This window comes from Malania oleifera, chromosome 4 (genome assembly GCF_029873635.1).
Source record: "Malania oleifera isolate guangnan ecotype guangnan chromosome 4, ASM2987363v1, whole genome shotgun sequence".
Classification (NCBI taxonomy): Eukaryota; Viridiplantae; Streptophyta; class Magnoliopsida; order Santalales; family Ximeniaceae; genus Malania; species Malania oleifera.
The window spans coordinates 33,927,023-33,999,111 of NC_080420.1; the positions used below are offsets into that span (position 1 = coordinate 33,927,023).

The window sequence follows — 72,089 nt, forward strand, 5'->3', positions numbered from 1 at the left end:
TTGCAAGGAGTCTTGAGATTTTAAAAAATAAAATAAATATAAATAAAAAATGAGAAAATTCATGTGTGATTGTATATATGCAGTGTTGCACTTTTGATGCATGTTTGCCTGTAACTACGTTTTATGTATGTTAATTTAACGTGTTTTCTTGCACGTCTCTTTTATCTTTGCACGTGTTAGTGAACTATTTTAATATGAATAAACCAACATCTATGATAAACTTTCTTCTAATCTTTGAGGGTTATGTTTTTACATGCCTTGAGGGTTACATTTTCACATCTTTGCAGCATTGAATAGGAACATCCGAAGGTGCCAAAAGTATCTCATCAACATGTTCTCATTTCTATTTTGCGGACTTGAGATATGCTTATTTGATGGAGAAACCAGAGGCAACATGAGCCTTCGATCGGGCAATGAGTCGTCAGATAAATAACATGGAACTTACAATCAACTATTGGGCTAAAAAAGGCCAAAGAAGTGTGCTTGGATCACCTTTAAGAAAGACTCAATTTTAACCACTTCTAAGAAAGCATGTACCAATCACAAACTCAAGCATCTATTGAGCAATATTTTTTCTTAATTGTCCTTTAACAAAATAAGCAAAATCAATGGCATCATCAGATGCGCATAGAGCTACATAACAAAGACAATATTGGAATAATTCTTTATTGTCTTTTAACAAACTAAGCAAAATCAATGGCATCAGCGAATAGTACGGGAAGAACTGCGTAACAAAGACAAAAACAATACATAGTGAATGAACAAGGCAACAATGATTAGTTTCAAAATGTTCATATGAGTGAAGATATAAACTCGGCATTCTTTACTGAGAACTGTAGTTATTTTATTATATTTTAGTAGCGTAAAGACAGGCAAGGCAGCAGCCATAGTGAAGAAGTACAAATGAGCAACTGCATAAAGAGAAAGGAAACATCTTGTAACATGAACCTGCAACAATGGCTGAAAAACGAGTAAAACAAGAAGTATGGCATGTACAATAACCAAGAGATGGCACAATCAACAGAAGTAGAGAGCAGGGAACAGAAAATTGATGGGCCAGACCTAAAAAAAAAAGAAAGAAAGAAAGAAATAAAGAAATCTAACAGAAAACAGAAGAAAGAAAGAAATCTAACAGAAAACAGACTTTCAGAAATGCCATACTAGCATTATGTCTTCAGCCTTTTTTGAGCTTGATCAGAGTCCTCACCGCTGCTAGCATCCCTAAGATGCATCATTGCTCGACTGCTAGAAGGGGGATTTCCATGATCCTGGCGTGCAATAAAAGACATAATTTGATCCACATAGGTTATGTATAGGAATATCAGCTGTTCATTGGCCAACTCCAGAATATGACATGCCTACTTAACCAGCCACCCAAGCTCAATTAACTGAGCTTGTTCATTAATGAATTTGTCCTCACAACGAAAAATGTACAAATAATCCTTTATCCCATGAAGGAGTACTCTAATGTAATGGAAGTAAGAGAAGTGCTTCTTACCCTAGCAATGGATGTCCCACAGGTCAGTATCCTATCTGCCCGCTTCCCAAGGTCAATCTGCACTGAAATGGTGGCCTGTGTCAGATCCACACCTGCACTCTGCAGTGCTTGTGTCAGATTACTCAATAACCTGTTCAGCACCAAACAACCCTTCTTTAGCATCTTATAACTTTAGAAAATTCAATCAATGAAAATGCTGTAAATATATGCCAGTAGATGTAAATAAGACCGTCCTTGGGCAAGAATGCATTTGAAAGGATCTCAATATATCAGAGAAAACTAAATAATTTTCAAAACCAGTGTCTAGATCTTATCGGTCATCTCACCCATGTCATAAATGTGGCAGGAGAGTAATTAAGCATTTCAAGTAACCTTAACAATATAAGGAACAAATTATGAAAATTAAAAATGAACAGGAGAGTAAAACTGTTAAACCTACTGTCAAGGGCACCAGACTTCCAACATATTTAGCACCACCAACACTTTAACAATAGAAGGAACCAATTATGAAATTAAAAATGAAGAGGGCAGTAAAACTATTAAACCTACTGTCAAGGGAAGCAGACTTCCAATGCATTTAGCACCACCAACAGCAAAATCTAACTACCCAAAAAACCAAAAGAAACAGATGTAGGCACTGGCACACCATACACAACAAAAACAGAAAGGAACCAAAAATATCCACTTCAATGACAGTTTTGTTAATTGGATGCATAAGTAACCTAAGCCAACATTGCCCTACAAAAAACCCTATCCATTCACCCATTTCAACTAAAAAACACTTCAAAAAATTATGACTGAATTAAATACAGCAATTACCTGTCATATTTTAGAAACAAAATTTGGAAAACAAGAACTGTACCATGAAAATTGCTCAAACAGAGACTGCTCTTGCATGTTAAACAGCTGACAAAAACGCAAACTACATATTCTGTCATCATTTCATTGAAAGCAGTTATGACTTCAAAAATAGTAACAATCAATTGAGCTCACAGAGGATTATTATAGTCAATTTTCAAACAGCTTTAAGTTCTTTTTCTTTTATTTACTTTTGGGTAATATAAGATAAAAGAATAAAATCTAACTAAAAAGGACCCACAGGGAAGCACATTCTACTAACAAAGTCAATTCAGATGTAAATTAACTCTTTAGAATGTCACAAAGATGACAAAGCATATACACTCTAATGTAAACAGTCACTATGCTTTGTCATCTTTTTAGCATCCTTTGATGAGTTAATTTACACCTGTATTGACTTTGTTGGTTGAATGTGCTAATATAACTGTCACTATAATTTCTAATACTGCAGCGGTTAATTTTCAAATGCTGTGTCATTGTAATAGCATGCACAAAATTAACAATAATGTAAGACATCAAATGGTACAATAACAGCTATAATTGACCATGCAAAGATTGATATCCACGCCTCAAAAACTGATTCTATGACTCAATTTTGTCTGCAATGTGCCTTCTAATAAGATTACAAAACCAGATTGTGTGCGTAAAAACTAATAATGTTCAGCTAGTTATAGGTAGAATCGTAAAAAAAAAAAAAAAAAATGTCTTGTTTCTTTTAAAAGTAACAATATTTTAATTCAAAAAATAAAATATCAATTGTCAACCCACAAATAAACCATGTTCTTTGGAATAGGATGGGCACAAAAATATAGGTTTAAGTCTCCTCAGCAAGGAGAAACCATACACACCAGCTCCCCTTCCTCTTCTCTCTCTCCAATACCAATGTTTAACACAAAGGGGTAATTAGCAACATTTTAATCATAACAAGGTGAGTTGTAACTTGTAAGCTTTTCAAAAATTTCATTTTTGTAAATAAACAAATAAATATTACATATATATATATAATATTTAAGAAAATTTAATATAAAATTGGACAAATAATTTGTAAACTACTTTTAGTCAGTGTAAGTATACGAACTTAAAAACATTCAAGTAAATCATGCCAACAGATAACTACAATATACAAAGTTCAAATTGTGTTTCATGTTCCAGAATGCAACTTTCAATTGTTTTGGAAGGGTTCATGTTCAAGAGTTTTAGAGACTCACTCAAATTAGGGGATTTCTCTTAGACACATATGATGAATTCTGCTAGCCTAGTTTTTAGAATCAAATTTAACTTAAGATGCAAAACTCAAAATGATTAAGCCTCAACCAAGAAGGTAAAAAAGGTATGTGTAAGCCTTACTGCATTATCTGTTTGCTTTTTGAGGGTTTGATATCTTTATACTATGCCTCTAAGCATTTTATACCTGTTTTGAGCTAAACCTCAAGGTAACCCTCAATTGTACCTTTTAAAATGTTATTCCATACAAAAATATTGTAGTTCAAATCTGAACAAAACTAGCATATAAGAGGCCTTCCATAGGCTAAAAATGCTGAAAAATAAGAGAAGTGTTGTTACAAATCTAAGGGCTTGATGAGTTGAACCGCACTCCTTCGTATACATCAAGACTCCATTGATCAGAAAGGAAAGCTTGAACAATTGAACCCAATTCCTACAATGATGAATATAAGAAGAATTGAAATTCCTAGGAAGTGGAAAACTATTTTCATTTTCCTTTTTTAGTTTCCCACATAATTACAGAAGTCATATTATTTTCTAATTTTCTAACATCTACATAGGTAATCCAAAACATAATAAAAAGATGTTCTCTAACTTTTTTAATATAAATGTTGCAAAACTAGAAAACAAGGTGGCATTTTTGTAATTTTTTGAAAAATTGCAAATGTAAAATGAAAAATGTTTTCCACAAACGAACATGCCCCAAATGGCTTAAATACTAATACTAATTTTATAAAAAATATATATATATATCCTTAGATTTTTAAAAAAAAATTTACACCAATCTTCACGTCCACAAACCCTTGATGATCACCTACAACCAAGAGAAAAAAAGAGCTCGGGAGACCCTAGGGGGCCTTCTCAGACCTAAGTCAATATTGGGATTGAGTATAGGTAAGGTAATCATAGTATTTTTGAGAGTGTATTATAAAGTTTTGGAGTACCGTCGGTGTGTGTCTTTTATAGGCTTCACCAAGGGGTTAAAGGCCCCGCCCCATCAATAGGGGGGTTCTATAAAACAATGCCCCATAGGCATTCTCCAACCTAAGTCAATAATGTCCAAGGAGTTAAAGGCCCCCTACCCCATTAATGGGGGTGGGAGGGGTTCATATGTCATAATCAAGGGTTATATAAACTATACCCTAGAGGCATTTTCTAACCTAAGTTGATATTGAGCATAGGTAATGTAATCATAGTATTTGTTAGAGTGTATTAGAGAGTTTCGGAGTGCCCTTGGTGTGTGTCTTCTATAGGCTTCCCCAAAGGGTTAAAGGCCCCCTACCTTATCAATAGGGGGTTATATGTCATAATGAGGGGTTATATAAAATATACTATACTCCTTAATATTCCTATTTAATTCTAGGGAAGGCAATGATCCACCTTTGTAAAATAACTTCTCTCTCGCATTTAGGGAAGGCAATGATCTGGTCCATAATGAAGGGTTATATAAACTATGTTACGTGTCATAATCATGGGTTCTATAAACTATACCCTAGAGGCCCTCTCTCTCTCTCTCTCTCTATCATTTGTTGGGCCTCCTAGGGCCTTAGAGTCGAGGTGTTTCTCAAGTTTCTTCTTTCTTTCTTTTTTTCTTTTTTTTTTTTCTTCTTTTTTCCAGTCTTTTTGGCCTTGGTCTTCACGTCCAATAGTGTCAGAAGCCAAGCTTATTCAAGGCATCATGCTTGCCTTGACAGCTTGTCTTGTCTACATGGGATGGTACCATCATGTAAATACTAGTATACACTTATGCTTTTAAGAGTCAGACTTTGTGTAAAAAGGGAGTATGACACCTCAAACAGTTTGATGTTTCCTAGTGTCAGAGCTAAAACAACATATAAAGCTCTTTAAGGGAACATTAGTGTCCATCAATCTTGTAAAACTCACTAGCATTTGTTAACCATGTTTAGCCTACTTGCCTTCCTCGCTAAACACACATTGCTTATGGAGGCGTTGTTAATGGATTACGTTGCTTTAATGTTTAAAGCTTGCTTGCCATTGCTTTCATGAATTGCTTACTGCTTCCGCTTACTTTACATTCAACTATTGTGAATGTGTTATTGTGGTAAACCTCGGTGATTTTTGGTTGAACGGTTAAGCAAGAGTGCTCTAGCTAATGTTGCACTGCCCTTCACAAAGTGTGAAATATTCAACCTGGGACAGTTGTATTAGAGCTTGGTTACTTGCTACGTGAATTCGGTTGCCTTTGCTGTGAGATTGTGTTAAGCATTGGTAAGAGACCACGTCAACCAATATCGAGAGCATTGAAGCATTACAGGCGCAGGCCAATACAGCCAAAGTGGCCATGGAGATGGTCAAACTTGCTGAAAGTGTTGATGATTTGGAGGGATCACAAAAACATCAACAGAGTTCCATGGTGGTGATGTTAAAAGACCTCCACCATACAGTAGAAGCTTTACAGCCCAAATGGTGGAGCTGACTGCCAGAATCAACATAATGGTTCTTGCTATCGGAAACTCCAATGTGCTAGAATCCATAACGTTTAGAGGTGCCTATGATGCTAAGTAGTTGGAAGACTCCTTATTTGACATGGAGCAATACTTTCACGTGATGTGGTAGTTGTGATGGTGTACCAAGTACAATGAAATTGAGAATGAACATTGTGTAATTGATTGTTAGGCAAACTTGAAGAGACAGCTCAAGGCCCAATTCCTTTCTGAAAATGTTCAATACAATGCTTGATCTAAATTAAGAGACCTTAAACACAAAGGTTCAAATAGGGAGTATGTGAAACAATGTTCTGCTTTGATATTGATATACATGACATGTCAAAGGCAAGTCGTTCTACTTTCTTGAGGGCTTGAAGCTGCGGGCAAGGACAAAACTTTCATTGACAAAGAGTTCAAGACTTGCCTACCGCACATGCTATAGTGGAATGCTTGATTGAATACACTAGAGAAAGTTCCACAACATCCAAAGAGAGTAGAGTGGGAGGAAACAACAAAAAGTCTTTCAAGAAGGGTAAATCCAAAAGTGGGGGAGCCAACACCAAGGCATTAACTTCTAAAGAAGCTTTGTCATCACGATCATTCAAAAAATCCAATTGTAAGGGTAAGATGACATGCTTCTTATGTCAAGGTCCTCATAGTGTTGCCAAGTGACCTCACAAGTCATCACTCAATGCCTTGTAGGCTTCCATTGTGGAGGGAGCACCGCAAGATGAGGAGAAAACCCCAAGGATGCGTGCAATGCGGTTAGCCCGCATTTGGGAGCACTTAAAAATAAGTACTTATAACACTTATCACTTAAAATAAGTAATTATACAAAAAAAAAAAAAAACAGGTGGTGTTCGGTTTGTACTACAACCAACACTTGTTGCAAAAAGTGCTTCTCCAAAACTATTTTTTTGAGAGCCATGTAAGTGAATTTTAAGAAGGAATCTAAGATAACTTTTTGGCCACTTATAAATGGCACTGTTCATAGGCGGGGTCAATTTTGTAAATATAAGAAAATTTAATGACTATTTTATAATTTTAAAAAAGACATTAGAAGATAATCATATACTATTTTATAATGTATTATATAATATATTAGTTATTAATGAAACATAATTCAATTTTGGAATGAAGAAGAAGAACCATCTTTTAATTAAATTTATTATTAAAAATTAAAAATATTAATTTCATTAACAATATTATTTTAACATAAATAAATATGATATCATATGTTATAAATATAAATTAAAAACAAGATTATTGTTAATCAAAAAATAATTATATTATTTTTACTTAATAAAAATATTTAAATATTAATTAAAAATAATAGTTAACATAATTATTAATTAAATTGTTAATTAAAAAATAACCATTTATTATTTTATTATGCATTATAACCTATTAATTATTAATGAAAATAATGAAATTATGGAATGAATAAAAAGGACCACCTATAAATTTAAATTACCATTATATAAACTAAAATTTTTAATTTAGTTATTAATACTATTTTAAACATAAATCAATGTGATAATCATATGGTATAAATATACATTAAGAACAATACTATTGTTAAATAACAAATAATATTATGTTATTTTAGTTAATAGAAAATATTTAAATTTTAATTAGAAAATTAATATAATTATCATTTAAACTTCTTATTATAAAAATATTAACACTTTTATTCAAAATATGTTTAAAAATAACTATATATATTATTTTACTATGTATTATCAATTTTGAATTAAACAAGAATTATTTATTAATTTAAACTAATATTAAATAAATTAAAATTTTGAATTTAATTAGTAATATTAGTTATATCATAATTTAATATGATAGTAATATGTTAAAAATATACATTAATAACAATTTGCCTCCATGACGGCATGTAAAGCATGAGATCAACTTGTTACCAAGAGTGAAGCCACTTGCTAGAGGGCTATATCGGATGGCACTTCCAAAGTTAACAGAGTAAAGGAAACAGCTTGACGAACTATTGGAATCAGGCTATTACGTCCTTCCAAGGCACCATTCAGAGTACCGGTGTTGTTTCAAAGGAAACATGATGGAAGCATGTGGATGTTTGTTGACCACCACACGCTCAACAGGGTGATTGTGCACAAGAAGTATCCCATTCCATTGATAGCTAATTTGTTTGGTTAGCTAAGTTAGGCAAATTATTTAACCAAACTTGACTAGCGGTTAGGCTACTATCAAGTGAAGATCGCAAATGGGGATATACCGAAGACGACCTGTGTGACACAATAAAGGGCATATGATTTCTTGCTGATGCCATTTAGGTTATCAAACGCACCAGCAACGTTTTGTACCTTGATGAACCAGATATTTTGTAAGTACCTCAACAAGTTTGCGGTGGCATACCTAGATGCCATTGTTGTATATAGTTCCACTCTGAAGGAATATAAAAAGTACCTCAACAAGTAGAAGGAGAACAACCTTTATATGAAGAAAGAGAAGTGCTCTTCCACTTAACAGAGCATCAAATTCTTTGGTTATATGATTGAGCAAGGTCTTATCTGAATAAATATGGAGAAAGTAAGAACTATTCAAGACTGGAAAATACCAACGACCATAAAAGAGTTTTATTCCTTTGTTGGACTTTCCAATTACTATCGAAAATTTGTGGATGGTTATTCGAAGAGAATGAGTTCTTTGATAGAACTGTTGAAGAAGGGCCATGGGCAGAACTAGATAGAGAAGTGTTAGGGAGCTTTTGACAACTTGAAGGATGTCATGATAAAAGATCTAGCGCTTACTCTTCTAGACATCATGAAACCCTTCAAGGTACAAACAGATGCATGAGAATATGCCCTCGGGTGAGTCTTGTTAAAGGAGAGGCATCTGGTTGCGTACGAGAGTCGTAAGCTTAGTGAAGCAAAACACAAGTACGCAGCACAAGAGAAAGAGATGTTAGTTATGATACATTTTCTTCGTATGTGGCAGCATACCTACTTGGGTAGAACTTTATGGTGAAAACAAATAACTCAGTTGTTGGCCACCTCTTCACACAACCACAATTATTGCCTAGGCAGGCCCGTTGGTAAGAATTCCTGATAGAGTTTGATTTCTTATTTGAGCACAAGGCAGGGCAAATGAACCAAGCTGCAAACGTATTAAGTAGGAGGCCGAGCTTGCAAACTTACAGATGGTAACTCACTTGACAATATGGTTGCCACAACAATGTGGGAGTGCATTAAAGAGAATCTTGCCAAAGATTCAGTTGCTCAAAACCTCATGAAATTGAGGGAAGAGGGCATAAGCACGTCAATTCCAGTTAGAAGACAAATTGCTAATGACATATGGTAACCAACTCTTTGTGGCTTGAATTGGAGATTTGAGGACAATGCTGAGAGAATGTCATGATACCATGTGGGCAGGGCATTCAAGGTTGCATCGCATTTTGGCATTACTGAAGCAAAGGTATTACAGATCACAAATGTGTGATGATGTGGTCAAGTATACCCGAACTTGTCTCACCTACCAATAAGACAGGGTAGAGAGGAAGAAGATTGCAATGCTGTTGGAGCCCACGCCAATACAAACCAGACAGTGGGAGAGTGTCTCACGGGACTTCATCACCAGTCTACCCTAAGTGGGAGATGCAAGATCTATACTTGTGGTTATAGACGGGTTTTTGAAGTATAGTACTTTCAGACCCACACTAAAGTACTATTCGATAAAGGAAACAACTCAATTGTTCTTTAAGCATATTGTGAAGTATTAGGGTGTTCCCCAAGATATTATTAGCGATCGAGACACAAGATTCAATGGTAACTTCTCGACAGAACTTTTCAGAATCCTCGGTTCACAACTTGACGTCTCTTCAAGTTGCAACCCACAAATAGATAAACCGACAAATAGATTTAACAGGCTACTAGAAGAGTACTTGCACCATTTTGTCATTGTCAATTAGAAGAATTGGATGCAACTACTCAATGTGAACTAGTTTTGTTTCATGTCCAAAAGAGCTCAACAACAAATAAAAGTCTTTTGAACTTGTTGCAAGTCAACAACTGCTGCTACCTCACATAATGGAGTATAAGTATGTAGGAAAGAGTCCAAAAGCATACATCTTCACCAAAAAATGGAGACAAAATTCATATATTGCCTGAGCCTACTTGGGGAAAGCTTCCTAGTAGATGAAGAAGTGGGCAGAAGGGAGAAGACCATTGCACTTCAACATGGATGACTTGGTGCTTGTTAAGCTCTACCTTGAACATATCAGATCACTACGGGGTCAAGTTAGAAGACTACTTCGCAAATATGAAAGACTAGTCCCCATCTTGGCTAATGTTGGGAAGGCCTTTTAAAAGGTTGGTATTTTGTCTTGGATGAACGTGCATCCCATGTTTCAAGCCAACTGCCTCATGCCATTCAACGCTAACACTAAAGATCCAAGCAAAAGTCAATCAACCAAAGCACCACTAAAGACAGGCAGCGCAACCCCTTAGGAGAGAAGCTGAAGTCATCCTTGTGGGCAGAGAGTTCACATCTTCAAGGAAGAAGCACGAGTTCTTAGTGAAGTGGAAAGGCCCTAGAGACAAAGAAATCATTTGGATTTCGGCAAAAGAAATGCAACCGTTCATGGGATGGTTCCATCATGTAAATACTAGTATAGGTTTATGCTTTCAGGGGTAAGACTTAGTGTAAAAGGGGAGTATGACTGCTCGGTCAATTTGATGTTTCCTAGTGCCATAGCTAAAATAACATATAAAGCTCTTTAAGAGAACGTGAATATCCAACAATATTGTAAAACTCACTGGCATTTGTTAATCGTGTTTAGCCTACTTGCCTTCGTCGCTATACACACATTGCTTATGGAGGTGTTAATGAATTATGTTGCTTTAATGTTTAAAGTTTGCTTGTCATTGCTTTTATGAATTGCTTACTGCTTCCACTTACTATACATTCAACTGCTATAAATACATTCTTGTGGTAAACTACAATAAAATTTGGCTAACTAGTTAAGCAAGAGAGTTTTAGCTAATGCGGCATGGCCCTTCATAAGGTATGAAATATTCAGCTCGTGATGAATAGGGCAGCCCTTTAGAACTTGGTCTTCCAGGTCCATAGGGCTATGGCCCTATAATATGGCTCCCTAGAGCTTGGTTGTCATGGCCCCGTAGGGCAGCTCTTTAGGGCTTTGTAAGGTGGTCCCTTAGCTTAGTCTTCTCCTATATATTTACATGTTCTAGACCAATTGCAAAAATCACCATGGTTGTGAGAAACGCACCTAATGTGCCATCCTATTGAATCTAATGTGGGTGAAAAATACCATATTCTCCACAATGGCTTAAAGATCATTTGCCCAAGGAGATCGTTTTCCCTAAAATTGAAGAGGCATATTAAGGGATATAATTTATACAACCCTTCATTATAACGCATAACCTCCCATGAGACATATACCCCTATTCATGGGGTCTTTAAGCCATTGAGCCTATAAGACACACCAAGAGAAGGTAAGGGGGGGACTCTCTAGGGCACTCCACAACTCTCCAATACACACAAAAAATACTGTGATACATTACCTATACTCAACTCGATGCTGACTTGAATGTCAAAGTAAGCCTTTGAGCTCTTTGTTTCCCTTGGTTGCAAGTGATTGTCAAGGATGATGGTCAAGGATGAGTGGCCTAGAGATTGCAATACAACTTTTGGCGTCAATAGATATAATCCCAATAAAAATACCATAAATAAAAAAAACGACAACAAAATTAATTCTTTACGCCCACTACAACAATCTCTCCTAGTTGAGAGAAGAACTCAACATCAAGTTAAAGGGAACATGCATGCTAGCTCATCTTCATCCTTTGAATACTCAAAGTTTATTCATAATCTAATCTCTAGTCTCGTCTTCTGCAGTTTCCACTACAGTGACATGAATCTTTCTAGGGAAACTAAGATAAGAGTGTCCCTTTTGCCCATAATTATAGCAGTGAATTGGAAAGCATTTCAACCTATTTTGAGCCACAATATTTCGTGGGGCAAGAGTTACTTAAGTGAAACTGATATTCTTTTTCAAGTATCCTTCTACTATTTGCTTTTTTTCTCAGTTGTTCGAGCAAATGCAGCAACTTGATCAACCAACTTAAAATTGTAGTACTACAGCTCAAAGTGCAATCCATATGGAAGTCCCCCAATCTACAGAATGAAACATTGCTGTTCATCTTCCTCAAAGGGACATTGAGCAACCAATTTGTGAAACTCAAGCGTGTGCTCGCCAACATCTATATCACGTAGAGCCAATGTACACAACCTTAAGAAGTTAATCTCCCACTTGAATTTTTCTTCCATCATATGCCTTGTATAATTCCACTTAATAATTCAAACCTGCCTCTAAAGTTGGTTTTGATGAACTCTATGCCTCGAGTAGATGCTAGGCCTTGGAAATAAATTGCCGTACCAAACTTTTCTCCCAATAGTACAACTCTAGGTAAATATATTTTCAATTTGATTGAACCAATTAAATAACATGTCTGCATCTCCCTCTAGTGTGGCAAAGTGACCCTGATTCTATAATTCAACTTACTAGAGTCTTGCAACAGAGTCAGTAGATTATTATGCGTAAGATGGATATTCAGTGGGCTCCTAAAAGGAACATCAGGTTCCACAAGGTCCTTCTGTTTCCCATTTGGATCAATAACACTTAAATGAGCATAAATCTTGGAGTTTAGAACATCAAATTCCTAATCGAACTTGGGCTTAGTTTGGCCATCTGTGGCTAATGAAAAGAAGCTTTTGAGAAGGTGCTGATTCGACAATCTATAAAAATTGTCTGCCCTTTATGAAAAAATAGAGAAGTTGATTCCTAAGTGTTTAAAATAGAAGTAACAAATTCGCTTAAATGTTTATAATGAAAAAAAAAAAAAAAAATGAGTATGCCATTTTAGAAGACTTAAATCATGCATGGATGGTTAATTCTGCAAGCTGACTGCAGCATTCACATTTTTAATCGATAATCCAAATAGTTAAAAAATGGATTATCCTTGGCAAGGAGACACCCTACTCAGGCTCCCCCTACCCCTTCTCTCTCTTCCTCTCTCTCTCACTCTCTCACGCATACATTTCTAATTGATAAACCAAATAACTAGAACATGCTTTTATTGTAGCTAAAGTAAAAACTGTTCATTTAAACTAAAACAAGACAATCAATTTCGAGGGGTTATACATATACATGAAAACATGCATAAACATATCAAAATACCCCAACTGCAGAACAATGTGTTATGGTGCATTACCATGCCTCACAACTGAAACAACAGCAATCAATAACAAGGCAACAGTAAAGTAATTTAAAAGGGAACAAGGGTTAAAATGGACTTTGGTTGGTATCCGAAGATTGAATATGGAATGCAAATATATCTAAAACTGTAGAATCTTAATAGGTTTTCAATGAATATAGACAAACCAAAAAATCCTTTTCTTTAAGCTCTCACCCTTGAGAGTAAGCACTTGAGATATTAATTGTGCCTCCTTCGATCATCAGCTCCTCCTGTTGATTCAGTGTATTGCTGTTGATGTGGCACTCTGCTGATTGTGCATCAGAAACTGGCCTTTGCATAGGATTCACAAGCATGCTGTCACCCTGAACAGCAGGCATATTAGCCTGCAAAGGCATGGTTATGGCTATTGCCTTGTTAGCTATCTCAGGTTGCTGGTCCATCACTTTGGCAGCAGCATCCCTACTAGGATCGAAGTCTAAGGGATTCTGCGCATTTGCAAGCATTGATGGGGTAATATTCATGTTATTCTCATCAAACTTCCCAGAAACTGTAGACCCTGGACCAGAACCATTCTTCATGGCTTGAGGGTGGCCAACAAGACTTTGAACGCGCCAGTGACTGTTTCTCTGTCTCAAGCAGGAGATGTTAGCATACTATAGGATATCCCACAATTATTTAGAAGAGCAAACTCCATTTTTAAAGGAAGAAACAAAAATTGATGCAACTTATAAACCTGAGGAAATGCAAAATAACTACATATCAGCAAATCAGGAACAAGAAGCATGAAGTGAGGGACTTCGATCAGAAGTGTAGGTCATAATCCATAATATTAGAGGTTACAATTAAGGAAGTAATTCAACTTATGCTCAACTTTGACCACAATCATCTTTTCTTCAAAAAGAATTTTTCTTAACATCAAAATGTTTTAATTCCACAGAATTACAATCTTATGATGTATTGCACCAACATATAGGGAGAATATTCCAACAACTAGCATAAACATGATTTACAAAATCTTTACTTTAGATTTTCTCATTTTAGCTCCTTTATGGTTAATGATGATTTGCCATAAAGGAGATAAATGGAAAAGGTGTTACATCCAAACCTGAAGTCATAGGTTCAAATCACAGAAACAGTCTCTCCAAGCATGGAGGTTAGACTGCATTCTTTTAGCCTCCCCAGACCCCCAACAGCGTGGAAGCCTGGTGCATTCTGTATTTCATTTATGGCCAATGATTATTTACAATTTTGGCTTCAAATTACAATAGACAAATTGGCAGTGATTGAGCCACAAATGTAGTAGATATTTGTTTCAGACAAAATAAAGTTTCAAAGAACATATATAACAACTATTTCATAATTTCAGTGTAATTCATAAACTAAAAAAATCTGAGGTTAAACATTCGTACTTTCATATAAATGATTCTTATGGTATGATGCTCCCAAAACTTTATCCAACCAAAGCCCACTGGAACTTTTAAAATTCCATGGCTCAACATAAAATCAACACAAAAGCTACAAGTTGCATGGATATGCATCCAGATGCATACATAAATGGGTGAGCATGCAGGAGAACTTTCCACATGGACAGCGTATAGGGCCAGGTTTTGAAGCTTACCCATGGCATCAACTTTGTAGGTTCTGCACTCCACCCTTGGTATGACCCTTCAAACTTTTGTACCTTTTCCTGTAAAAATTGTACATACTCGATCACCTGCATAAGATCATTTAATAATTTGGTATTCAGCAAACAAATTTAAAGCACAAAACTTCTCAATGTACGAAGCAGATACATCATAATTTATTCCCACATTAAATCGCGAACCTCTAAGAGGAATGATGCTGTATCTCTCTTTTGGTCACTATGGGGAATAAGATCTCTTAAAATCTGAAATCTGAATGAAAAATATTAATGTTCTCCAGGTTATGTTCAAAAAGGACTCAAAGTAATTGGGAAAAAATTAACAATGCATTTAAAAATCAAAAATAATTCCCACATCCATCCTTGAGCTCTTGGGTAAAACAATCCATGAGACTAGAACAATAAAAATAAATAATCTTAGAGGAGTTTGGCTCATAAATTTTCATAGATTTATTATTGTCTCGTAACTCCATTAAAACAAGGAGAAATAAGAGAAACAGACAAACCAAAAACAGCTCCACAAAAATAATGACACAAACCAGGACAATGATGAGAATGAGGTAACGATACTCCACGTGCATCCTGTCAAAGCCAATGCTTCATAATCCCAGACTAATAACCAAACATTTATACACGTGAAAGAAGCCACCAATCATCTTAAGGCTTGTTCTCATAAATTCCGAGCAAATGTGTTCCATAATGTAAAACTATTTAGTCCACAAACTCCATAAAACAATTTAGCTAGGAAGTGATCATTGATCTAAATTCAGCTTTGGAGGAAGCATCAATAATTTCCTCTTGAAGTTATTCTAGGCTCAAAAATAATTTCCAACTCCGAGAATACACCAGCCAAGCAGTCAGAAACTAGCCAAAAAATAATTTTGCAATACAGATTATAAATTTTAATTAAAAATTGTCTAAACAGGCAATTAGGTGGCATTTGGTAAATCAATACTTCACACTGAGAGTGTTTTGGTGGCTAAGGTTTACAAGACTAAACTAGAGTGAATAATCTAGGACTGGACTAGCTGCAATAAATCCAGTCCCATGTTCCATAAAGGATATGGTAATCCTTTACCAAAATACCCTTAATGAAAAGAGCAACATAACAAAAAAACCAATGACAGCTCAGTCATTTTTGTTTTATTCGTTCTTATTTATTTACTTTGGCTATTTGCTTAGCTAACCTATCCTAGTGTCATGAGCCAAGTGTTTCACACCCAGTAAAAGGTAATGTGGCACTAGCTAAAGCACTCTTGTTTAACTAGTCAGCCAAAGATAATTGTGATTTACCACAGAAACACATTCACAGCAGTCCAATAAAGTAAGCAAAAGCAGTAAACAATTCATAAAGTAAATGGCAAGCAAGCAGCAAACATTGAAGCAATGTAATTCATTAACAAACATCTAGGTGAACAATGTTTGTTTAGTAGAGGAGGCAAGTAAGCTAAACACGGTTAACAAAAGCTAGTGAGCTTTACGAGATTGATGAACACTCACCCTCCCCTAAAGAGCTTTATATGCTATTTAAGATCTGGCACTGGAAATAGAAAGATGTTCAAGGAGTCATACTCCCATTTTACACTAAGACAAACACACTCAAAGCGTAAAATCTATACTAGTATTTACATGATAGTAACCTATCCCATGCACACAAGACAAGCGGTCACAGCCAAGCATAATGCCCTAAAAAAACTTGGCTCCTGACGTTCTCCCCCACTTATCCAGTCGATGTCCTCATACACTTTGACGCTAGGTGCACTTCAACTTGATCTATGAACGGTTGCATGTCTTCCGCTGAAATCCAAATGATTCCTTTGTCTCCAAGGCTTTCCACTTCACTAAGAACTCATGCTGCTTCTTCCTTGATCACGTGAACTCTTTATCTGCAAGGATATTTTCAACTTCTCTTCTATCAAGTTGTGTCTTCATTGATGCTTTGGTTGACTAACTTTTTCTTAGATCTTCAGTGTCAGTGTTGAATGGCTTGATGCAGCTAACATGAAACACAGGCTATACTTTCATCCAAACCAAAGCTCAACCTTATAAGAGGTCTCCCTAACTTTAGCCAAGATGGGGATTAGTCTTTCATATTTACAAAGTAGTGTCCTATCTCAACCCCGTAGTAAGTAGTGACCTGAACTATTCAGGATGGAGCTTAATAAGCACCAAGTCACCCATGTTGAAGTGCAATAATCTTCTCCCCTCATCTACCCACTTCTTCATTATTGTTGGTTGTTGAGCTCTTTTGGACATTGAAATAGAACTAAGCCACATTGAGTAATTGCACCCAATTCTTGTGATTGGTGGTGATGAAATGAGACAAGCACTCCTCTAGTAGTCTATTGAACCTCCCTGACTATCCATTTGTTTGCAGGTGGTAACTCAAAAAGATGTCAAACTATAAATCAAGAATTCTGAAAAGTTCTATCAAGAAGTAGCCACTGAATCTTGAGTCTCGATCACTGATAAATATCTTGAGGAACACCCCAATACTTCACAATATGTCTGAAAAATAATTGTGATGTCTCCTCTGCCAAACAGTACTCGAGTGCAGGTATGAAAGTACCTTACTTTGAAAACCTGTCTATAACCACAAGTATAGACCCTGCAACTCCACTTTTGGAAGGTTGGTGATGAAGTCAAGGGAGACACTTTCCCACGGTTTGGACAATACTTAAGGGGCTCTAGCATCCCTGCAATCTTCCTGCCCTCCACCTTGTCTTGCTAGCAAGTGAGATAGGTTTGGGTATACTTGACCACATAATCACGCATTTGTGGCCAATAATACCTCAACTTCATCAATGTCAAAGAGCGATGCCATCATAGATGACCTGCCCACTTGGTGTCATAACACTTTCTTAATAGTGTTTTCCTCAAATCTCCAACTCAGGCACAAAGAGCCGAATACCTTGTATCATCAGCGATCCATCTTCTAACCAAAAATGGTGCACTTTGTCCTCTCCATCGACTTTATGAGATTATGGGCAACTAGATCTTCAGCAAGGTTCTCCTCAATGCATTCCTGCATCATTATGGTAACCTTACTTACCATCAACTATGTCACCATCTATAAGGCTGCAAGCTCGGCCTTCCTACTCAATGCATATGCGACTTCATTCATCTAACCCACCCTGTTGGCAAAGAATTTTTTCCAACAAGCTTGCTTGGGTGATAACATGGTTGAGTAAAGAAGTGAATAACAATCAAGTTATCTATTTTCACCACAAACTTTGACCCAACTAGGTAATGTCGCCACCTAAAAAAAATGTATCACCAATAGCATCGCTTTCTCTTGAGTTACTCCATTCGACATTACTAAGCTTACGGATCTAGTACACAACAGAATGTCCCTCCTGTAACAAGACTCCCTAAGGGCATAATATGATGCACCTATATACATTGAAAATATTTCATGATGTCCAAAAGAACAAGTGCTAGATATTGCATCATGGCATCCTTCAAGTTGTCAAAGGCTCCCTAGCACTTCTTTATCTAGTTCCACCCATGACCCTTCTTGAGCAGTTCTGTCAAAGGAGCAATTCTCCTCTAATACCCCACCACAAACTTTCTGTAACAAGTCCAAGAAAAGAACCCAGCTCCTTCACTATTGTTGGGATTTTCTAATCTTGAATACCACTTGCCTATTCCATATCCATCCAGATATGACCTTGCTCAATCACATTACCAAGGAATTTGATGCTCCGTTGAGCGTATGAACACTTCTCTTTATTCACATACAAACTATTCTCCTTCAACCTGTCAAACACCTTCCATGGATGCTTTTTATGTTCTTTCCAAGTGGAACTGTAGACAACAAAGTCATCCAAGTATACCATGACAAACTTGTCGAGATATTCAGGAAATACATAGTTCATCAAGGTGAAGAATGTCGTTGGCGCATTCTTCAACCTGAATATCATCGCCAAGAACTCATATGCCATATACCATATCACATAGGTTGTCTTCAGTACATCCCCATCTGCTTTCCTCACCTAATAGTAGGTTGACCTCAAGTCAAGTTTGATGAAGTACTTTGCAGATTTAACCAATCAAACAAACCACCAAATAGTGGAATAGGGTGCTTGTTGCATACAATCACCTTGTTAAGCACACAGTGGTCCACACACATCCGCATGTTCTCACCATGTTTCCTCTGAAACAACACCGATGTTCCGAATGGTGCCTTGGAAGGACATATATAGCCGCTTCCAACAGCTCATCAACTTGTTTCCTTAACTCTACTAACTCTAGAGGCGTCATCCTATATTGGCCCTTTAGCATATGGCTTCACTCATAGTAACAACTTGATCTTATGCTCCCTAACTTATTGTGTTGGCAAGTTGTAAGATAACTTACTTGACATCACAACTTTGTACTCATCCAACACAACTTGGATGGTAGTAGGCACCAGCTCTTGGCCTACATCTTCATCTACCACCACGTGGCAAGATATATCGGTTCACCTTCCTCAATCCTTTCTTGAGCTAAATGGAAAAAAGAAACTTCGCATTGTCTCCTTTCTTCACAACGGGTTGCAACATGCATGGGTGGTCTCCCATTAAGCAACGAGATCAGGCAAACAACATCAGCATGGTTTTAAATCACGGTAGTGGGTAGCGTAACGTAACGGTAATGGGTGTAATGAGAAGCGGGAGTAGCGGATGTTACATAACAAGAAGTTAGTGTAACGGCCGTGAATTTTTTTGAAGCTATACAACCGTGTGCATATTAGCGTACTTGCATGTTCTAAGCTTTTAGCCCTTCTTAGAAAGAGTTTTAGTGTATTTTGGATCCTTTAGTTTGAGTAACTAAGTTATTTAGTAAGGGCAACAAGTTTACATTTGTTTTAAATCACCATTGATAGAAAAATTACGTGCGTGCATATTTATACTTCTCATTGTTCTTATCTATGATAAATTTTTATGTGTTCTAAATTAAATAATAAAATAAAATATATTATACTCTCCATTAATCTATTAGACACATAAGACATACGAATAATACAAATATAAAATAGCTAAAAAATAAGGAAGGTTGAAGCTGAAAATATAGAACATAAATATCACATTACTAATATTATCAAAATAAAATATTTTCCTAACACGTTAGTATTTTCAAATTGTTAATTAATGCATCTCTTGTAAGTATTTAAAGAAATAGTAAATTTTGCATTATTGTCATCCTCATTATAATCTTTTCCCCCTCTTGCCACATGGTATATTGAGAATGATTTATGAAAGAAAGGGAAAAAGTGAGACGAAAAAGTAAAAAATAAAATAATTTTTTTGGTGTAACAGTCCTGTAGCGGTTATGTAATGGTCATAGCGGCCTTTACGTAATGGTCACGGTCCGTAACAGCCGCTATAGTCGTGATTTTTTTTCCCACTGATTTCGCGGCGTGTAACGACATCGATAACCCAAAAAATCGTCACGTAACGGGGTTATGCAACGGTCGTGGCCATTATTTAAAACCATGAACATCAGTACCGCCTTAGTCTCCCTTAGAAATTTCATTCCAAAGGATCACTTGGAAATCATCCAACAGCACAACTGTGAAATTCTTATGTGTTACCCACTATCCAACCTTCACAATCACTTGCTTGGCAACTCCTAGAGAAGGCTGAGCTATGAAGTTAAAAGCTTTCATGCGTCATGAATCCTACTTTAAGAAAAAATTGAGTCCCTACATTTCTGCTTGTGAGAAAAAATTATGGGTAGGCCCACTATCAACCATAGTACGTGAGCCCTTCCCATTGATCTGTAGATCCACAAACGTTAACCCTTTAGCTTAGGTAATTTTTGTCTCTTTCATATGCCTCTCCAATGTGTTTACTAACCGCATTGCACCCATCTTTAGTGTTTCCTTCTCATTCTCATCATTTTGCAGTGCCTGCTCCGCAAGCTTGTAAAGCATTAAGTGATGACTTGTAAAGGCACTCGACAACACTATAAGGGCCACAACAAAAGAAGCATGTCATCTTACTCTTATTTGGTTGTTGAAGGATCAATATAATGAAATTTCTTTTGAATTTGATGCCTCGGTATCGACTCCCCCACTTTTGGGTTTGCCCCTTCTTGAAAGACTTCATTATTTCCACCCCCACCACTCTCTTTGGAAGTTGTGGAACTCTCTCCAGCATAGTCAATCAAGCATTCTACGGTAGCATGTGCATATACAAGCCTTGAACTCTATCGATGAAATTTTGTCCTTGCCCACAATTTCAACCCCTCAAGAAAATAGAACAACTTGTCTTTCTTCGACATGTCCCAAATATCAAACATCAAAACAAAAAACTATTTCACAAACTCCTTGATTGACCCATTGTGCTTAAGGTCTCTCAATTTACGTTGAGCATTGCACTCAACATTCATAGGAGAGAATTGGGTCCTGAGCTCTCTCTTCAAGTCTGCACAACAATCAACTGCAGTGTCCATTCTTAATTTCATCATACTTGGTATGCCACCACAATTTAGTGTCACCAACCAAGTATATAGTTGCAGTGATCACTTTCACCTATTCTAAGTCGGTCCTCGTCATCCAAAAGTATTGTTCCATATCAAATAAGAAATTCTCCAATTCCTTAGCATCACAGACACCCCCAAACGTCCTAGGTTCTAGCACCCACATTCCTCATATGCTTTGTATCATTGGAGTTTCCCATAGCAAGAACCATCATGTTCATCTTTGCAATTAGATCCGCCATCTAAGCATATAAAGTTTCTACAACATGGTGGAAGTCCTTTGACATTTCCACCATAGAACTTTGTTGATGTTTTTGTAATCCTTCCAAAGAATCAACATGTTCAACAAGTTTAACCATCTCCATGGCTACATTGTTGGTTGTATTCTCCTATGCCACTAGCGGTTCAGTTCTCTCGGTCAATCTTAACACAATCCCACAACAAAAGCAACTAAACTCACATAGCAAGTAACCAAGCTCTGATACCAATTGTCACGAGCCGAGCATTTTACACCTTGTGAAGGGTCGTGCAGCACTAGCTAAAGCACTCCCGTTTAACGAATCGGCCAAAGATTACTGCAATTTACCACAAAAACACCTTCACAACAGTTGAATTTAAAGTAAGCAAAAGCAGTAAGCAGTAAGCAATTCATGAAAGTAAATGGCAAGCAAGCGGTAAACAATGAAGCAATGTAACAAACACCTTTATGAGCAACATGTGTTTAGCAAAGGAGGCACATAGGCTAAACACGATTAACAAATGTTCGTGAGTTTGACAAGATTTATAAACACTCACTCACCCCCAAAGAGCTTTATATGCTATTTTAGCTCTAGCACTAGGAAACATCAAAATGTCTGAGGAGTCATACTCCCATTTTACACTAAGACACAAACACACTCAAAGCATAAAACCTATACTAAGATATACATGATGTCCCATGCACACAAAAAATGTGGTCACTATGCTTGCCCATCCCATGCACACAAGACAAACGGTCATAGGCAAGGCAAACATAATGCCCTAAACAAGCTTGGCTCGTGACATTCCCTAGCTTAGCCAATGAAGCCACCAAAACAAAACGCACCCACAAGAAATTGGAATCGAAATGGTCAACTCCAATTCATAACATTTGGTTTACAAAATTCCATTCCAATTTTTTACTCAGAATTGAATTTCCCTTGAGCTCCTTGACTCTGGTTTCATAGCATAGGATCGCCAATTTTGGATGGTATCAAATTTTTTAATCAAAAAAGAAAAAATATTATTAAGAAAGAACATCTGTCTTGTATGTAATTTAAAAAAAAAAAAAAAAAAAACTCAATCTTGCCCCTTTCAACATCCTTGCATACATGCATATGCATCTAACTATAACAAAGATATGCATGCATTCATTTATGCAAGGACATACATACATATGCATAATCTATCCATACACATATTTACATAACCATACGCATGCATTTATGCACAAAAACATGTTCATTCGTATATGTATACATATTACAATATAATATACTATGCCATAATTTGTATTAGACAAAAGAATAAAAAAATAATGTTACTATTATGATATTATTAAATAAAAAAATATGATATAAAATCTAAAATAATAGTAATAATTTTACATGATATTATGATAAAATGCAATATATAATTATATCATTAAATAAAAATATGATAAAGTTTAAAAATAATAGCAATAATATAGTATGATAATATGATATAATAAATTAAAAAAGGGCAGCCCGGTGCGCAAAGCTCCCGCGTATGCAGGATCCGATACAATATATTATTTTATTTTTTAATTATATAATAAACCAATTATCATACGACAATTAATGTTATATTTTATCATACATAGTACTCTATTATAGATACACAAAACTATTGCATTATCTTTGCAATTAATGATAGTCTTATATAGTATTATCATCATTTCATATTAACTTAAATAAACTTTTTGTACCATGTAGTGGCATAATAAACAAATTAGATTGGTTTCAGTTCTTATATTCGCATATACCAAACACTAACAATACAATTCTGATTTTGATCATATGCTGAACCAAATACAAGGGGAATTTACCATTCTGTTTTTTATTCCAATGCATTCCAATTCCAACTATGATTCAAATTGTGAATCAAATGCCACCATAATGCCTTAGCTCATCACATAGTTCAAAGTTGCTTAATAGTAAAAATTGCTTTTCCTATTTTAATCTACCAATACGAAGTTGATGGCTTCAAATAGCAGCATTCAAACGAGTGCAAAACCTTGAATTTCAGTAGAAAAATTGACAGCACATATCTCGTAAAGTACAAGCCACCACACCAAGGTAATTAACTCCCCAAGAAGAGACCATTTAGGCTTCGGCTACTGAGTGAGCAAAAACCTTTTTGCAATTTAACTTCAGTCCTAGTGCATGGTCACTTGTTAATTGCTCGTGAGAATCAAAAACTTCATTAATCACAAATATGAAAAGGGCAGGCTGCTAAGATGGGCCACTGGTTCACTTATTCATGGTACGCTTTCTAATATTTTTTTCAATATATATTACTAATTAACTCAATTATTAGAGAATCATGTAAAAATATTCTTGCAATGACCCAACAACTCATCCATGCATGAAAAATACAGACATGTGACATGTGTATCTCCTTGAGATACCCTAATCCTCTTGTAGTTAATAAGAATTTTATTTGAATTTTGAATTTTAAATGTAGCAAGATAATAATGATGTATACTAATAAATATCCAATATCAATATTAAAAAAAAAACACTCAAACCATTTCTACCATCTTCAAGATTTAAATGGTATCAGAAACTAGAGGATTAGTGTTCATGGCTTCACCAAACTTACTCACAACTATGTGAGCAATGAATCCTCAATCAATCCTTCCCTTGACAACTCAACCCAACACACCTGTCATCATCAACTTTAACAGCATTGTTCTTATCAAACTTCACCATAATAATTGTATCCTTTGGAGGTCTCATTATGTGATTATGGACTAGATGGCTTCATCAGCAGCAAAAATGTCTGTCCACTGTTTGTCAGTAAAACTGCTTTAGCTGCAGATGGTGACTCTCAAATGGTGGAACTCAACCAAGAATTTGGTGCTTGGCAGTGCCAAGGTAGGCTCCTTCTCAGTTGGATTTTATCCTCTTTGTCTGAACCAATATTGGCCTACGTCCTTGAATGAAGTTCGATCTTGAAAACACTGTGTTGATCATAACGGAAAGAAAGAGAGCACAACTTTGCCTCTTTGTTGAACCACCGACTTGAACACAATGACCTCTGATTAGGACCAAGAACCAATTTGAATTTTGATCTTGAAGGTCAGCAAACCAATGACTGAATACTTGAGCATCATGTAGAATTTTGCAGACAATCTTGTTGCAACCAGGACGCTCATGAACTGAAGAATTAGTCATATAAATCCTTGGTGCACTTGGATCCCAATATGCTCCATCAGTTATTTCACTTACCATGCCAAATGACTCAGCCTCTTTTGATGATCTAACGCGTATACTACTCACTGATGAATATTGGAGAATTCATGCAAGATAAGTACCGCCAGCTAATGCGGCCACCAAAAACAACACAAGGCCTTATTTTGGTTCTCATTCCAACTCTCAAAAACATGCTTCTAATCAACAGCAGCAAATTAGAGGCCACAGCAACAACATCAAGGATCATTCAAACCCAATTCTGGTGGTTACTTTTGGAGTAAGAGATTAGAGATCTCACGAGATAAAATATGGTCAAAGTGCTGAATCTGCAACAAAATTGAGCAGACAGCAACACAGTGCTGGAATCAATTCAATCAGTTCTATACTGGTGAAATATTCCCACAAACCCTCAGCAATGCTTGCTCCACCTCAACTGTAAGTGATCAGGTTGAGTACATGGGCAGTGGAGCATCGAATCATCTTGCAACTGACCTCAACAATATCTTCATTCAAAGTATAATGGCACCAACAATATCGCTACTGATAATGGTATACCCATGGTTTTAAATAATGATAATGGCCGATGTTATGGTCACAGCTGTCATGGACATTACACAATGGTTAATGGATGCCACATCTATCAATTCATTTTTTGCATCAGCAAACTTCTTAAGAACATATAGATTCACAAGTTTTGATCCCAAAATCCTATATACTGATGCTTTAAATGATTTAGTAAATTTTAATCACTTCCAATATAACGTATACTACAAGCATTGGATATCATCTTGGTTGCTTTAGTTGCTATTGGCGAGAAGAAGCATTCATTCGCTAATTTTCACTACTTTATTGAATAGGAATGAAATTCAAACTAAGAAATCATAAATATAAAGAAATATAAAATATTGAATGTCATCTTTTGCATTCTTTGAGTCTTTAAGCAAGAACAAATATGGATACAATAGAATGTCTTTTAGTCTCCAAACTAGGTGTGGAAAAAACTTTAAAATAAAATAAAATAAAATTGAAAGAATTTAGAATACAAACATATGTAATTTCATGAGAGAAGAAGTTGGGTTTATTTGAATAGTAGTTACTAAAAAAATGCATACCAATTGTCAAGGAAAGTAAACCCAAATTTTATTTTTTTTTAAATAAAAAGTCACTAATTATATAAACCAACTTAAAATTGAGTTTCTAAGCTTCAATAAAGGGGAAATAGAGAGGGAATGCCAAAAAAAAAAACAGTTTGGCACTATAGTGGCCCATAGCAGTCTATAACGGCTATTACGATTGTGAATCAAAATATCTCAAAAATATCAACCATGTAATAGTCGTGGAAGCCACTAATACTATTACATAATATCCATAACGGCCATTATGCACTGATTTTTAGAACTATGGGTATAGCCTTACCTAGTGAACACTTGCATCATTGTTCTATTTCCTCTCTTTCTAGTCTAATAATTCTCAAAAATGTTTTAGTTCTCCAATTTACCAAAATTTTGTTGAATGTCTCAATTGACACCCAGCAATCTTTTTTTTTTTTTAATTTCATCTGTATGATTGTTTTGTGAAGGATCACACAAAGGCAATCCTCCTCCATGAATAGGGGCTTTACAAATTTCCTTCATCTTTCAACTTTTCTTCCATATCTCCCTCACAATGTGCCCTCATTTGCAAACATCTCACCCCTGATATCTGGCATAACTGCCTTGGTCACCTTTTCGCTGCACTTGCCAAGCAGCACCCCTGATATCTGGCATAACTGCCTTGGTCACCTTTTTGCTGCACTTGTCAAGCACGTTTCTTGTCATCACAAGCTTCCTCTTTGAGGTAAAAAAGTCACAAGTTTGTTCATTATGAGTTTATCACAAACTTATGAAGAACAATCATCATAATCTTCCAACAAATTACTCAATATCTAGTACCTTAATGACAACCGAAGCAAGAGCACATTGTTAAACTTGGATGATTGATTCACAAGTATTGTTATTACTCATATTTGGGATTACGCATTTCAATCAGCCATCTATCTTATAAATTGTCTACCAGCACCAACTATACATCACTTGTAACCCTTACAAAAATAATATGGATGTGCACAAATTTACGTATTTGTCAAGGTTTTAGGGCATCTCTGTTTTCCATATATCCACCCATACAATTCTAATAAACTTGAGTATCATACCCATCCTTGCTTATTTCTTGGCTACAATAAAAAACACAAGGGGTATAAATGTCTTATTTTGCCTTCCAATTGTATTCTTATCTCACATCATGTAATTTTTTATGAGTCTTAATTTCCCTCACTTCCCTAACTTCATTTCCCTACACCTCTTCGTCGCATCCATTCAAAAACTCATATTTCAGTGAGTCTTTCATCATCCTCTCATACCATTTTGGAGCAATGCATTCCTTAAATAAGCATCCATCAAATTCCTTATGCCATTCAAACTTCTTTACTTCTATTTCTCCTTCATCCTCTCCGCCTTTATAACCTAGTATTCATCCTTCCACTCCTATTTTCATTCTTGTTGTTCCAACTACCAAAATGTTTCATCTAAATCCATTTCTTTGCTATGATCACCAACTCCAAAACCAAGTCTCTAAAACCCAAAGACATCAAGCTACACAATGCTCCTTGCATTCACAAGATCTTAATATTCCAGAAATCACATGCCCACCACCAAGCATTATCCATGCTAACATCAAGCTATGCAAGAGGATATGATACATTCTTCGAAACGTCACCAATCCGGTCTCATGCCCATCCAATCAAAATAGAGCATGGTGCAAGTACATTTTCAAAATAAATAAAACCATAATGTAATGCAGGCGCATCACAAAGCCCAACTAGTGGCTAAAGGCTCTACCCAATCACCTACCATTGAGTTCTTTAATAAGTTCAATCCTGTCATGAAGCTCAGGACCATCCCTCCTATGCTCTCTATGGATTTGTTCATGAATTGGTGCATAAAGCAAATTGACATCAACAATACTTTCCTAAATGGTGATTTGATAGGAGAGGCTTATATGCATCAACCATTAGGGTTTGTCAGCAAACCTTATCCAAATTACATTTCCTATTTCCAAAAATTGTTATATGGCCTTAAACAAGCGCCTTGTACATGAACTTTCAAACCTTATGTTAACCTTTAGTTGCAATTCATCAACTCCGCTAACAATTTCTTTCAAGGTTGTGGTAATTATATTACCATTTTGCACATTTACATCAATGTCATTATTGTCACCAAGAATGATTCTAGTTATCTAACTCATTTTGTTCATGCTCTTGACAAAATCTTAATTCAGACATGCCCTAGACAAAACTTTTTCTCCCAAAGATGGGTCTTAACTATTTCCTAGGATTGAAGAAATACAAAACCTCTAGCCTTCACTTATTTCAATAGAAATATACAATAGATGTCTTGAAAAGATTTAAAAAAAAAAAAAAAAAGGTGCACAAGGATGGTGCATAGCCCATCTCATACCCAGAAGAAGATGACACACCAATTACAACTTAAAAGTTATTCCATGCCAAAGGTTACCCTTCCTCATAGCATAGTGGATGCTTTTTAGCAAGCCACCATCACACGACTAGATATCCCCCTTGTTGCAGATGACAATTGTCAATACATCATTACAACACATCTTTCATCAAGAGTATTCTTGATCACCGCAAGGTTTTCTAGTTGTCTGGTAATTTTGATTAGACTATATTTTTAGATGTCATCATGTAATAATATGTGGATTCAAGGTTCAATAACAAGGTGGAATATTGTCTCTTGGATTGGCCTTTACCATAGCTAAACCTCCATGAACAACACATTCTTGTCTCTCGGCCTTCTATTGTCCATTGTGACAACCTAAGTGTCACCAACCAAAAATTCTGTATTTCATTCTTGATTGTAACACATCAAACTTGACTTTGATTTTGTTCAAGAGAAGGTTCTGTGTCGTGATTTAATCATCAAGTGCTAAGGTGGAACATTGTGCCTTGTCCTTTACCTTGATTGTGTTAGTGTGGGTCAACTTCTTCTATGTGAACTACACATTCCCCTCTCTTGGCATCCTATTATCCATTGTCTGAGCCACACCTATATGTCTATAAAACCCATATTTCACTATTGGTCAAAACACATCATACTGGACCCCCATGTGTTTAAGAGAAGGTTCGTGTCACAATTTAGTTGTCAAGCATATTCCATCTCATTATCAAATTGCTGAAGTATTAGACAAAGGTTCAAGGAGCTCCTCCTTTCATTTTCATGGGGATAAACTCACAATGATGCCCTCCCCACTTCGCTTGCAAGGGGGCCTATAAGAGAATCATGTCAAGAATCCACCCAACAATTCATACATGCATGATAAACACATGTTTGTACCACCTCCATGAAATACCCTTGCCCTACTGTTGTAGTTGATATGGTTCTTTTTGAATTTTGTACTTCAAATATGGCAAGATAATATTTTGAGGACTCCTTATCCTCTCTCTCTCTCTCTCTCTCTCTCTCTCTCTCTCTCTCTCTCTCTCTCTCTCTCTATATATATATATATATATATATAATGTCTAAAAATAAATATAGCAAGATAATATTAGTGTGCACACTATAAATGCCAACCAATGTCAATGAAATACACTTGAAAAATTTTCACCATCTTCAAACCTTACAATTTACAGTTACTAAAGAGTAAACTTTCCCAACATCCTCGAGATGATAATAACACCAATTCATACTGAATTGAAAGCATAACAACGTGGAATTGAAACGTATCCACAAGAAGAAAACAAACAGAGATAAATTAGGCTACTTAGACTTGCCTCTCATTTATCTTGCTCCTTCTACGCTGCTCTGTGACAGAATGTTTTGAACGTATGGCATTTGCTTTCTGATCATTACTTTTCACCTCTGCTTTCATAGCCATCTTACAGTTACAATCGAAATAAAGTACCAAAAACGAAATTAAATTAAAGAAAGAAACTTAGCACAACCCAGCAATCGGCGCAAACCTGATATTGACCAAGGAACGATATAATCGATCCCCTAAACGGGATCAAAGAATTCCTATGTAAATGGAAGCAGGCGTGCATATGCCAGAAGTACCTTTATTATTGGACGGACCCTCTTTTTTGGCACCGAATTCCTCTTCCTCGTCTTCCTCCTCTTCTTGATGACTCTTCGCAGACCTCATCATCCTCGTGAAGCTCCGGGAAGTGCGCGCAACTTGCCAATATAATTTCAAAGTAATCCCCGACAATTCCTAGCAAAATCAAGAAAAAAAAAATCATTAGATTGATACCCAGTTCATGAAAAAACCCGGAACGGTCCAAACTTAAATTCAATCGCCAAGATTCGAAGATTTTGAGAGATGGGGGAAGACGACGAGGGTTTTACCGGCGGCCAACACAGTTCTTGCTTCCGCCACGGGCACTACTGCAAGTCTGGATTCTGGAATCGCTCCGCGCATACGGTGCGCTCGTGACTCAGTTCCGTGATTTTCCCTAGAGCCCCACAACTACCCTTTCAATCCAAGCCGTAGGATGGTGGGGTCAGCTCGTATGGCCGTCCGATGAGACTGGCGTTTTACTGTGCTAATTTTTGAGCTTCCCTGCGGTGTTAGTCAATCCAAGAAAGTTGGAACTTTGAAGCTACGAATCTCGTTTGAAGACCCAAATTTACACTATGGTCTATAGAGGGATGAACATGCTCCAATAGTATTAAGGGGTTGGGGCAGAGAAATAGGAAGAAAGATACTATTTGTGTTGGATGGATGGTAAAAGTATTTGAGAAAATACAAGGTATAACTTTTTTCCACGATGTAATCACCGTAATTTGGACGAATCCAAATAGAGAATAATAAAAAATATAATAAATGATATGATTTTAACTAATTATACTTGTCTAATTATAGATAGTATACTCTCCAATTATATATAGTCTCTTTTTCATCACTATATTTTTTTTATCTCTACAGATTTTGTCATTGATGTCATGTAAACTTAAAGTCGATTCTCGAGTCTTTTAAGTTACTTATTAAATTGAAGAAAAAGAAGTAATGCTTAAAAGAAACACCGCAAGTGAGGGGATGAGTTATTTATTGAGGAAAAAAATAAAAAAGAAAGTATGAGTAAAAAAATTAAATAAATGTGAGGAGATTAGAGATTTGGGAGAAAATAGACATGAATAGCATAAATCAAGATAATGACTTTGGATTAGGATAACAACAAATAGGCAAATTTCATTTTCTAACCTAAAGTGCATAGATATAAGTGTCTATTAAGACAAGCATTTGAGCAGAAATCCTTTTTTTTCAAGCAGCTTTTGACTTAAGTTTAACCAAAGTCAAGGAACTTAGGCCCAACTCAACTCAGTATAAGTTACACCCTAACCCAAGTATAGAATGTTTTTATGCTATTGAATGTGCTTTAAACCAAGTCAGAGATGGTCAAAATTGCAAAACCTGCCATCATAATGTGATATTGATCTTGTATGAACAATTCCCACAATAAAGCAATGATCTTCTTAATGAGCTTTTCTTGTTTAATTTAAGGAATTACAATTAAATAGAAGCAAAGAGCAAGATATTTGCTAAGCAAAACAATCAAAATATGGGGAGGGGGAGGGGGAGGGGGAGCGGGAGGGCTTGCTCATCCCAAATGCATGTTAGTTGCATGCCTTAAAATTAATTAGTATGATTGGATCTTTTTGTATTTTTTTCACATTTAATTAACAAAAGACAAGCTATTTTATTTATGTCATCATCAATATTACACAAATAAGTTCAATGTAAGTTGATAAGATAAGTTCTTGTACAAGTCTGGGACATATACTTCTCAATATTCATAAATGTTCCTAAATATATGACTATTAACTAGACACTAACTATTCAAATACACTAACCTATGTTATATTTGCCTTTCATGAATAACTAGTCTTATTTATACAATAAACATATGGGTATTTGATAAAGAACAACTAAGCACATTGAGTTATGATAAAATATATAAATGAAGTTTTGCTTGTCAGTGTCAACAACGGATTTTGTCTCGGGGGGCGATGAAGAAGGAATGGTGGTCCCCAAACGAAAAAGAAAGGAGTTTTGGTGAAAAGGGGCTAAGAACAATAAAAAAAAAAAGGGAGTTGCCACTTTAATTTTTTTTGAAAACACGAGAAAATAAAGAAAAACCCTACAAAAGATCTGCTAAAACCAGAAAATGAGTTCAAAAGTACACTCATGTGTAAGGAAGGTGATTAACCAATCATCTCAGTGATGATCAGCCTTTCAGCACCCTTAACGACACCCGTTCACAAATGGTTACCGCAATTATGTAGGTATTGCCTTAGAAAGAAAAGAAATAGAAAATGAAAGAGAAAAGATCCATTTGGTCCTCCAGTGACAAAATCACTAGCCGAACACTCCAACATGGCTTTGAGAAGTTTAGAGTATTACTCTAAAAAGGGTTTACCTCAGAACCTTAAGTTTTGATGAAAACATGATAATGGTAATGGCGATTGATGAAAATAAAAGTGTTGATTTGAAAAAAGTCAAGCTTGTATTACTGGCCTAGGAAAATTAAAGTTTTAGAAAAGGGAACCAGGCTTGTGGTACCGGTATTTGAAAAGAGTGAATAAAAGGGGTGAGTTTGAAAATGAGCGAGTTTAAATTGAAATGTGTAGTGAAATGCATGAATTTTTGAAATTCTAGGGTTTCATCATTAGCCTTATTGAAAATTAAAAAAAAAAAACACTAAAAAGGCACATAATTTTGGGATTTTTGGAAAATATATTTTTTTAAAGAAGATTCTAACGCTAAATGAACTAAATATGATTTGTTTGGTCTAATTTTGTTGGTTGGGGTCCTAATCCTTCTCAAATCATACGATTCTTGAAGGTTAAGATTCCCACCATGCCTAGGGATATGGAGAGGAAAGCATTGTACAATAGAATACCCTTGTTATCTCATCATCAGTTAGGAACAAACTGTGAGAACCAAGCAGCAAAACTCATATTTTTGGGGTTTTCAAAATTTTATAATTTTTTGGGAGGTTTTTAAATAAAAACAAGATGAAATACACATACATAAACACATATATGCACATACATACATACATACATACATACATATTTGCATATTTACATATGTACCCTCATACCTACTATAGACACCTCATTTTGTCAAGGGCTTTATACAACAAAACTTAGATTTCTTGGTTTTAGTTTTGATGCCCTCTGCGATCTTTACCTAGGCATAATCTCTCATTTTGCTCATTCTCATGCCCAATTTAAACTTGTACATAGTATCTTATTTTGTAATATTCATTAGTACAATAAAAAAATAAGAAAAATAATGATAAATACATGAAAAAAAATTAAATAAAACAGTTCCATCTTGGTGACCAATCTCCCAATGTAGGTAACTGCACACACATCAAAAGGGAGATTTTTCAATTAGCAAGAGATTAGTAAATGTAAATAAATTAAAATAAAAATTAATCATTTTTTTGTTTTAAAATTGATTGATCAATCAAAATTAAATTGGTGGTTCTCCCCTTGGCCTATAAATAGAGCTTTGCAGAGGAATCAAAGGGAAGAAAAAATGGAGAAGGAAAAGAGTGAGATAGAAATGACAGAGAGACTGAAAATTTTGAAAAATTGAGAAAGGATTGAAAAATTGAGAGGGAAAGAAGCTAGAAAGGATTGAAAAATTGAGAGTGAAACAAGCTAGAAAGTTGGTACTGAAAACTAAAGTGTAGTCCCAAGAGGAGGGTAAATTGGGTTTTTAAAAGTTTCTTTTAAATCTTTTTTACAAATTCACAACCTTTCACACTCAATATGAACACAAACCAAATGCTTTCAACAATGACAATCAGTCAATCAATCAACCAATCAATCAAACACAACATACTTAACCAATATATGAGTTACAATAGTACTTCCTTGATTCAGTGTTTGTATAACTCAACATAGAGTTTGATAAAGGCCCTGTATTTGTGGATTTTATGCACTTCCTTTTAACCAAGGTTTCCGCAAACGATTAATCAACATAGTCCCTTTAAGGTTTCCGCAAAAAATTAATCAACGTACTTCTTTAAATTAATAGTTTTCTCAATCTCAATATTTCAGCTTCCTGCACTTAGATACACAACCACACAATTTATATATGTATATGCAGAAATTTAAAGAGTAAGGGTAGAGAGTGAGACCAAGCTTTTACAAGATTTAGCTATACCCGCCTACATCCTCGCCTTAGGCAACACCACTTAAGGATTCCACTATAACGCTTCTTTACAAACGAAGCAAACCGTTACAATCCCTCATTCAATTAGGGTGGAGCCCCCTCTTCAAGCGATACCTCACACATGGTACTATGATTCAACCAGCCTTGAACCGTCAAAAACTACAAGAGAAACAAGAAACAATTTGGTGTACAATGACACTTTCAAAAGAGTAGATTAGTACAATTGAAATATATATATATATATACTTCAATCAAAATCACAATATAGAAAGATGAATCTCAAGAAGATATCATTGGGGTTCTTTCTTAGATTGTAAAACTCATATAAGAACACAAGAACTGTGGCCTTTAAATCAGCAAAATCTCAACAAGAGTATGAGCAAGAGTATTCAATGAGAGTGCTTTGAAAATATGAGAATTGAGATTGATTTTCTTGTTGGGTGATTTTAATTATTGAAATCAACATGTATTTATAGAGTTAAAAAGTATATTTTTTCGTGTTGCCCAAGTTGCTTATAGTGTTTCCCAAGTACTGAAAGAGTTTGGAGCCCAAGAAATCTATTTTGGAAACATTCCCTCACTGTTTTAAATTTGAAAAATTGAAGGTTAGTTGCCTAAGCCTTTAATTCGGCATTTTTTTGCAACGCAGTATAAGGTCAGTCGCCTGACCCTAAGAGGTCAGTCACCTGACCAGGTTTTGTCTACTTATCAATCACCTGAACAGACAAGGGTCAGCCTCTTGACAACTTCGACCACCATTCAGTATTTTGATCATAACCTTTTCTATACAATTCTAAAATAGACATTCTTGGTATCAACAGAAAGCTAAGAGAAAACCCCCACAACTCTCATGTTGAACACCTTTTAAAATAAGAAGTGTTTGATAGAGAAAAATGCACATCAATGCGGATATTAAAAATATAATAGAATTTAGAAAATCCTATTTTGGTGCTTTTCATTCCAAAAATAATTTTAACCTTTTTGAAATAACTTTTGACCTTATAAAAATATTTTCTAAGTATTTTAAAAGGTATCTAAGTCCAAGTATTTCACCTAAGAGCTTCATGTATCCATAGTGAAATCGCTTGAAGTACTTACATAAAGACTTCTTAAGATTTTGACATTCTAAGCACTTAAGTCTCCATGCTTTTCTATCTATTGAGTCTATCTTGACTTCCAACTTTAATTCACTTTAAGTTTCATCAAATCATCTTTGAATCCATGCTTTAATAGTATAAGCTTTATAAGATCTTCTTTCTTTGGAATATAAGTTTTCAATAATCCTTGTAGGCACTTAACCTTGTATTCACATACTTGAATCATGAAATATCATCATTTAACCAAATATGTTAAGTTCCTTTAATTTTTTATCATCAAAACAAGATTTTAAGTCTTGTAAGGCCAACAGGTACATTAGGAGTCTATAGAATTTTGATTTCAAATTGCAGAATAGAGAAAGGGATTTTGGTAGAAGTAGCAAAGCAGAGAAGCTTTCGAAGGCTTGAAAGGTTAGTACCCTTCTTTTTAAACCATGTTATGAAATTGTTTTAAATTTGTGGTTAAATTGTTCGTAAACAATTCAAAGGTAAGTTCAAACATAGCTAGTATGGCTTTGAAATTCAAAATTTGAAGGAATCGGTGAAACCTGGGATCAAAATACCCAAACTAGACCCTTGAAAATTTGAATAAAAATTCCACAAAATTTTGAAAAATAATTCTAAATAGACTTGGGTTTTAATCTGTAAACCCAAAATTTTTTACCCAAAAACTCGAATACCTATACTCCAAAAATTGGATCTAGGAACCTGAATCCATAAATCCAGACCCGATCCAGGAACTTAGGTCAGCTCCAAGTCAGCTTGACCTAGTTACTCAGACCCAAGTCAACTTTGAACTAGGCCAATTGACCTTGGACCCTGGCCCAAATCCACTTGGACCTTAGACCCTAGACCAAGCCCAAACCCACCTAAACCCACCAACCCAATAATTTAAAATGGGCCCAATTTGATTAAACCTAGAGTGCCCTAAGCCCAAACTAGGCCTAGCCCAATTAAATCAACCCAAATTAAACCCAAAAGCCCCAATTAACTAAACCCAAAGCCCACTTAAAATCCATGGCCAAATTGGGCCTATCTTAGCTTAATCCTTTAAAGCCTAACTAGGTCAGACAAAACCCAATAATCATACCAGTATAACAACCTAACCCTAACCATGGTTAAATTAACCTAACCTAAGCCCTAAACTTGTTTGGTTCCCAGAAAATCCAGAGAAACTCCCAAGAAAAATCAAATTAAAGCAGAGCAAAAAAGAAAATGGAAATGGAGATAAGTAAAAGGGGGATTCACCTTTGGGTGGTTTGGATCTATGCCCTAGGATCAATTGGTAGAGAGCTTGATGCTCTTTACCTCTTTCGGAATCTAGATCTGCACAATGAAAAATAAGATAAGACCAAGAAAGAGAGAGGCAAGACAAGGAGAGAGATAGAGAGAGAGAGAGAGAGAGAGAGAGAGAGAGAGAGAGAGAGAGAGAGAAGTGAAATAAAGAGATAGAGTGAGAGAAGATAGGGAGGAGGAGGCTTACCAGATGGCCTGGGGGCAAGCCACCGAAGGATGGTCGTAGCTATGGTGGCCAACAGTAGTGAGAGAAAGAGGAAGAGTGCATTGTGTGTGAGACAGGAAGAACAAAGAGGAAAGCAAGAGAGTTCAAGAGGATTCAATGGAAAAAGAAAAATAATACATATTAAGTTTTCAAAAAAAATTTAAGTAGGACATGTTTCACCGTATTGACGACACGTGGCATCATTAAAACTATTCATTCAAGGGGGGTGATGTGGCGCGATCCTACCATCCAAAACTGTGTTTTCTCTAGACAATTGGATTACTACCACATTAGCAATCTATTTCTAATTCCTCGTACCAATAGTCGTTTGACATGTGGTAGATAATGTTATGTCGACGTCACCTTGCCATGTGTCACATCTTAATTTAAAAAAAAAATAATAATAAATTAGGAACACCACATGCTACCACGTGTTGCCACAAATGACACATGACAACAGACAATCTCCTGCCTCTGCCTCTTCCCCAAATCGGGTCAACCCGGTTTAACCCCGTTCAACTCAAGTTGATCTGTTAACCCGGTTCAAACTGGTTGAATTGGTCTGATTTCACCCATTTTTTTAATTTTTTAATTAATTTTTAATTCAGTTTTAATTCAAAAACATTTGAAAAAATATAATAAAATGGGAAAAATAAAGAAAATTACTTTAAAATCTCAGAAATTACAAAAAAAAATCTTGGACATTTCTAAAGAATTCTTGAAACATTTTGGAAATTTAGGAATGTTTTGAAGATCCTTTCTATTTGAATTTAGGGCTTTTGTATTTTACATGTTCAATATTTGTATTATCATGTTTTGTGTGCATGCGCATGTGTGGGTCCCAATGATAAAATAAATGGTAAAGAAGTGTCTCAAACCTTAACTATATTAGTTTTAAGTGAGGTTAATCTAATAAGATCCCCTCATTTGGAGGTCTTATTAGACATTCCTAAATCGCACTTTCTTAAAATTTTAACATTCATTGGATTGTTTAGGAGTTAATTAAGGACAATCTGATTCAATTTGAGCTGATTCATAGTTAATTAGGTGTCTTTGTAGAACAAGTGAGCAGCGGGTGCTAATATCTTCTCATCACATATCATTATTATTATTACCCCTCGCTATTTCAGACCTTTCTCCAGGACGTTGTGACACCTATATACATATTTATACATACACATACATACTTATATACACCCTATACACGCCCATATATACATATATACTCATATACATACATATACTTATACACATACCTACCCACATACACACATATACATATACATACACATATATAAATACATACTCATACACACACACATATTTATTATACACTTGTATAATACTCTACTACATATATATATATATATATATATATGCATAATATTATATAATATAAACATGCATCCATATATGCATCTACACATGAATTAATCACATACATCATGCATTTGCATTAGCATGCATACATGCCATTCATGCGTCTATGCATATCTATGCATATGAATCATACATCCATACACCTACATGTTTGCATGCATGCATATATACATTATGTTACGCACACATTCTAATTTCTCATGCATTTACATGCATCATCATCCACACACAATGCACATGCATTTATGCATATCACCCATGCATACCTACACATATGCATCCTCACATACATCACATGCATACATTTATGCATCATTCATCATGCACACATGCATATGCATGCATTACATATGCTCACACACACACACACACACACACACCTGAGCATACACTAGCACACATACTAACACACACACTAAAGGAAAAGAAGAGAGAGAGAGAGAGAGAGAGAGAGAGAGAGAGAGAGAGGATAAAGAAGGAGAAGAAGGAAGAAGAGAAAGAAGAAGGAGAAGAAGGAGAAGAAGGAAGAAGAGAAAGAAGAAGAAGAAGAAGAAGAAGGAGGAGGAGAAGGAGAAAGAAGAAAAGGAAAGAGAGGCAAAGAGAGTGAGAAGAGGAGCAAGCCCCCCATTAGAGTTTTGTCCCTTTGAGGCTTAAATAAAGAAAGGAATGAGGGAGGAAGAGGAGAGAGAGGAGGGGAAAAAAAAGGTGGTAGTGAGGTGGTAAAGGGCAGTAGGGAGGTAGAGGGTGATGGGAGAGGGGCAAAGAGAAGCGGGGGGCATAAGAAAGGGAGAGAGAGAGAGAGAGAGAGAGAGAGTGGAGTCTCCATCGGTGAAAATGGTAGTGACCTATCAGAGATGCTTGAGGGGGGAGGGAGGAAGAAGATGGGGGGGTCGTCCCCCTTTTTAAAATTTAACTGCCTCCCCAAAATGTCGTCATTTTAATTACATGGGGTAGGTGTGTGTGCATGCACTTGCGTGTGCACACATGCGGTAGCTTGTTTTTTTAATTTTTATTTTTTAAAAAATCATTTTAATTTTCGCTTTTTTTTGAAAAATTATTTTTATTTTTATTTTTTTAAAATATCTATTTTATTATTAAGATAAAAGTAGGGGTAAGGTTGTATATACTATGACGACTCTCCTTCTACCCTCGTGGAGCCAAGAGCCTTATGGCCTGGGGATGCTCTTTTTTTAAAAAAAAAATTAAAGAAAATGTATGTGGAGTCCACCAAAAACAACAAAAATTCCAAGAGTATCCCAAAAGTTCAGAAATTTGCCTTGTTTTTTGTCTAAAAATCTAAAATTACAATTGACCCTCCTTATTATTTTAGACTATTTCGGATCACTTGGTGTAGTCAGATTTGACACAAAGTGAGCCAAAAAACTAGAAATGATGGGGGGGGTTTTGTCTTAATTTTTGTGTTAGTGGGTGAAATTACTGGAGACACTATCTTACTATTTTACACTATTCTAGATCACTCGGTATAGTCAAAATTGGAAAAAAAAAAAAAAAAACCCAAAAAATCCAAAAGCAATAGAGTTTTACCTTAACTTGAGCATTTGAAGTCAAAATCACTATCCCACCTCCTTTTACTGTTTTGAATTGCTTTGAATCTCTTAGTGCAGTCAGATTTGGCAAAAAGAGCCCAAAAAAAAACCCAAAAATAACAGGAGTTTGGACTTGATTTGTATGCTTAAAGGCAAAATCACTGTCATACCTCATCTTGTCACTTTAGATTGCTCCGAACCACTCGGTGCAATTGAATTTGGCAGAAAAGACCAAAAAAGCCCTAATTAAAAGGGTTTTGCCTTGATTTGCATGTCCAAAGTTAAAATCACTGTCATACCACTCCTTATCATTTTAGATTGCTCTAAATTATCTAGTGCAATTAGCATTGGTAAAAAGTGAGCAAAATGTCCATAATGATAGAGGTTTCGTCTTAATTTGTGTGCACAAGAGTTAAAATTTCTATCAAACCCCACCTTACTATTCTAGATCATTTAGAATCACCTGAAATAATAAAAAATGGCAAATAGGTGAGAAAAGGGAAAAACAAAAGGTAAAAAGGTAGAAAAAGCAAAAAAGACTTACCAACCTTTGTTTTGGGCATTCGATTAAAATGACCATCAACAGTTGCCCCTCTTTGGCCAATGCCTTTGAAAAAAAGGGTCAGACAAATATAGAGATGTCCATTTTGATTGAATGGTAAACAAAGGTTAGATTAAGGAAAAACAAAAGAAAAAAAATTAGTAAAGTGATTGACCTCAAGAGTTGTCGATGTTGAACTGTCAAGTCACTAAAATCCATTTAGAGGGATTATGTGAAGCAACTAACTTCAAGAGTTATTGATCTTGAAATGTCAAATCACTAGAACACACATTTAAAGGGATTGAGTGAAGTGATTAACCTTATGAGTTTTTTATCCTAAATTGTCAAGTCACTAGAACCCATTTAGAGATTGGGTGAAGCAGTTGACCTCAAGAATTGTTGATCTTGAATTGTTGAATCACTACAACACACACTTAGAGGGATTGAGTGAAGTGATTGACCTCAAGAGTTGTTGATACTAAACTGTCAAGTCATTATAACCTAATCAGAGAGATGAGAACTAATCATGGAGACACTACCTATCTTGGACTAGTTGAAGGGGAAAAAAAAAAGCAATCGATGAAGGGAATTGTAGGATCCTTACACTGCCAAGCCACTTGGAATGAAATAGTTGATAAAAGGCAGCTATATTATCCCTACATTGTCTACTCACTTGGGAAAAAATACTTGGCAAAAAGGAGTTGTATGACCCCTACACTGTCAAGTCACTTGGAACGAAATTCTTGACAAAGGGAAGTTGTATGATCCCTACATTGTCAAGTAATTTGGAACAAAATACTTGATAAAGGGGAGTTGTATGACCCTTATACTATCAAATCACTTGGAATTAAATTCTTGACAAAGGGAGTTGAATGATCCCTACAATGTCAAGTCACTAAGAATAAAATACTTGACAAAAGGGAGTTGTATAACCCCTACACTATCAAGTCACTTCGAATGAAACACTTGACAAATGGGAGTTGTATGACCCTTTCACTATCAAGTCATTTGAAATGAAATACTTGACAAAGGGTAGTTATATGATCCTTACACTGTCAAGTCACTTGGAACAAAATACTTGACAAAGGGGAGTTGTATGACCCCTACATTGTTAAGTCAACTAGAATAAAATTATTGTCAAAATAAAGTTATATGATCCCTACACTATTAAGTCACTTGGAATGAAACGCTTGACAAAGGGAAGTTATATGAATTTTACACTATCAAGCCACTTAAGGATTGACACGAGGATTGATTGCTTATAAAAATAAAAATAAACTATTTTGTAAAAGAACAGAACTTATGTGCATCTTGCACACCCTAGATGATTAGAAGAAAAGATATGATTTAGGTGTATTTTGCATGACTTGGATTGATTGAAATGAAACAAGACTTATATGTGTTGCATCACCTAAATGATTGAAAGAAGAAAGGACTTACGTACATCTTGCACCTGGATTGATTGAAAGGGAATGGGACTTAGGTGCTTTTCGCACAACTTGAATTAATTAAAATGAAATAGGGCTTACATGTGTTGCATCCCTTGGATAATCAAAGAATATGAGACTTACATGCATCTTTCCTGACCTAGGATAATTGAAAAGGGGACAAGACTTGCATGCGTTGCATTACCTGGACTAACCAAAAGACAATAGGACTTATGTGCATCTTGCACACACTAGATTGATTCAAAGAAATAGGACTTAGGTGCCTTTTACATGACCTGGCTTAATTGAAAGGGAACAAGACCTAGGTGCTTTCCATACGACCTAGATTGATTGAAATGATATAAGACTTAGGTGCTTTTCACATGGTGTGGATTGATTAAAATGAGACAGGACTTAGGTGTTTTTTGCATGACCTAAATTGATTGAAAAAGGAATAAGACTTATATGTGTTTCATCGCTAGGATAATCAAAAGGAGACAAAGCTTATATGCACTTTGCACGACCTGGAGCACTTGGGGGATCGAGACTCACATGCTCCTTGCTATGATTTTTGGTGTAATCCAAGAGGGGGGTGGATTGGATATTTTTAAAAATTACTAGGTCAAATTATAATTACAATCAGTATTTCACAACCCAACGTCCATCTAATATAATGTAAATCTAGCAGATATAAGAATAATTTATACAAGTATCACAGTTCCAGTATTTCCAAATCAAACACAAAGTAATATTTAAAAAAAAACGTACAAGCACTAATATCAATGGATAATTATAAGCAGGCAAATACCAAAAAATAAAGAGTATAAAGAAAGAGTGACACTTGGTTTTTATTGAGGTTCGACAACCGTGCCTACGTCCCCGCCTCAAGCCAACCCACTAGAGGATTCACTAAATGCCCACTTAACCATGCGGACTGATGCTGTTTACAACTCTCCTTACGGGGTGAAGACTCCCTAGCTCAATTACGAGGCTGAGTCACAACTAGTTCTCCTTACGAGGCGGAGTCCCCTCAGTTTACTTATCGAACGGAGCCAAACCAGTTCTCCTTACGAGGTGGAGTCTCTTCAGCTCAATTACCGGGCTAAGCCAAACTGGTACACCTTACAGGATGGTGACCTCTTCTTTCGATGATACCACATCCCGGGAATACAAAGATAATAAAATGATTTTTGTACAAATAAAAGTGCTTCTTCAACAAGAAAATATGTATAATATGAAGCTCAATGCACTCTTGTATGATGGGAGATTAAGCTCAATAAAGTTTATATGACATCTCTCTAGAATGTATATACCTATGGAATAATGTGAGAGATGATGCTTAAAGTGATCTTTGATTCAAATATGGTATTTTCACTAAGTGTATTTTTAAAGATCATAAGAACCCAAATAATATCTCCAAAGGGTATTTTTCAAATATGAAGCAGAGGAGATATTGGAGATTAGCTTATAAAATATTTTTGCAATAATCACCAAATAAGCTTTTGATACTTGCAACGAAGATGCAAAGATTCACAAGCTATAAAGAGTTCTCCTAAAAAAAAATATGGATCAAATAATATGGGAAGAACTCAAGCTTACTCTTAAAAAATAATATTCAAATATGAGTGAACAAATGAGAGTGTAGCCTTTTGAAATGAATGTATAATGCTCTTAAGAATGAGTACTCAACCTCTCTTCAAGTTGCAATCAATATGCAAGTGAAAAAGATGAGTTTAATGCTCTCTTTCAAAAAGGATTTGCAAACAAATATGAGAAAGAGAGTGAAATGAATGCTTGTATGTGAGAGTATAACAAGAATAGCACAAAATATTTTGAGAGGATTTCTTAGCTAATCAAAAGTGCTAATCAAGCTTTAGGATTGGCTATATATAGAATTCCCAAAAATTATAACCGTTAAGGACATGGTGGGAATTTTAGAAAAGTTTAATGATGAAAATAATTGTGTTTAGCGCTGAAAATATCGAGCAACTTGAGAGGGTCGGTCAATTGGTGAATGTGCCGGTCGGCTGACCTTTAGAAAAAAAATTGGTTCCCTGAGAGGGCTAGTCGACCGAGCAAGCCACCGGTCAGCTGATCTGTGTATATTTTTCAAATTTTCTATGAGGCTCAGTTGGCTGGGCAAGAGACCGGTCGGCTGAGCTAAAGGCAATTTCCAAACCTTCATTGGTTCGGTCAGCTGAGCAAATAGCCGGTTGGTTGAGCAAAAAGGTGATTTTCGAGCCTTACTAGGTTTGGTCGGCTAAGGAATTTTAGGAGAAAGATTTGCTAGTCTATTGAGCTTGAGCAAGATTACAATTTTGCTCTAAAGGCATGGTTGGTCGACTGAGCTAGTTTAAGCATAAAGGGTTCGGTTGACCGAGGTTAGTGAAAACCTTAGGTTTTGCCTTAAAACTAACTTTAACATTTTCAACCCTATGTGTTTGAGTATGGATTTTTAATTAGAGGGTTTTTCATGAAAAGTTTTGGGACCTAAGGTCAATCTATGTCTTTGTTGAGTTTTTAATCCCATCATGCATGAAATGCATTATTATTTACCAATACTTAAATGCATTACAATACAACATAAAATATCTTTATTCTTTTTGCTCTTTTGATTGCCATTATGTAGTAAGCTTTGAGATCCATATGACTTTGATCGTACATGAGAACCAAGGTGTACTCCTAAGAGGGGGGGGGGGGTGAATTGAGTTTTTATTATTTCTTTGGAAACTTTAATCTAGTATAACCCTTTTTAGATTAAGTTAATCACATTCACACTCTCCAATTAACAACACAATTAAATTTATCAGCAACTTCACAAGTATAACCAACTATCCTTTGTATGAATAGATAATGTCTCAATCAAATTTAATCTTGTATGGATGAACAATATCAGCTTGTCAAATTCCAATAATAGATAAATATTTTTCAGAATCAGAATATAATATCAGAAGATTTGATCTTATACAAACAACAATTTTCCTTCAATGTAATGATTTCAATGATTCAATCTGAAGTGTTTCTTTACAAGATTTATATTAGTTAAGTATTAAACAAATCAAATTTCAATGAAATATATAAAAACAAAATTCTCAAGAATTGATCCTAGTTTTCCAACAACGTAACTTTGTTAAGTTATTCAGTTTCACAAGATATGTATCAGTTATATTTTAATCACTTCAATATTCTTAATATTAACTTTGAACTGGTGAATGATAATAATGCTAAATACAATTTCCAGAGATTTTTTTTATAAGGCTTTTGACGAAATTCCTTTCAACTATGGTATTCAAAATTAGAGAATTTCTTTTGAATATGTAAATTAAACCAATCAACCACTATTGTAGAATGCTGATTTAAAATATGAATCAAAAACTCAATCAACCAATCAATATAGTTCTTTTAATCAGTGTTCCAGCAATTCCCAATAAGCAACCAGCTCTCAGCAATTAATTGAACATACACACAGTTGATACATTTGCAGCAATATTAAAGAGAGTAAGGAGAAGAGCTTAGAACCATATTTTTACAAGGTTCGGCCCAAGGCCTACATCCTTGCCCCAAGCAACCTCTGTGAGGATTCCAACTTTATTTATTAAACCAAAGTTACAACCTCTCTCCTTCTCAGGTGGAGTTCCCTTTCTAATGAGAATCCCCTCTCGCTAGACCATGATCCAATGACCTGAATTGTCAAAACAAATTTCTCTCTAATAAGAATACCCCATCTTGTCAGCCCAACAATTTAACAATCCTGAACCTTAAAAAACAACAAGAGAAACAAGAGCCTTGTGTACAAGTAACACTCTTAACAAGAGCATATTAGTACAATTGAAAATCACAATATACTCAATCAAAATCAATATAGAAAGATGAAACTCAAGTAATTATCACTGGAGTTCTTTCTTAGATTGAAATATTCAGTAGAAAAGCTAAGAACCGTGAACTTTTTCAGCAAAATCACAGCAGGTACTTCAGCAAAAGTATTAGCAAGAGAACTTTAGAGAGTAGAAAGAATTTAGCTTGATTGTAGATTGTAGGTGTGTGTTTAATCTTAAGGTTCCACTTGTATTTATAGATAGAAAACCTTAATTTTCGAATTCACCAATTTTACTTGCAGTATTTCCCAAGTTTTTACAAAGTTTAGGGTTTAAGCAATCAATTTTGGAAACTTTCCTCGCTATTATAATTTTAAAATCACGAAGGTCAGTCGCTTGATCCTAAAGGTCAATTGCCCGTGCCTTTAAATTTCAGCGTATTTTGAATCACAGAAGGAGGTCAGTCGCCTGATCATATGAGGTCAATCAACTGATCCAATGTTGTCTGTTTAATTTTTATCAGCATAAAATGTCAGTTGCCTTATCATGAAGCATCAGTCGCCTGATCGTGCAAAACATATGCTTTTAAAAACTTTGTTTCCAAAGACTCTTTAGCTTTTATACTGTCATATTGAATCAAGACTTTTGAAAATATTTTCCATGGGTTTTCAAAAATGGGTCTCTAAGTCAATATTGATTCCTAAGAGCTTCAACCATTCATATTGACTTTTATGAATTAATTACATGAGACTTCTTAAAATTCTATGACTCTTCTAATCACTAAGTCTTCATGTATACTTCCATTCTTCATGTGTAGCTTGACTTTAAGCTTTAACAGGTTTCAGCTTTATAAGATCTTGTAACATTAAGTTCGTGCTTTTAATAGACTTTGTCAAGCACTTTGATATTGATCACTTGAGTCACTTGATATTAATATTTGAGTTTCCTGAAACATCATTACTCAACCAATTTTGTTAAGTTCCCTTGATTTGTTATCATCAAAATAAGATTCTAAGCCTTATGAGGCCAACAGTACCTCAACTCTACGTGCCTTCGAAGAGAAATATTTGTTCAAGCACTAAATGCACAAGTGGGATACTTTGGATTTGTCATAATCAAAATTAGGATAGGACTCATAAAGTCAAAAATCTCTCCCTTTTTTATGATGACAAATATAAGATCAAAAATGGGTACAACCTTAAAAAGGTCCCCCCTAAGAATATGCATAAAATAAAATTCTAGAACAGTTCATCAAGCATATTCATGACAGAAGATATTTAAAAACAAATATGCATTTAAGTTTGTCATTGAAGCTCAGATACCAAGAGTAGTGGGAGAATAAAAAATTATGCTTAGTTAAATTTCTCCCAAAGATTCAAAGATTTACCCAATTTTGCAAGAGATATTTCTCCACCTTTTGGCATCAACAAAAAGGGGCTAAGGTATAAAATGTAAACATTTAAATGAACCTTAGATAGAAAAGTTGTTTCTGATAACTATTTTGAAAGATATGTCAATATTTTTTACAAAACAGTATGACAAGATTGTACAAAAACCCGTATGACTACCATTAAAAATTTGTCATTCAATACAACATGCAATAACCTAGTCCACTACCAACATGCATACACAAATTTTGCAACTGCCTTGAAAATGACGTTCCATACAAGCATGTAAGTATCTTAAATAATTATCTATCATGCAAATCATAAAGTTCTACAACAGCCTTGCAGATGGCGTTCCATACAATTCAATATTTATAATTAGAATAATCAATAATAGTTCATAATACCAGATATTAAACATCCATTAAATAAAATCAAGCAATCAATATATAATGGATAGCAATTTCATTTCTCACAAGTCGTAAATCATATAAGACAAGATAAGATTTTGAGAAAGCTTAATTTTCAGAGCCATAGTGATTCTAAGTTAAGTTGCTCCCCTTCAGTTTATGCACTTCATCATATCTCTAGGAAACTTCCTGAGTGTGCATTAAGCCTAATTCATGTCTAATATGTATGAATTTATCCTCCTGAAGAGGTTTCATGAATATATCAACCCATTGCTCATTAGTGCACACAAAATCAAGTGCTATATCTCCCTTTTGCACATGATCACGAATAAAATGATGTCTTATTTCAATATGCTTAGTTCGTGAGTGTGATATGGGATTCTTTGAGATATTAATTACACTAGTGTTATCACATTTTATAGTGACTATATCATAGTGCAATCCATAGTCCATGAGTTGTTGCTTCATATAAAGCGTTTGAGCACAACAACTCTCAGCTACTATGTATTCAACCTCGGTTGTGGACAGTGCAACTGAGTTCTATTTCTTGGAGAACCAAGAAACCAGAGATTGTCCTAAGTAATGACAAGTGCCGCTCGTACTCTTTCGATCTACTTTACTACCGGAAAAATCAGCATTAGAAAAACTGATAATCTCAAATGAGGTATGCTTAGGATACCATAATCTTAATTCAATGGTTCCAATAAGGTATCTAAGTATCCTCTTAACTGCTAATAAATGAGACTCTTTAGGTGGAGCCTGAAATCTAGCACACATACAAACACTAAACACAATATTAGGTCTGCTCGCAGTCAGGCATAACAGGCTACCAATCATGCCACGGTAAAGCTTAACATCTACTAGTATACTTTGTTCATCTTTATCTAATTTTGTGGAAGAGCTCATAGGTGTTCCTAAAATTTTACCATCTTCCATATTGAATTTCTTGAGTAGGTCTCTAACATATTTTGATTGGCCTATAAATGTTCCATGTTTGACCTGTTTTATCTGAAGTCTTAGGAAGAAATTAAGTTCACCCATCATGCTTATTTCAAACTCATTTTGCATGCATTTGGCAAACTCATTACACAACTCATCATTGGTAGCTCCAAATATGATGTCATCAACATATATATGTACAAGGAGTATGTGATCATTTTTAGCCTTCATAAAGAGTATTATGTCTATCTTCCCTCTAGTAAACCCATTATCTAATAAAAAACCACTAAGCCTCTCATATCAAGCTCTAGGAGCTTACTTCAATCCATACAAGGCTTTCGCTAATCAATAAACATGGTTAGGGAATTTGTGGTTTTTGAATCCTGGAGGTTGTTCTACATATACCTCCTCATTGATGTAAACATTTAGAAATGCGCTTTTAACATCCATTTGATATAGTTTGAAGCTCTTAAAAGTAGCATATGCTAATAACATACGAATGACTTCCATCCTAACCACAGGAGCATATGTTTCCTCAAAATCTATACCTTTCTCATGGTTATACCCTTGGGCAACTAGTTTGGCTTTGTTTCTAATTACTATTCCATTTTCATCCTTCTTGTTCCTATAAACCCATTTAGTTCCAATAATAGTATGATCATCATGTCTAGGAACCTAGGTCCAGACTTTGTTCCTCTCAAATTGGTTAAGCTCTTCTTGCATGGACATCACCCATGACTCATCCTCAATTGCCTCATTCACATTCTTGGGCTCCTTCTGAGACAAGAATGCAAAGTGGCTGCACAAGTTTTGAAGGGATGATCGGGTAGCTACACCTTGGGATGGTTCACCTATGATTTGATCTTTGGGGTGACTCTACCTAATTATCCTTAGATGGTGATTCTTTAATTTCCGTGCTCTTATCTTCATTATTTTTAATTGATAAATTTTCTAATTCCTTTCTTATTTCAATATCATCCTCATCAAACTTTTTAGAGAAAGGATTGGACTCATCAAATACTACATGGATGGGCTCTATAACAGTCAATGTTATCTTATTATACACCATGTAGGCTTTACTATCTAAAGCATAACTTAAAAATATTCCCTCATCAGATTTCAAATCAAAATTTTCTAGGTTCTTATTATCTTTTAGCACAAAACATTTGCAGCCAAAAATGTGGAAGTAGGAAATATTAGGTCTATGGTCATTCCACAATTTGTAAGGGGTTTTGTTGAGAGTGGGCCTGATCAAAACTCTATTCATTACGTAGCAAGCAGTGCTTACTACTTTGGCCTAGAAGTATTTGGGTAATTTACATTCATTAAGCATTGTTCTACCCATCTCCTATAAAGACCTATTCTTTCTCTCAACTACACCACTCTGTTGTGGAGTCCTAGGTATTGAGAAGTTATGGGAAATACCATGATAATCACAAAATTCCTTCCATATCCAGATTTTTAAATTCTCCCCCTCTATCACTTTGGATATGTGAGATTTTATACCCTTTATCATTTTGGATTTTTCTACATAACCTAGTGAGATTTTCATATGCTTCATTTTTATGTGCTAGGAATAATATCCATGTGAATCTAGAATAGTCATCAACAATTACAAAAGCATATGATTTTCCACCTAGACTCTGAATCTGGTTAGGGTCAAATAAATCTAAGTACAACATCTGGTGTGGCCTAGTGGTGGAAATGACTTTCTTCTTCTTAAAACTGGTTTTATTTTGTTTACCTAGTTGATATGCATCACATATCTTATCTTTCAAAAATTGAGTCTTAGGTAAACCTTTAACTAATTCATTTTTCACCAGGTTTTGATAGTAAATCCATGCTAGCATGCCTTAGTCTTCTATGCCAAAGCCAACTAGCCTCATTTATAACAAAAAAACATTTCACATGTTGAAAGGCTAAGTTATCAAAGCTAATTGTATTAAAATTTATATGGCATTCAACAGAATACAAAATTTTATTTTTAGAAAGGTTTTCTACTATGCTTTTATCATGCTTAAAAGATACTCTATATCCTTTATCATAGAGTTGACTTATACTCAACAGATTATGCTTCATTTCATCAACAAGTAAAAAATTATCAATAACTAGAGAAGGTTCCTTACCAACCTTAGCTACCCCGATGATCTTGCCTTTTGCATTATTCCCGAAGGTCACAAATCCTCCTTCCTTTGATGTGATGGACGCGAACTTGGCCTTATTGCCTATCATGTGCCTTGAGCAATCGCTATCCATGTACCACTTATCTTTAGAGGAGGATGACCTCGAGCATACTTGCAAAAAGCATTCAAGTGACTGCTATTGGCACCCAAATTCTTTTAGGTCCATAGGGGTTGGTGCTGATTCTCCTTTGACTCTCCAGACTTTCTTAATTTTTACATTTTGTTTTTAAAAGGAAAGTCAAATCAAATATGACCCTTTTTTTTTGTACATTTGAAACACGTTGTATGCCTATAGAAGTCTTTAAATGAAATACGCAATTTTGATTCTCGTACAATATCCCATATAAAGATTTTTCTGCCTCCTATTTTCTTTTCCATTAAATCCAGGGCCTTCTTTGTCTAGGGAATTTCTTTGGGCCCCAAGGAGTCTTTCAAAGTTATTTTGGCCCTCCATGAAGTTAAAAATGATTTTGGAGTTATCCTCCAATTTTCTCTCAAGACTAGCAATTTTCAAATCTTTTTCTTTCATTAAAGAGGAACAAGATTTCTTTTCTTTTTCAAATGCATTTGACAAATCTTTACATTTGATTTTCAAATCATCATTTTTCTTAAACATTTTATCAAACAATTTAAGAGCACGAATATATTCAATTTGCAATTCTTTATATGTAGGTATGCTGTTAATTTTATCCTTTTTCTTCTTTTTCGACTCCTTTTTCAGTAGTGGGCATTCTGGTCTAATATGACTGACTTTGTTATAGTTGAAGCATATGGGAGGATCTGACTTTTCCTTTTTCCTGCTCAACTCTCCCTTCTTAATTTTGAGCTCCAGAATTTTCTGGATGATCTCCTATTCTTCTTAAATAACCTGCTGAATTTCTTAGTCAACAGTGTCATGTCCTCGTTTGGCTCCTTATCACTACCTTCATTGAAGCTGCTCATGGAAGCTCATAGAGCTGTCACTTTCTTTGCTTTGTACTGCTCACCCATCCTCTCATTAATTTCCATTTTGTATGTGATGAGTAATCCAATAAACTCATTCAGTGGCATTGCCTTTAAATTTCTTCCTTCAGTTATAGCAGTAGCTTTTGTTTCCCAGACAGGTGGTAGACCCCTAAGAACTTTCTTGATCATTAAATATGTGGGGTAAGTTTTACCAAGAGCATGCAATGAGTTAGTGAGATGTGTGAATCGAGTGTACATGCTTTGTATGGATTCACTGGAGATCATCTTGAATGCCTCATATTCACTAGTTAACATGTCAATGCGACTATCGTTTACATCTCTAGTGCCTTCACATATAACCTCTAGTTTTTCCCATATCTCCTTAGCAGTTATGCATGTCATAACCCTATTAAATTCATTAACATCTAATGCACAATATAAGACATTCATGGAAGTGGCATTTACTTGAATCATTTTCATGTCATCATCAGTGAGTTCATCTTCAGTCTTAGGTAATTTCAGTTCTTCTACAGTTTTCATAAACTGTGGGAAGAACTCAAGCTTACTCTTAAAAAATAATATTCAAATATAAGTGAACAAATGAGAGTGTAGCCTTTTGAAATGAACGTATAATGCTCTCAAGAATGATTACTCAACCTCTCTTCAAGTTGCAATCAATATGCTAGTGAAGAAGATGAGTTTAATGCTTTTTTTCAAAAAGGATTTTGCAAAAAAATATGAGAAAGAGAGTGAAATGAATGCTTGTATGTAAGAGTATAACAAGAATAGCGCAAAATATTTTGAGAGGATTTCTTAGCTAATTAAAAGTGCTAATCAAGCTTTGAGATTGACTATATATAGAAATCCCAAAAATTATGACCGTTAGGGACATGGTGCGAATTTTAGAAAAGTTTAATGATGAAAATAATTGTGTTTAGCGCTTAAAATATCAAGCACCCCGAGAGGGTCGGTTGACTAGTGAAGGTGCCAGTTGGCTAACCTTAAGAAAAAAATTTGGTTTCCCGAGAGTGTTAGTCGACCGAGCTAGCCACCAGCTGGCTGACTTATGTGTATTTTTCAAATTTTCTACAAGGCTCGGTCAGCCGGGTAAGAGGCTGGTCGGCTGAGCAAAAAGGTGATTTTCGAGCCTTACTCGGTTCGGTCGGCTGAGGAATTTTAGGAGAGATATTTTTTGGTTGGCTGAGCTTGAGCAAAATTATAATTTTGCCCTTAAGGCATAGTCGGTCGATTGAGCTAGTTTAAGCGTAAAGGGCTCGGTTGATCGAGGTCAGTGAAAACCTAAGGTTTTTCCTAAAACTGACTTTAACATTTTCAACCCTATGTGTATAAGTATGACTTTTTAATTAGAGGGGTTTTCATGAAAAGTTTTAGGACCTAGGTCAGTCTATGGTCTTTGTTGAGCTTTCAATCCCATTATGCATGAAATGCATTATTACAGACCAATACTTCAATGCTTTACAATACAACATAAACTATCTTCATTCTTTTTGCTCTTCTGATTGCCATCATGTAGTGAGCTTTGAGATCCACATGGATTTGATCGTACCTCGACTCTATGTGCTTTCTAAGAGAAATATCTGTTCACGCACTAGATGCACAAGTGAGTTTCTTTGGATTTGTCATAATCAAAACGAGATAGGGTTCATAAGTCAACAAGCATGGCTTGGAATAGATAAAAGGGAGTATAGCTTATGTGCACTTTGCATTGCTTGGAATGATTGAAGAGGAACAAGGCTTATGTGCACTTGGCATAACCTAGAATAGTTGAAAGGGAGTAGGACTTGCGTGCGCCTTGCATGGCCTTGGATAGTTGAAGGGGAGCAGGATTTACGTGCGCGTTGCACCACTTAGAATGATTGAATATAATGTAGTAGACCTTATAAGTAGGAAAGTTAACAAGTCCTTTTCTAGATCTCCATTTTTAGTGGTGGCTTATATTCACACCTTTAACCAGCTAATCATTCTACTTTAACTACATTGGATGCTTCACTTCTTTGAGTTAACTTGTTGATTTTCTTAACTTTTGACATTGATACGTCCCTGTTTTGAAGGTTCCATCAACAGTATTTGTTGAATTAGGTGTAATCCAAGAGGGGGGGTGAATTGGGTATTTTAAAATTCATTGAATCTATTTACCACTTAATCCCTACTTGTATATTTAGCAATGAGTCCTTACTACCCAATTAATTGTGTGCAATGTTATTCAACCTACACATGTAATACGAACAATATAAATGTAGTGCCGAAAGTAAAGAGTAAAGGGAAGAGAGAAGACAAACACAGTTTTTACGAGGTTCAACCAACTCGACCTACGTCCTCGGCTTGAGCAACCACTCAAGGATTTCACTAAAATCCCTACTCCTTAAATTGGGACGGAGCTTTCCTTACAATCCGCTACTTACAAGAGGTACGACTCCCTCCTATTCCGCTGCTTACAAGACATACAACTCTCTTCTCAAACACCGGTTCGCACACTGAACCGTGAATACAATAGAATTTGTAAAAACACTCAAAAAATGCTTCCAAACAAAAGCTCATGAGTACAATTCAAATTCTTAATGCATTAACATATGATAAAATCTAAAGCTCAGAATGCATGAAACGATATAATTGTTTATGTATGATATGCTTTAACACACAAACCCCTTTTTATCAATTCTCCCAAAAAAGTTTGTATAAAAACAATGCTTTGGAGATCTTAGGTTAGATCTTTGAATATAAAGATAACTTTGTAGATTGCAAAGATGCTAAACACACTTTGTCAAACAAACAATATTTCTCTAAATATTTCAAAACTCAATGTGATCTTGATAATATTGGCTTAATGTATATATATATACATATATATATATATGTGTGTGTGTGTGTGTGTGTGTGTGTATGTATCTCTAATATGATAATGCCAAAGATCAACAAACTTAATATTTGATTTTCAAAAAATATCTTTCAATATGTATATAGATAGTTATGCACTTCTAAGTATATATGTATATTCAAATAGTTTAGATGTATTCAAAAATATTAGCCTTAAACTAAGAATACACTTGAATAAAGAAACTTTAATCAATGGTCAAATACAAAACTTTTTCAAGCATTAAGTTTGTAAAAAACAATCGTTATATGAATGCGAAAACTCAATATCAAGTTTCTCTAAAATTATCAAAATAGATGGTGATATGAGATTCTCTAACAAAAAGTAAATGTAATAACCAAACCTCAAACCACGTTGAAGCACAAAATGTATAATAGAGATCCTTTTAGATTTTTTGAGGTGATTTTCCCAAAGATGATTTATAGAAACTAGAGCGTAGGCAAACGCACAACAATCAACTCAAGTATCTCAGTTTTCTTTTCAATAAGATATGTTCTTCGCTTTACGTTGATCTTATTGTGTTTAGCTAACGTACTAGGATTTAGATATTTAGTATATATAGTGTCTTACCCTTAGAATTGATCTCAACCGTTGGATCAATGAGATAGCTTGTGTGTTTGATCAATAAAAATTACACTTTTAATCTTTCCCGCAAGTTTAAATGACTGAGGTCAAGAGCCAAGACGACTGAAGTCATTTTATCCTTAGAAAAAATAGCTTGGACACAGGGTAAGACGACCGAGGTCAAGGGTCAGACGACCGAAGTGTCAAGTTTAGATGACCAAAGTGTCAAGTTCAAACGACCGAAGTGTCAAGTTCAGTCATCTAAGATGCTTCTGCCAGTTTCTTTTTTTCACCCATAAAACTTTAGATGACTGAGCTTATTCTTCAGACGTCTAAGGAAATTCTTCAGTCAACCAAACTTAAAGTTCAGTCATCTGAAGTTCCCAATTTTTGCTTATTTACTTTCCAATTCAAAAATCTATTTTACTTTCTTTCTTGGCTCTTTTATAAAAATATTTTTTTAGGGTTTTGACATTAATTCTAAGTTTATGAATGTCCCCTAATGATGTTCATGAAATGCATGAGTCCTAAAATCATTCTAAGATATATGTTGAGCCTCAAATTAAATCATACGAAAATGTAAATACATGAGGTCTAAGTACCCATTTCCAAGATGTGCTTGATCTTTGCCGCTTGTATCTCGATTCTCGTATTCTTTGAGCTCCATGGATCTTGCCAAGATATGCAAGCCTTACTTTAAGGCTTCCATGACTCGTTATCCTTCCATGCATACTTAATATAAGTCTTGTTCATAAACTCAATGCATAGATCAAATACCAAGTGATTTGTCATTATCAAAACCGGATTGGACTCGTAGAGTCAAAAATCTCCCCATTTTTTATGATGACAAATGCACTAGCAAAAATATATATGATGGGTTACACCAAATAAGGCTCCCCCTCAATTAATGCATCAAATATTCAATAAATGAAAATATGCTCATGATGTTTCAACAATTTTTGTTATTATACTTCTCCCCCTTTTGCACAATTAGTTTTGCCAACAATTTTTGCTCCTAATATTTCTCCGCAACACAAAGTTTTAATTTTTGCTCCTTTTTCTCGATTTCTCTTATTTATGCTTTTTCTCCTGAGTTCTATTATTTTTGCTCCCAATTTTCTCCCCCTTTTGACATCAACAAAAAGGTGTAAAATAATAAAACATAAGTAGATGTACCCTTATGTTCTTCTCCCCTTAGAAATCTAAAGGTTTTAAACATGTTCAACCATTAGGTAAAAAAGAATTCCTTCTCATGCTTTTTGACATCAATTATCCCCCTTGCTAAAGCATAAATTTCAAAGATTACATGAGGATACCAAATGTTGATTAAATGTTATGTCGAATTTTTGATACCAATTGTGGATTAATGCAATACCGAAAATTTGATTAATATGATACCAATTGTAAGTGACGTTGCTCCCCCTGAATTATATTATCTAACATAATTTTAGGCAACCTCTCGACTATGCGTGAGACCTAATTCACGCCTAATTTGGATAAACCTATCCTCCGTAAGTGGTTTCGTGAATATATTTGCCCATTGTTCATTCGTGCATACAAACTCTAGTGTCACGTCCCCTTTTTGTACATGGTCACGAAGAAAGTGATGTCGTATTTCTATGTGCTTAGTTCGTGGATGTAATATGGGATTCTTTGAAATATTTATCACACTTGTATTATCGCATCTACTAGGGATTTTTTCATAACTTAATCCAAAATCCTTTAGTTGTTGCTTCATGTAAAGTGTTTGAGCACAATAACTACTTGCCGCTATGTATTCAGCCTCAGCTGTGGAAAGAGCAACTGAATTTTGCTTCTTAGAAAACCAAGAGACTAAGAAATTTCCTAAGAAATGACAAGTACCACTCGTGCTTTTCCTATCCACTTTGCTACTCGCAAAATCAGCATCTGAATAGCTGAGAATCTCAAAAGATGTGTACTTAGGATACCATAATCCAATTTCCATGGTTTCTATCAGGTATCTAAGTATTCATTTAACGGCTAACAAATGTGACTCTTTTGGTGCAGACTGAAATCTTGAACACAAACATACGCTAAACATTATATCAGGTCTACTGGCAATTAGGTATAATAAGCTACCAATCATTCCACAATGTGCTTGATCTTTGCCGCTTGCATCTTGATTCTCATATTCTTTGAGTTCCATGGATCTTACCAAGATATGTAAACTTTACTTTAAGGCTTCCATGACTCGCTATCCTTCCGTGCATAATTAATATAAGTCCTGTTCACAAACTCAATGCACAGATCAAATATCAAGCGATTTGTTATTATCAAAACCGAATTGAACTCGTAGAGTCAACAGTATTCCTTCCTTGTATTCGGGGATGTGGCTGAGAATTCCTTTTTACTTTATTGACTTCAGCTCCATCTAGGGAATTGTGTGATATACTCAACTTGAATCATTTCTTTTCTTTCACGGTAAACAGAGATTAGCACAAATTTGTGTAAATTTAAATCTTGATATGCAAATGAGCTCAAAATTATGCATTTACTTTGAAAGTGCCCTTCTCGAACGGTGGGAGAAGGTGACTTTCTAAGTTCAATTGGGATTTAAATCATACATTGGGGAGTTATTAGAAAAAATTAGGGGGAATATTGGGTTATTTACAAGGATGAGGTGACAATAGGCTATGGATTGTTTGACAAACTATAACATTGGCCTAGTTGTAGTTTAAGATCCTAATCAAAGGATTTTGAGGTTATTTTGGATAGGTTCCTAATCATGTTTCGATGAGATATCTATTTTGGAAAAAAAGCTACCCTAGTATCGAAGGAACAACTTCTTCATGTTCTTCACTCAAAACCTACCCTAGTATAAGGGTTGGAGATGGAATAAACAACTCTAGTTTGGGAACATCATCAAATGTCAATCTTGAAAAAATTTGCCCTAGTATTAAAGTTGGGGTAGAATGTTATATTGACTTCACACATGGCTCCTTTCCTTCAAACCAACCCATTTTGGAATGGAATGTGTCCTTTTGTGCCCTAAGGCATTACACTCTTTTTTGTTTTTGTTTTTTTTTTATTTTCTATTTTTTTCTTTTTTGCTTCATGTTCTTTTTTTGTGCATGAGAAGTAAGGTGTACTCCCAAGAGGGGGGGGGGTGAATTGGGTTTTAAAATTTTCTTTGTAAACTCTTTAGTTAAGTATAACCCTTTTTAATTTTGATTTTAGTTATACAATCCCTTTTCAATTTACCAATCAACAATCCAATGTAAAGATTATATTATGAATTCAACTTACTTTAACAAATAATAATTCAAATCAGATTTTCTTTTCAGAACATATCAAAGATAAAATTTTATAAAATTGATCTCAGTCATGTTTCCAAAAACTCAGTATTCAAAATTTTTTTTGAATCCCACAATCAATTAGTTTCTTGATTTTTATATTGATCAAAATTAGTATTTTTAGAGAACTGCAATATTTCGTAGTTCAATATTCAATTGTAATCTGATCAACCAATCAACATAGTTCCTTTTATCAAAGTTTCAGGAATTCCCATAGCCAATTAGTTCTCAACAATTAATTTAAACATACACAAAATTTATATACTTGCCTATAAATTAAAAAGATTAAGGGGGAAGAGCTGTAGACCAGATTTTTTACAAGGTTCGGCCAGTAGCCTACGTCCTTGCCCCAAGCAACACGCTGTGAGGATTTTCCTTTCTAACTTTCTTTCAAACAAAGTTACAACCTCTCTCCTTATCAGGTGGAGACCCCTCTCTAATACGAATACCCTTTCTTGCTAGGCAACGATTCAATCAACCCTGAATCATTAAGAAAACAAGAAACAAGAAAACTTTAATTCGTACAAGAGAAACTCTCAGTTAGAGCAGATTTGTACAGCTAAAAATCAATATACTTCAGCAATTAATCAATATAAATGAGTGAAGCTTAAGAAAATATCACCGGGGTTTTGATTTGATTTGAAAATCTCATTAGAAACAATAAGAAATCGTGAGTTGTATCAGCACAAGCACAATAAGAACTTTAGAAAATATTTTCAGCAATAGAGCTTTTAATTTGCAACATATGTATGCTTAGTTGTTGTGATTGTTGTTATTGATTTGTGAAAATAACATGTATTTATAGAGTAATAAAGCATGTATTCGTGTTCCTCAAGTTACTTGCAGTGTTTCCCAAGTTTTCTCCAAGTTTGGAGTCCAAGAAATCAAATTTGGAAACTTTCCCTCGCTGTTTAAAAATTTGAAATATGAAGGTCAGTCGAGTATGACCTAAGGGTCAGTTGCCTAAGCCTTTATAGTTCAATGAAATTTTGAAATACATAGCTAAATCAGTCGCCTGAGCCTAAGTGGTCAGTCACCTGTCTTGATTTTGTTTGCTTAGCTTTGTTAGTATAAAAAGGTTAGTCGCCTGATCAAACAACATCAGTTGCCTGAGCTTACAACTTTTATGAATTTTCAAAAACTTTGATTTCAACACTTTAACCTTTGATCTTGGAAAACTTAAATGATTCTTTTAAAAAATTATTTCCATGGTTTTCAAAAACAGGTCTCTAAGTCAAATATAGATCCTAAGAGCTTCAAACAATTATATTGAAATCGTGAAGTACTTACATAATGCTTCTTATAAACTATAGCTTTCTAAGCACTAAGTCTTCACGCATTTTGCTTCAATTCTTTGTGTCTATCTAAAATAGACTTTAGCTTCAATAGATCTTCTATCTTTAAGTCCAAGCTTTTAATGAACTCATCAAGCACTTGAGATATTGATCCTTTATTAAAACATTTGAGCCTTGAAACTTCCCTTAACCAAATATGTTAAGTACCCTTGATTTGTTATCATCAAAATAAGATTTTAAGCCTTGTTAGACCAATAATCTCCCTCTTTTTGATGATGACAAACAAGGAGCAAAAATGAGTAAGCCTTAATAAGGCCCCACCCTTACAATAAGCATAATCTTAACTAAATTTGTAAAGTAAAACATTATTCATATTATATCATCAGATTTCATCAAACTTAGTTTTAGTTCATCAAATTTAATTCATGCTCATATTTCAAGATCATCAATGTCATGCCAGTTTTTCAATTCATAGTTCATCAATTTCAATTTTCATGCTCATCAATCTCATTAATATAATATTAGAAATGTCAATGATCATGATCATGCTCAGTGTTGTCTCAATATTCATGATTATACTCAGTTTTCCCTAAAACATCTCCCCCTGTTGACATCAATTAAAAAGAGAAGGCTATCAATAAACACATACAAAGTTGAATGTATGGGGCCAGTATAAGCACAAAACATATAATTAATATTTATTATACAAAAGAAGATAAGCAAGAAATCCCAATTGAGAAGTAAGGTGTACTCCCAAAATAGCATAAGAAAAATCAAAAGAGCAAAAAAATTGTATGTGATGCACATATTACAACCTAGAGATTGTTCAAACAAAGTAAATTATCTAAGCATCAACTTGCATTATCTTCTTATCTCCATTGGAGCCTTACCGCGTGAAGAACCGGCCATATGTTGTTCAATGCGACCAATTCTTTGATCCAGAGAAGATTAATTAGCTTGAAGAGAAGCATAATTGTCCTTAAGTGAGCTTAATCCATATCTCATTTCACCACGAAAATCTGTGAATTGCTGATGGTATGCAAGAAACCATGAAGTTGTATCAGCTTCCTAAGGTTGTTGAGCTTGGTGCTGAACAGGTGGTTGGGGTTCCTAAGCTTGTGGTCGTCTCTGGCCAAATTTAGGAAACCATCCTTGATCATGTTTCTCATAACCCATTTGTTTAAGTGTATCGGATGAAAGGGGATCATAATGGGTTCTTTTAATGAATAATTCAGATGGAGAAGCTATGTTTAGATGAGCAAATATAACATTCAAAATGCCACCATATGGAAGAATAACCTTGCGAGCTTCTCCTCTAGAGATCATCCATTTGAGAATCAAGCTTCTTCCCTTTGAGTAAACACCACATGATGAAGCAATCTAAATAAGAAATGTAGGTATGTGAACCTACTCTTGGCAAGACATTATACGTGATAAACTTTTGAGGAGCTTGTGCTTGCAGATTTAGCTGGTTATAAAGTGGAGGATGACCAAAGTATACAGGGACTTTAGTCATAACTAGAGGTGGAAATTCCTCAAGTGAGAAATCCTGAGCCATAATCCAAGATTGTCCAAAAGATGGACACTCAAACTCACCTTGTTTGACATTTAAAATTGTGGCCAAGGTCTGTGGAGTAAGAGCAATTGATTTCCTCATAACTTCAGTAGAAGTTACTATTTCTCCTTTAACCATATTTGCATAAAAAATTTTAACCAAATTTGGATACATGCCTTTTGCTTGAAATGTAATAAACTTTTTCTAACCTAAAGTTCTGAACATGGGTAAAATGGCGGGAAAGTCTTCTTCAAAGAAAGTCATATCTAAAACCTTACCGAAAATCAGTTCTATAGATTGAAGATAATCCTAGTATAGTTTCTTTGCGTGAGGAGTCATAAGGCATTTCTTTATGTCATTGCTATCATCGTTCCGAAAATAAAATTCTTTGATTCCAGTTGTTTTCATTCGTGGCATGATGTTTTCAAAAAAGAACAGTCGGTGAAATCCTTGAAAATCTGATGGGAATGAAGTAGGAGGATGTATTTTAGAGATTAATCAGAAGCTTTTGAGTGAAGGAAGGCTGGTAGATGAAGGAGGAAAGGGTTTAGAGGAGAGAAGAGGCAGGGTCAGTAGACTGATGTGTTGAAAAAATTAAGGTTTCGTACTGTTAGGTATATAAACCGCCACCAGTCAATCGGCTGAAATCGAGGGGTTAGTCGCCTGGCATTTTTGTTTATTTGAATTTTGACCAAACATTAGCAAGCCCATCGATTGTGCTTCAGAGAGTCAGTCGCCTGACAAACTTGTGACTTAGAACCTTAGCAAGTCAGAGAGTTATTAGTCGACTGTGAATTCATCCTTAGTCGCCTGACATCACTTGCTGACTTCACACTCATTCAATTTTCCTTCTTTAGGTTACTTCTCTATTATGCAATAAGCCTAATTTACATCTTATAGATATGAATTTATCCTCGGGAAGAGGTTTTGTAAATATATCAACCCATTGATCACTTGAATTCACGAACTCAAGAGTAATGTCCTATTTTTGCATATGATCTCTTAGGAAATGATGCTTCATATCTATATGTTTGGTTCTTGAATGAGATATGGGATTTTTGGAGATATTAATGGCGCTGGTATTAGCACACTTTATAGGTATAGCAGAATACTCCAAATTAAAATCCTTTAATTGTTGCTTCATATAAAGAGTTTGGGCACAACAGCTACCTCTTGCCACATACTCAGCTTCCGCAGTAGATAGGGCTATGGAATTTTGTTTTTGGAGAATCAAGATACAATAGATCTACCTAGGAAATGGCAAGTACCACTTGTGCTTTTTTGATCAATTTTACATCCAACATAGACCACATCGGAATAGCTGATCATCTCAAAGCCTATGTCTTTAGGATACCATAAACCTAAGTTAATAGTAACTATCAGATATCTTAAGATTCTTTTGATGACTATTTGTGTGATTCCTTAGGGGCTGCTTGAAACTGGGTGCACATACATACACTGAACATAATGTTCGGTCTATTGGCTATCAAGTAAAGCAAACTTCCTATCATGCCTCGGTAGTATTTCATATCTACTGATTTTCCTTTTTCATCTTTATCAAGATTTATAAACATATTCATAGGAGTCCCTAAAGGTTTTCCAACTTCTATATCAAATTTCTTAATCATGTATTTTATGTATTTTGACTTATTCATAAAAGTTCCACTTTTGGCTTGCTGAATTTGAAGTCCTAGGAAGTAAGTCAACTCTCCCATCATACTCATCTCAAATTCATCCTGCATATACTTGGAAAAGTCATTGCATAGTTCTTCATTTGTAGCACCAAAAATGATATCATCCACATATAGTTGAATAATAAGCATATCTTCATTTTTAGATTGAATTAACAATGTGTTGTCCACTTTTCCTCTAGGAAATCCATTTCCAATAGAAATCCACTTAAACACTCATACCAAGCTCTAGGAGCTTGTTTTAGTCCGTATAATGCTTTTGTTAATCTAAACACATGATCAGGTTTATGAACATCCTCAAAACCTGGAGATTGTGCTATATAAAGTTCTTCATTTATAAATCCATTTAAGATTGCACTTTTCACATCCATTTGATAAAATTTAAATTCTTTGTGAGATACATAGGCTAATAACATTCTTATGACTTCCATTCTAACTACGGGAGCAAATGTCTCATCATAATTTATTCCTTCTTCTTGATTATATCCTTGAGCAACAAGTCTAACCTTGTTACGTACTATAATACGATTTTCATCCTTTTTATTCCTAAATGCCCATTTAATTCCAATTACTGAATGGTTAGTGGGTCTAGGAACTAATTTCTAAACTTTATTTCTTTCAAATTGGTTTAATTATTCTTGCATGGCTACTATCCAAGAGTCATCACTTAATGCTTCAACTATGTTCCTGGGTTTCTCCTGAGATAGGAATGCGTAATAACTACACATATTCTTTAATGAGGATCTAGTAGATACTCCTCGTGAAGGTTCACCTATGATTTGATCCTTTGGGTGATTTCTTACAAACCTCCGTTCTTTAGGTAGTTTGGATTAATCTATATGTCTATCATCTGAGTTTGAGTCCAATTCCTTATTCTCATCTTTCACTTATTGAGTTTTAAGTCTTCTAGACATTGCTTTATTTTAGATTCCTCAATGTCAAATGGTTTAGAAAATGGATTTGTTTAATAAAAAGTTACATGTATTGATTCTATGATTGTGAGAGTCCTTTTGTTATAGATCTTAAAGGCTTTACTATTTAAAGCATATCCCAAGAATATTCCTTCGTTTGATTTTGTATTAAATTTTCTTAAGTCCTCTTTATCATTTAATACAAAACACTTACATCCAAATATATGAAAGTAAGATATGTTTGGTCTTCTTACTTTCCAAAGTTCATAAGGGGTCTTCTCTAGGCTTGATCTAAGAGAGACTCTATTCATCACATAACAAGCGGTATTTACCGCTTCAACCCAAAAGTACTTAGGTAAATAATGTTCATTTAACATAGTCATGGCCATTTCTTAAAGTGACCTATTTGTCCTTTCAACAATTCTATTTTGTTGAGGAGTTCAAAGAGTCGAAGAATTTTGGGCTATTCCATATTCATGACAGAATTTTTCAACTTTTTATTTTTGAATTCTCTTCCTTGATCACTTTTGATATTTAGAACTCCATACCCTTTTTGTTTTCAAGTTTCTTGCACAAGTTGATTAGCATCTTACAAGCTTTATCTTTGGAGGCTAAGAAGAGTACCCAGGTAAACCCGGAGTAATCATCAACAATGACAAAACCATATTACTTTCCTCTAGATGAGTCCCTAAAATGCATGATTTTAGACCCTCATTTATCTTTGTTTATCCTCATTTTACTATGTATTTACCCAAAGTTATTATTGTTCAGAGCTATGCAAAGTTGTTTATTTTTTTTAGGAAAAGGTTAAAACCATGGATTTAGGAATTATGAGAAGCCAATGAGGATTTGGAGGACTCAAAGCTTAAATCAAATGCTCAGCCAAGCTCCTAAAGCTTTAGATTATCAAGGTAGAAGAAGACGATGTTGGACCATGTGGCACAATTAGCAACACACAGAGTCGATTAATCTTCCATCGCAGACTCTAAGGTTCAGACTGAGATTAAAATGCTGCAAGGTTTGACCAAGTCTTCGACCAAGTTACTCTCGAGGGCGACCATGTCGATATACTGGGCTAGAATTGAAATCAAAATTACCAAGAGCCTCGACGAAGTGTTCGACCAAGAGACCTTAAAAGGCGACTATGTCAAGTTCCTGAGATTTTTGAAAGATTGAGATCCTGCAAGACTCGACCATCAACTCGACTAGCAAGACCCTGAGGCATGATGCAGTTGAAGACATCGGATATTCAAATTCCTGATTTCCCACGAGTCTCGACTTGGGCACGCACAAGAATGACATAGGCGCGACTTGGTCGATAGTGACGATCTTTTGCACAAGATTTGTTGCAAACTTTCCTAACTTATAAAACAAACCTTGTAAACCGTAGAGCCTATAAGTATTCGCTATGAACACGAGCTCTGGATTCCTCTTTGGCCTCTCTTAGGTTAGTGATAGACTTAAGATGTCATTGAGAGCTACTTTAGATTAGGAATATAGTAGATTTCAATTTCTGTTTTGGTTTATACATGAAGTGTCCAATGGGTTGTGACTACCGGCGGCGTTCTTATGCTTTCATGTATATTACACGATCTTCTTTTGTACTTCCCGGCGTTAGTGACATACGTGATAAATGCAAAGGGATGATCTTTTTACATACTTTCTCCTTTACTTACTTTCACTTTACTTCTTTCTTTACTTTCTTTCAATTTATTACTATGTGTGTGATGAAAGGTTATAGATAAGGATAAGCATTACTATGTCTCTATTAGAGGGAAATAGTTGGCCACGGATTCCCCGGAGGTGTTTATGATCATTGATACAAGGTATACTCGGTTCCCGATCGTGTTCAGGACGGTCGGTGCACCCTTGCTACCCTGTGCCCTCTACGTCCCTGTCTCGCTTTGGCATGATATTATTGGTTTGGTACTTCAATCGAAGCATGAAGGAGTGTAGTCAGAGGCATGGCATCCAGCATCTGATTCAGCCATCAGCACTGCTTTGTAGGAGTAGGGTAACATAGGTTGTTGAATCAGGTGTAATCTCGAGAGGGGGAGGGGGGTGAATTGGGTATTCAAAAAATTCTTTGACACTTATTTACCTCTTAAACCCTTCTTATATATTTACCAATGAATTCTTGTTACTCAATTACTTATGTGTAAGGCTATCCAACCTATACATGCAAAATACACAATTTAAATGCAGTGCTGAAAATAAAGAATAAAGGGGAGAAAGAAGACAAACACAGTTTTACGAGGTTCAGCCGACTTGGCCTACGTCCTTGCCTTGAGCAACCACTCAAGGATTCACTAAATCCCTGCTCCTTAAATTGGGACAGAGCTTCCCTTACAATCCACTACTTACAAGAGGCACAACTCCCTCCTACTCCACTGCTTACAAGAGATACAACTCTCTCCTTTCAAACCAGTTCACACACCGAACCGTGTATACAATAGAATCTGAAAAATAACACTCAAAAAATGCTTCTAACAAAAGCGTGTGAGTACAAATCAAATTCCTAATACATTAACATATGATATAACTTGAAGCTCATGAATGTATTGAAAAAAAAAATGATACAATCAGTTTATGTATGATATGCTTCAACACATAAATCCCTATTTAACCAAAACTCCCAAGTAAAGATATATTTAAAATGTTTTGGAGTATACAAGGGTTCTTGGTTCACTTTGCAAAAATGCACAAATATATTTGATGTGAACTTGTTAACAAAAACTTTGTCTTGAATATTAAATCAATCAAAATCACAGTTTTTCTTTCAAGTATTCAATCACAAGCTGAGTATATTGTTTTTCAGAAAATATCCCTCAATAGAATATATAATTATAAGTACTAAGGATATTTAATCAAGAGTTAATATATCTTAAATATAGATCTTTTAGAAAACACACACCTGAATCAAACCATTCAATCAATCACACAACCTAAATCAAGTAATGATCTTGTTTAGAATAACTATGTATATGTATAGGCACTTTCAAGATCAACCTTTTAATCAAAATAGATTTTTCAATAATAAGCTTTATGAACGATATATATGTATATTTATATACTCTTGAATCAAAAACCAATCAATCAAGCTAAACAAGCTTTCTCAAGTAATGATCTTTTTCTAAAACCAATTTTTATACGTATGTGTACACTCAAGATCAAAACTTTTCTAATGATAATCAAGAACACGTAATGAGATGAAAAGTTCTAAAGAATAATAACTTGAAAGATCAAACCTTAATACCGGATTGAAGTACAGTTGAATGACTGAATGCCCTTTGATTTTCAGAATAGATTTGTCCAAAGACAATGAAAGTATAATGAAGTGCAGACAATCAGCTCAAGTTTCCCTACAATCTTGCAATACGATGTGTTCTTCTCTTGTTGTGTGTCTTTTCTCTTAGTTCTAGGGTTTAGATATTCAGTATATATAGTATCTTACCCTTAGGATTGATCTCAGTCGTTGGATCAATAAAATAGCTCGCGAGTTCTTTTAATAAAAAACAAGTTTTTAAATTTCCTGCAGGTTCAGGCGCTTGAGGGTAAAAGCCCAAGCGACCGAAGTTCCTTAAGCCTTTGAAAAATCAAGTTGGAATGCAGGGTCAGGTGCCAAAAGAGGGACGTTCAGGCTCCTGAAGTGGGTTTAGGCACTCAAGGTTCTAAGGTCAGGCGACCGCAGAGCCTCGGCCAACTTGCCGTGTTTTCCATTAATTCTTCAGGCTACCGAACTTAATCTTCAGGCTCCTGAAGAAATTCTTCAGGTGAATGAGGTTGAGTTTAGGCTACCGAAGTCCCTTTTTTCTCAATTTTTCTTTTCTAGTTTAAAATTCTGCTTTGTTCCTTTTCTTGGGTCTTTTATAAAACAAATTTTCCATGATTTTAAAAATATTTCTAAGTCCATGGAAGTTCCGTAATGATGTACATGAAATGCATGAATCCTAAAATCATTCTAAGTTATGTTGAGCCTCAAATTAAATCATATGAAAATGTAAGTACATGAGTTCTAAATACCCATTCCCAAGATGTTCTTGAACTTTGCCGCTTGCATCTTGATTCTCGTACTCTTTGAGTTCCATGAATCTTGCCAAGATTTGTTAGCTTTACTTTGTGACTTCCATGACTTGTTATCCTTTTGTGCATGCTTAATATAGTTCCTGTTCACAAATTCAATGCACAGATCAAATACCAAGTGATTTGTCATTATCAAAACAGGATTGGACTCGTAGAGTCAACAATCTCCCCCTTTTTTATGATGATAAATGCACGAGCAAAAATATATAATGGGTTATGCCTAACAAGGCTCCCCCTCAATTAATGCATCAAATATTCAATGAGTGACAATATGCTCATGTTCATATACAAAGTGTTTAGCCCGAATCCAAATGAAATATGAAATATGCTCATGATGAATATGCTATGCTCATAATAAATATGTTCATGATATTTCAACCATGACATCAAACAACTATTTTTCCCTTTTGCATATGATGTTTCAACCATGGCATTAACCAACTGTTTTTCCCTTTTGCATATCTCCCTCTTGCAATTAGTTTTACCAACATTCTTTGCTTCCATTTTATTATTTTTTCCCTTTTTCATATGATATTTCAACCATGACATCAACCAATTGTTTTTCCTTCTTGCATATCTCCCTATTGCAATTAGTTTTACCAACATTCTTTGCTTCCATTTTATTATTTTTGCTTCCAAATTTTCTCCCCCTTTTGACATCAACAAAATGGTGTAAACTAATAAAGCATAAGTAGACGTACCCTTATGTTCTTCTCACCTTAGAGATCTTAAGGTTTTGAATGTGTCCAATTGTTGATCAATGCAATACCAAGTGATTATATCGTAAGTGATGTTGCTCCCCATGAATTATATCATCTAACATGATTCTAAGCAACCTATCGACTATGCATAAGACCAAATTCACCCCTAATTTGGATAAACCTATTCTCCGCAAGTGGTTTCGTGAATATATCTACCCATTGTTCATCCGTGCATACAAACTCTGGTGTTACATCCCCTTTTTGTACATGATCACAGAGAAAGTGATGTCATATTTCTATGTGCTTAGTTCGTGAATGTAATATGGGATTCTTTGAGATATTTATTGCATTTGTATTATCGCATCTTATAGGGATTGTTTCATAACTTAATCCAAAATCCTTCAGTTGTTGCTTCATGTAAAGCGTTTGAGCACAACAACTACCTGCGGCTATGTATTCAGCCTCAGCTGTAGAAAGAGCAACTAAATTTTGTTTCTTTGAAAACCAACAGACCAAGGAGTGTCCTAAGAAATGACAAGTACCACTAGTGCTCTTCCTATCCACTTTGCTACCCGCAAAATCAGTATCTGAATAACTAAGAATCTCAAAGGATGTGTACTTAGGATACCATAACCCAATGTCCACTGTTCCTATCAAAGATATAAGTATCCATTTAACAGCTAGCAAATGGGACTCTTTTGGTGCAGACTGAAATCTTGCGCACAAACATACGCTAAACATTATATCTGGTCTACTAGCAGTCAAGTATAACAAGCTACCTATCATTCCACGATATAGCTTGACGTCCACTGGTATACCTTGTTCATCTTTGTCTAATTTCAATGAAGCGCTCATAGGTGTACCCAGTATTTTTTCGTCTTCCATATTAAACTTTTTGAGTAAGTCTCTAATATACTTTGATTGATTTATGAATATTCCATGATTTTCTTGTTTGATCTGAAGTCCTAGGAAGAAATTTAATTCACCCATCATGCTCATCTCAAATTCATTTTGCATGGTATTGGGAAATTCATTACACAATTCTTTATCTGTAGCGCCAAATATGATGTCATCTACATATACTTGAACTAGGAGAATATCATCTTTCTTAGACTTTATGAACTGGGTTGTATCTATTTTTCCTCTTATAAATAGAAAACTGCTTAACCTTTCATACCAAGCTCTAGGAGCTTGCTTTAAACCGTACAAGGCTTTCGTTAGTCTATACACGTGATCTGGATTCTTATAGTTTTCAAAGCCTGGGGATTGTTCTACATACAATTCTTCATTTATGTAGCCATTTAAAAAAGTGCTTTTGACTTCCATTTGATATAGCTTGAAATCCTTAAAAGCTGCATATGCTAAAAGCATTCGAATGGCTTCCATTCTAGCTACAGGGGCAAATGTTTCTTCAAAATCTATACCTTTTTCTTGATTATATCCCTGAGCTACTAATCTAGCCTTATTTCTCACAACTACTCCATGTTCATCTTTCTTGTTCTTATATATCCATTTGGTCCCTATGATTGACTTATCCTCAGGTCTGGGAACTAATGTCCAAACTTTGTTTCTCTCAAATTGATTTAATTCTTCTTGCATGGACAGCACCCAATATTCATCCTCTATAGCTTCACTTACATTCTTAGGTTCTTCTTGAGATAGAAATGCAAAATGACTAACCATGTTCCTAAGAGAGGAGCAAGTGGCTACTCCACGTAATGTTTCACCTATTATTTGATCTATGGGATGATTCTTTATGTATTTCCATTATCTAGGTGATTCATTAACCTCATTTGTAGTTTGATCAATTTCAATGGATGGTTCTTTAAGTTCATTTTTCTTTTTTTGAATCATTCTCAATCGACAGTTCTTCTAGTTCCTTATTTAATTCAATTTCATCTTCATCAGTTCTTTTGGAGAAGGGATTTGACTCATCGAACACTACATGAATAGATTCTATGACCGTCAATGTTCGTTTGTTATATACTTTATAGGCTTTACTATCTAAAGCATACCCTAGGAAGATACCTTCATCTAATTTCACATCAAACTTTCCTAGATGCTCATTGTCTCTAAGCACAAAACACTTACAACCAAAGACATGAAAATGTGATATGTTTGGTCTATGGCCATTCCACAACTTGCAAGGAGTCTTATTAAGTGATGGTCTAATCAGAACTCTATTTAGCATATAGTAGGCGATATTCACTGCCTTGGCCCAGAAGTATTTAAGTAATTTATGTTCGTTAAGCATAGTTCTAACCATTTCTTGTATAGACCTCTTCTTCTTTTCAACTACACCATTCTGTTGTGGTGCTCTAGGAGCTGAAAAACTATGGGCGATTCCTAATGAATTACAATAGTCTTCCATGCCTTGATTTTTAAATTCTCTACCCCTATCACTTCGAATTTTAGTAATTGTGTATCCCTTTTCATTTTGGACTTTCTTGCACAGGTTTATAAATTTTTCACATGCTTCATCTTTGTGACTTTAGAATAGTACCCATGTGTATCTTGAAAAATCATCAACTATGACAAAAGCGTATGATTTTCCTTCCTAAACTCTGAATTGGGTTTGGTCCAAATAAGTCTAAGTGTAGCATTTGAAGTGGCCTAGTAGTGGAGATCTCTTTCTTCTTCTTAAAGCTTATTCTTGCTTGTTTTCCAAGTTGGCATGCATCACATATTTTATCTTTCACAAATTTAGTCTGCATCACAAATTTTATCTTTCACAAATTTAGTCTTAGGCAGTCCCTTAACTAATTCTTTTTTAACTAGTTTTGATATTAAATCCATGTTTGCGTGTCCTAGTCTCCTATGCCAAATCCAGCTTATTTCATTCATAGCAGATAAGCATGTCACATTCTATGAAGTTAAGTTATCAAAGCTTGTGGTATATACATTTTCATGATGCTTAGCAGTGAACAGTATCTTATTATCAGTTTTGTGTTCAACTATGCACTTGTCATGTTCAAATGATACTTTGTACCCTTTATCACATAGTTGACTTATGCTCAATAAATTGTGCTTTAAACCTTCAAATAATAAAACATCTTCTATAATGAGTAAGGAATCATTACCGACTTTACCAACACCTGTAATCCTTCCCTTAGCATTATCTCCAAAGGTAACAAACCTTTCATCCTTGGGTATGATGGATGTGAATTTTGCTTTATACCCGATCATGTGGTGTGTGCATCTGCTATCCATATACCATCTATCTTTTGAGGATTTTTATCTTAAGCAAATCTACAAGGCACAATTAAACAACTAGCTTTGGTACCCAGATTGTCTTGAGTCCAAGGGGTTTAGTGCTAGATTGACCTTTGACCTTCCATACTTTCTTTGTCGAGTAGGATATGTGAATTATATTGAAACTGAGAATGATGATTTTATACTAAAATGTGTTTCAACTGATTGTTGATTTATATGGAAAACTAAGAATGATGGTTTTATACTGAGATGTGCTTTAATTTGTTGTTGATTTATACAGAAAACTGAGAATGATGGTTTTATACAAGAGGTGATTTGTCTAGCTGTTTATTGATTTATGAAAATGAGATTTTGATACTGTTGTTATGAAAACCACCATATAACATTGGCAGGTTATGAAGAGTTCGTTATATTGTTGGATATGAAAATGACAATATAACATTGGCAGGATATAAGGAGTTTGCTATATTGTCTGATTTTATGAATATTATGGAAAACTACAGTATAACGTTGGTAGGATATGAGGAGTTTGTTATATTGTATGTTTCATGAATTTTATGGAAACCACAATATAACATTGGTAGGATATGAGGAGTTCGTTATATTGATAT

At 35.1% G+C, this 72,089-nt stretch overlaps 1 protein-coding gene across 3 annotated transcripts; it reads right to left on the reverse strand.

The window, feature by feature from the left end:
• Positions 1 to 822: 822 nt before the first annotated feature.
• On the reverse strand, positions 823 to 30,560 carry LOC131153244 (transcription factor BIM2). 3 transcript variants are annotated; one of them, XM_058105415.1, is made up of 9 exons: positions 30,245 to 30,517; positions 29,954 to 30,110; positions 29,671 to 29,758; positions 15,109 to 15,178; positions 14,902 to 14,997; positions 13,497 to 13,909; positions 1,499 to 1,628; positions 1,162 to 1,268; positions 823 to 1,062 (listed from the first exon to the last, which is right to left on the reverse strand). In XM_058105415.1, the coding sequence occupies exons 2-8, from the start codon at positions 30,042 to 30,044 to the stop codon at positions 1,167 to 1,169; spliced, it is 990 nt and encodes a 329-aa protein (XP_057961398.1). In that variant the 5' UTR covers positions 30,045 to 30,110; positions 30,245 to 30,517; the 3' UTR covers positions 823 to 1,062; positions 1,162 to 1,166. The 3 variants fall into 3 exon arrangements, with proteins under 3 accessions (XP_057961398.1, XP_057961399.1, XP_057961400.1); XM_058105416.1 differs by having other exon boundaries at positions 823 to 911; positions 30,245 to 30,506; XM_058105417.1 differs by having other exon boundaries at positions 823 to 1,268; positions 30,245 to 30,560.
• Positions 30,561 to 72,089: the final 41,529 nt, after the last annotated feature.

What these genes read in the sequence shown, in the direction of transcription:
- LOC131153244 (XM_058105417.1), bottom strand. Translation starts at nt 30,044, where the DNA reads ATGATGAGGTCTGCGAAGAGTCATCAAGAAGAGGAGGAAGACGAGGAA. An exon ending in GGGTCCGTCCAATAATAAAG is followed by an intron (nt 29,759 to 29,953) that starts GTACTTCTGGCA and finishes CTATGAAAGCAG; the next exon opens with AGGTGAAAAGTAATGATCAG. An exon ending in TCAAGTGCTTACTCTCAAGG is followed by an intron (nt 1,629 to 13,496) that starts GTGAGAGCTTAA and finishes GGTGCTGAACAG; the next exon opens with GTTATTGAGTAATCTGACAC.